Genomic DNA, 71,579 nt, shown 5'->3' with positions numbered 1-71,579 from the left:
CAGGGCCTGGGGCCTTCTTCCCTCGGGGAAGAGCCAGGAGGAGCTCTCTCTAAGGCCTCCAGCCCTCCATAGCTGCCCAGCGAGCCGGGCCTGTCTGTTTCCCACTCTTGGCCCCAGTGCATTTCCTAGGACTTTCTATTTGCTTGCAGGACAGTCTTGTTGTCCCTGGATGTTCAGCCCTGCCCCCTCACTCCGTCTTCCACAAGTTCTCCCCCACACTCCACATTAATGTAACACTGCCCTATCCCTGTAGCACGGGGTCTATGACAACACTTTGGTGGCCAGCTGCCGACAGCCCAGCTACTTCCCCTTACCTTGGGGTCCACTGTGACCGCCAGCTCCTGGGGACAGATGCCTTGCTTTCTGTATTGTTGGAGCCTCCCTCCCCGCCCCACAGCCTGGAACAATGAAGGGTAGTGTTCAGTCACTTTGAGCCAGGAATAGGGTGACTTCGGATGTTTTTAGGAGGAGCTTTATAGACTAGACAGGAAAGAATAAGGTTTATGACCCAAATTCTTCTGATAGGCGTCTAAGATGTTGAGAGGTGGTAGAGGTACTGGAAAGGGCTTGGTGAGTTTTTAAAACATGAAAGGATCGATTTATGTGCTCACTTATTTGTACAAACAGGAATGGAACCCCTTCTCTGGATGACTGTTAAATTGCTCTTAGCACTGGGAAAGCAGACGGTAAAAGACTCTAGTCCTGCCCGTGCTGGGTTCGTAGTCTGGTAGTGGTGACAGGTACACAGAGAGGAACTCACGACCCACCAGGAGGTCTCCTGACAGCTCAGCCCTTATGCATGTTTAATTCTACACAGAGCGAGAAGGAGCTGGACCTTAAAGAAAAGGTTAAACTTACTGAGACAGATGTAAAATGTCCACCACACCAAATTTATTAGGCAATATTGTATAGCTTGGGAGAATTAATCTATTTCCTCCAAAGTGAATAATCTCAATTCAAATTCCAATTAATGGCTTTGAGGAAACTACACTGAAGCATCAAACAGCAAATTAAATACAGCCTTTTCTGTTTGCCTCTCGACAGCCGGATGCACTTTATTGACATTTGTCTCTATGCCTCTTCAGGAAATTTGGGCTCGCCCATCGGCAGCCAGCCAGCACTGCCTGTGCTCTGTGCCAGCCCTTCAGGAATCTACCTAGAGTCCCCTCTCCAGCAGGGTGGAGTCTATTATGGGTCGATTAGCTGCTCCTTTTCAGCGCAGATTTAACACTGTCCAAAAGGTAAACTTACGTTTCCTCATTAGTACATTCTCCTTCATTCATTCATTTCCAATCTATAATTAATTCTTTCTCAGTTAATGAGTTATTTTCATTTCTTCATTACACAAGTGCTTTGCTAAGTGCTTGGCACCATGCTAGGTTTAGGAGTTATAAAAATGAATACAGGGTGGTCTCTGCTCTGAAAAAAAATTATTTTAGTGAGGGTCTCTGATGAGGCCACCTGGGAAGTGCTGTGCTGAGGGAGAGAAACATATTAGGGAAACCTTTGGGAGGGGCCTTAACTCTATTTGGGGATAGCCAAGAAGGCAAAAGCTTTGCTGGACAAGACTACACTGAAAGCTTTCCTTTGTATTTTTTGAAAAGTGTTTTAAGAGATGGACTCTTGCTATGTTGCCCAGGCTGGTCTTCAACTGGGCTCCAGTGATCCTCCTGCCTTGCCCTCCCAAAGTGCTGGGATTACAGGTGTACACCACCATGCCTGGCTCCTTGAATGTGTCTTAAAAGTTAAAGAACTATCAGGTGAGGAAAAGGGGAGGGGTGGAGAGTTGTGTTTAAGGTCAGAAGGCAGGTGGATTAATCGGGGAGACCTTGGAAACAGGGAGGAGGTTGTCATAGGAATCCAGGCTGGACCCCAAGTAGGCCCTGGCCCTCGTTTCCGCAGCGCCCCTTCAGGGTGGGGATTGTGCATCCCATCAGTGTGGTTTCTTTTTTTTTTTGGAGACGAAGTCTCGCTCTGTCACCCAGGCTGGAGTGCAGTCGCCCAATCTCGGCTCATTACAACCTCCGCCTCCTGGGTTCTTGTAATCCTCCTGCCTCAGCCTCCCAAGTAGCTGGGACTCCAGGTGCGCACCTCCGTCAAGGGTTAATTTTTTGCATTTTTAATAGAGACTGGGCTTCGCCATGTTGGCCAGGCTGGTCTTGAACTCCTGACCCCAGGTGATCCACCCGCCTCAGTCTCCCAAAATGCTGGGGTTACAGGCGTGAGCCTCCGTGCCCAGCCCCATCAGCATGGCCTCTGCTGGAACATCCCACTGTGTCCTGGGCATGGGCCGCAGTTTGACCATGACCTCCTGATAGACTGCAGCTCTGGACACCAGATTTGCCCATACCACTCTTTAGCAGGACCTACCTTTGTCCCTCATAAACTCCCTAGCAGCATGGGGAAGCTCCACCATCCTCCAGAATGGTTTGCCTGGTCTGTGCAAGTAGCTTTCTTTCTTTCTGTTTTTATTTTTTGGAGACAGAGTTTCACTCTGTGGCCCAGGCTGGAGTGCAATGGCGCCATCTCGGCTCACTGCAACCCCCACCTCCCGGGTTCAAGCGATTCTCCTGCTTCAGCCTCCTGAGTAGCTGGGATTACAGGCGTGCACCACCACATCCAGCTAATTTTTGTATTTTTAGTAGAGACAGGGTTTTACCATGTTGGCCAGGCTGGTCTCGAACGGCTGACCTCAGGTGATCCAGCTGCCTTGGCCTCCCAAAATGCTGGGATTACAGGCGTGAGCCACCGCACCCGGCCGCAAGTAGCTTTCTAGAACACTCACTGCCTCTGGACAGTCCTACATTTAGTTGAGCGGCCTCTTCTCCCCCACCCCACTCCCCGGATATGTGGACAGATGCCGCTGAATGCACTGTCTGGATCTGAGGCAGAAATATAATTATTTTCCTTTCTCATAAGGAAAAGCTAATTACTAGAAGGAATCCTAGCATAATTACACAGTTAGGCTTAGCGTCTTGGTACACATTGCTTCCTGGCAAAGACGTCCAGTTACCTTATAGCCATTTGTTGGAGGCAGGGGCGGCCAATTCTGATTCTCTCCTGCTCCCCTACGCCATTGTCTGCCCCTCACTGATGACCCCTTGGGGTGGGTAAACTGAGTCAGATGCCCAGGTAACAGGACCAGGGAGCAGTGCCTACAGCCGTCGGCTCCTCACTGTCCCTTGTAGGGGAGTTACCAGGCCACTCACACAGAGGGGAGAGCTGGTGCTCAGGGAGCCTGTGCCACTCGCTCGGGGTCTCTCCTCTCCCTGTAGGAATTGAAGCTGGGATTGGAACCTGGGTCTCTCTGGCTGGAAAGCTTCCCCCTTTCTCCATGACAGCCTCGCCATGGGATGTTTGACTTAGCTGTCACAGTGCCCCATGTGGACGGCCAGGGAAGGAATGAGGAATGTGCTTCTCAGTGGGCCGGGCCAGGTAGGGGGAATATTTGCAGTGTGGTTGAGCTCCTACTGGCATGCCCTGGCAGAGAGGGTGGGATCCCAGGTGTGGTCCTGGGGGGTGGAGGGCAGCAGTGCCCAGCCCAGAGGGGGTGAGTGTGTCTCATCAGGGGTGCTTCCATCCCTGGGGGCCCACCCCATCCCAACACAGACAGGGAGGCAGCGCTCTACAGAGGAGGGCCAGCTGGCTTTAAAGTCTGTGGTTTTCTCCACAAGGAGAGATGGGCCAGGAGACAGTATGAGGATGTTCCAGGCAGAAGAAAGAGAAGAGCAAAGAATTGAGCAAAGGCCAAATACTGGAAGTGAGTCAAACTGGCGGGGGTGGAGTGGAGATGGAGGGTTTGGGGGGAAGTGGGGTGGAGGGGAGTGTTTTGTTGAGTGAGTGGTGACTACTGGCCCGGATCACATGGCACCACTGTGAGTTCTCATCTGGAAGGGGTGGAGCTGACTGCAAAGGTTCCTTCCTATTTGACACTCTGTAAGTCAATATTTAAAATATGCTTAAATAGTTAGAATGCTGTTTGGACACATTGATCAAGGATGTTAAACTATTCATACCCTTTGACTTAGTAATTCAACTTCAGGAAATCTTTCTGAAGAAAATAGACATATAAACAAGGATGTTTGTTACAGCATTGTTTATAACAGGGAAAAATTGGGAATAACCTAAAGATCCAACACGAGGGGATTCACTGCGTAAACTCTATTACATCCTGACAACAGGTTTTCAGACAGTAGTTGAAAGGATGTTTGTGAAGACTTTATAAAAACAAATGGAAATGGTTATATCATAATACTATGGGGGAGAGACACCAAGAGGTCAAATGATGCATTTAGTCACAATGGTGAACACACATAGTCTCATAGAGCAACAGACATGGAACTATGCATACGGAAAAGCTAGAAAGAAGTATTAATGGTATTTGTCTTTGGTTGATGAAACTACAGGGAATTTAAAAACTATTTTACTTTGCTAATAAAAAGGACAAACTTGGCTTGCCAGGGTGGCTCACACTCATAATCCCAGCACTTCGGGAGGCTGAGGAGAGCGGATCGAAGAGTTCAAGACCAGCCCGGGCAACATGGTGAAACCCTGTGTCTACAAAAAATACAAAAATTAGTCGGGTGTGGTGATGTGTATTTGTAGTCCCAGCTACTCGAGAGGCTAAGGTGGGAGGATTGCTTGAGCCCAGGAGGCAGAGGCTGCAGTGAGCTGTGATTGTGTCACTGCACTCCAGCCTGGGTGACGGAGTGAGACCCTGTCTCAAAAGAAAAAAAGAAAAGATAAACTGTATTAATATGTTAAAAAAAGTTAAAACACAAAATAGGAGCAACAAAAACAGGACAAAAACTCTAGGACAAGGGCTGGACAATTCTCATTCCTCTCTGGCAGCTGCGGACTATGACTGGTCCATGCCTTGGCAGGAGACAGCCTCAGGCCATAGAAGAGACCTTGGAAACAGACAACCATGTAAGGAAGCTTTGGAGGTGGGGGTGATGGGGGACCTCAGACCGAAAGGCAGGTTTCTTAGTGAGTTCAACTCCCCTGAGGCTCTGACTGGAGCCGTCAGGTCGCACTGAATCTCAGGGGTCTGTCAGCACCTGCAGTGCCTGAGCTGACATGGAGAAAGTTGTGAGTCTATCTAGCGTTTTGCAAAATGTTAAAATGGCCTAATTTCTGTCTTTAAACTTCTTAGGACACAGTGGGAGGCCAAGTGGTTTGACAGTCGAGTTTAGACTGTAAGCTCAGAGAATCAGGCCCAAATCCTGCTTCTACTTCTTATTCCTCCTAAATTCTTGGGTTTTGTCTGTCAAAGAGGGAATTATAACCCAGGCTCCAAAGAGGTAGGCACAGGAATTTAAAGGAGGTCTTGTCTGCAAAGTGCCTGAAACAGAGGAGGGCTCAGCACCCGGTAGCTCACGTTTGCAGTACTCTTCTTAGCTAACGGGTAACCTGACTTCACTGCTTCTTTCTTTGTTGGTGAGAGGCGTTTTCCTGGTTGTGAGCAGTGGCTGTGACCATCCAGTTTTAAATTGGCCAGTTTGGTTAATGACATGGCCTAGCAGGCAGTCCTCATTGTGTGATGAGCACTAAATTAGTCCCACAAAGGAAATTGCTTCACTAATGTCCTGTACTGGTACCAATGAGAATCTTCTTCTCTCCCCAGGATAAAGCAGGTGGCCAATTGCTCCACGCTGCCGAAGGGTTTTACATGTCTGAGACCTGGAGGCAAAGCTGGCTTTTACAGGGGCTGGCTTGGCTCCTGGGGAGGTGAGCTTGTGTGCCCTTCTGACATGTCTTCCACCTGCTTGGCACCAGTTTAGTGAACACTTTTAGGTTCCATGGCTATGAGCAAAATCTTCCCATTGTTGCTAAATGGAGATTTCACAAAGGTTGATGACACTTATTTTCTGACCAAATGGTTCAGGGAAACCCTGAGAGCCCCAAGATGACCGAATAAGCTAGGGGCTTAGATGGCTAGGATTTTTGGGGTTGCAGGAGAGACTATGTTGTCTAGAAAGGCCTGCTAATTGATGCCTGCTATTCCACCATGCCAGCCCCAACTCTGCAGAGCCTTGAAGGCACTTAGGTCTCAGGTCTCTTTTTCCAAGGTAGACCATCTTGGGAAGGTCACGTCCTATACCATTACTGGTAGCTGTCATTAGGTCAGGTTAATAGGAATTAGTAAGGATAGAGTGCTGGCTAGGTCCTGAGAAGCAGGGCCAGGCAAAAGTCAAACCAGACAGGAGAACAGCAGTGGAGACAACACAGACCAGCCCTCTCTGATCCCCTGGGATTTAGATTCCATCTGTTTTTAAGTGTAGTTTGAAGTTAAGCCTAAAGCATGATAATGATTAAGGTAGGAGAGAATCTAGGGAACCATCTTGCATGGGGGTGGGGTGGGTATGGGATGGTGTCAGGGAGATAGTGAGTGACATTGGTGCATGATGCACAGGCAGGGGACATCGAGGGCTTGGCTGTTCAACTAGGACCTGAGGGGTGGCTGAGATGACCCTCCAGAGTCACTTTCAAGCCCAAATATTTGCCTTCCATTCTTAATGCAGCAGAGAAGTTCCTTCTGATTTGTTGATCTCTGGTTGATACCCAAGCATTGGAGTCAGGATCGACTGAGGAAAGTGAACTGGGAGCTGACACAAAATCGGATTCATGCCCACGTGGCTATTCATACATTTCATACATTCACATTAAATGCTGTCATGTGAGGACTCCTAACGTCCCTGTGCCTGGACTGTAAGTAGGAAAAGGACCATAGCATGTCTGGGCCATACTTTTTCAGATGGGGAAAGTGAGGTCCAGAGGGGAAGTGACTTCCCCACTGTGAGTCACAGAAATAATTCACCCCAGTCACCAGGCCCCTGTTTTCTTGGTTTCTAGACCCTCTATCTCCTTTTTGTGCCCTGAGTCTTGGATCACTCCCCCCAGGCAGGGCTCTTAGGCGTTTCCTGCCTCATGTGTACAATTGTGAGGATTTATTGTAGCTGGGATTTTGTTTCAAGCCTTTAATATGATTAGCAAACATCAAATATCAAAAGCTTATCTAGTAAACACCTCCCGTCCATGCCATGGATGTTATGGTCAGTTCTGGATTGAAGTCGAGTCACATTTCAAAACAGATGCAATTTCAAGAGGCCAGAGCGAGGCCGCCGCATCTGCTGGCTGTGATCTTTCGTGTGCAGTAAATGGCATTGTTGGAGAGCTGGGCTGTAAAACTCAGCCTGGTCAGCAGGACCTGCTCACAATGCAGGGAGCTTTCCGGGGGATTTTAAAAATGCAGTCGAGCACTCCGAGCCTGGTGGGCAGTCTGCCGGGGCAAGAACAAGCCGTCTGTTCAAGACTGGGATGTTCAAATCAAATATTTGTAATCTTTGACCAAAATTTAAGTGATACTCTTAGGAACCAGTGGGGTTTCCAGGAATGACTCTGTCAGGGGAGGAGGGAGGGAGATGGTGAGCGTTTGTAAAAGAAGACTATGGTGCCTCCCAAATCTCACAGTTTAAGCCAACAGAAGCACACTTCCATCCTTTTCCTAGACACGAGATTAAAAAAAATTCTTTGTTCTATTTGTGAGTAAAAGTGCTGGAGGAATCTAAGGTCTGCTCAGTGGTGTTTCCCTTGGGTCCGTGGATATTGTGGCGAAGTGCAGTGCGTCTTGTTGGACATATCAAGACCAGAGGCTGGGCTCTGTCCCAGTGCCACTGAGCACTCCAGCTCTTCTTCACGGACGCTGGGTGTATTTATGTGAGCACATGTGTGTGAGAGAGCAGGAGAGTGGGTGAGTACATGGACTTCTGAAGGATTCCGATCGGTGCAGCTCAGCCACTACCATGTCCAGGCCGCTTTACCCTTCCTGCTATTCCCATGGGAGGCAGGAGACACCCTATCTGGAGGACTAATGTTTCCCCAAGTACCACAGCCCATGGAGTTCAGTGACCCGTTCCAGCTGTTTCTGGCGGCAGCGCTGAAGCTGTCGGCAGCCTGGCGGGTGGCAGGGTGGGTTACACTGTGGAAAATGCCTTCCTAATGGGGCAACAGCTGCCACCGGCAAGAGCTCCAGGAATTGGTGTAATGAGAGAAATTGTTCTCTGCTGCTGGGTATGGCTGATTTCACCCATAAAGGAAGATTTGCTGCTTCCAACAGGGGAGGCACTCTCTTGTTTAGATTCCTGTAAGTCGATGAGGAGTGGGCTGTAGCCATGAGAAAGTCACCAAGGACTCTTGCAAGAACATGGGGCTTTGCTCTGTATTCTAGCTGGGGGTGAACTGGCCCAAGCTTGATACCATCTGCAGTGTACAGTGTTGCTGAAGTTCAAAGTCACCTGGGTTTCTCAAGGTGAATCCCAATCTAGGTGCTGCATCTGGGAGGGGGCAAGAGCAGAGTGAGAGGGCAGGGATCATTCTCACAGGACTGGAGGGTGGGACTGGAAGGGATTTCCACCTGCCTGCCACAGCCAGTGGCTCAGGGTGTTGACATTGCCGCACTGACCATTGCTAAAGTCCAGTGAGGCTTCCCTCACTCCCTTCCTCCCTCCCTTCCTTCCTTCCTTCCTTCCTCCCTCCTCCCTGTCACCCTCCCTCCTCCCTGTCTCCCTCCCTCCTCCCTGTCTCCCTCCCTCCTCCCTGTCTCCCTCCCTCCTCCCTGTCTCCCTCCCTCCTTCCTGTCTTCCTCTCTCCCTCCTTCCTTTCTTTCTTCCACCCCTTCCCTTCCCTTCCCTCTCTTTCTTTCTTTCTTTCTTTCTTTCTTTCTTTCTTTCTTTCTTTCTTTCTTTCTATCTTTCTTTCTTTCTTTCTTTTTCTCTTCCTTCCTTCCTTCCTCCCTCCCTTCCTTCCTTCCTTCCTTTTTAAACTTTGATTAAAGTTATACAGGCACACTATTTAAAACTTCCCCAAGGCTTCTTGTGAAAAGCAGCAGTTTCCCCCACCCTCTTTCTTCTTGTTTCCTTTTCCCCAGAGGCAGTGACTTTTAACTCTCCTGGTTGAATCTTGTTATTTTCTTCCTCCCCTTTCAGCAACATATTGTTTCTTGATGTGACAGCTTTAGGAACAATCTGTACACTTTGCACCATGGAAGATGAACATTTAGCTTCTTTTATATCGGTCCCTGTCTCAATACCACTGGCGCCAGCGCCAGTGCCTGATCCTGAACTAGTTTTGCAACTTCTCAGACCCGGCTTCATCATGAAGGTCGGTGTTAGGGTTACTGATTGTTTCCTTTTCTGCCCAGGTCTGTTTAACTGGTGGACACCAATCACCTTTCTGTTGCCTGAAGTGCTTTCCCACTGATAGGATTCCCAGTTCACCTACTACAACTAAATGACTCAGAAAAGTGTCCAGGGAGCTGGAGATGCAAGTGGGAGGAGGGAGTCCCTAGTCATGCTCAAAGCACCTACTTTTCTTGCTAACTCTAAAGTAAGGAAAGCAAGGGCTTTCACTCTGTTCAACTCTGGACTCTGGGTTTGGGAGCATGATTTTTTTTTTTAATTAAAAAAATGTGCCCATTACAGTAAATTTCTATTGATGTAAACATTGCAGTTCTCCTGACAATGGCCCTCACATCACAACTCTGGGCAGGGAAGAGCAAAGGGGCTCAAGCAATAGAATGGAGCCCAGACACTTGCAGCCAAGTGAGGATAAAACTATTTCTCAGTGAATGTGGAAAATGTGGAGTTAGGAGCTAAAATTACCCACGAAAAGGCTGACTGGTGCATGCAGACCCCAAAGCAATGCGATGTATTCCATAAGGCAGGGAATTCTTGGAAAACCTGTGTGTTGGTAAAGTGTGTCTTTCTCCACCTTTCTAACCCTGCAATACTGTGTGATAGAGAAACCTAGTTGAGATTAGAAATGCACTTTTCTCAGGGCTCAGGAGACCCAGGAGAGGTGGGCAGGGGACACATAAATAATAGAGGAGATATGGCAAATGCATTAGAAGTGAGCCATCTGTCCCTGCTGCAGAACTGAGCCGTGAAAATGTGATTCAACCACAAGCTCTCAGAACAGGGAAGGACCAGTTTACATTTATGACAGGCCCTGGATGGAGCATCGTGCTTGGCACAAAAGTGGGTGCTCAAACCGAATTTGTCTTCAATAAATCAAACAGCTCATTTTGCAAATAAGTAAACTGAAACTCAAAGAATTAAACTGGCATGTCCCGGGTCATGCAGCAGGTTCATGGTGGGGCTGGTAGAGCAGCCCAGATCCCCTGACTCCTCTACTCCCTGCACCTCTTCTATTGATTCATTCAGCACAAACCTGTGCCAGGTACTGTGTAAGATGCTAAGGAGTAAAAAGGCAGAAGAGGCTGGGCGTGGTGGCTCACACCTGTAATCCCAGCATTCTGGGAGGCTGAGGTGGGTGGATCATCTGACGTCAGGAGTTTGAGACCAGCCTGGCCAACGTGGAGAAACCCCATTTCTACTAAAAATACAAACATTAGTCGGGAATGGTGGCGGATGCCTGTAATCCCAGCTACTTGGGAGGCTGAGGCAGGAGCATTGCTTGAACTTGGGAGGTGGAGGTTGCAGTGAGCTGAGACGGTGCCATTGCACTCTAGCCAGGGTGACAGAGTGAGACTCTGTCTCTAAATAAATAAATAAGTAAAAAGACAGAAGACCAGACTCTGTGTCAGAGGAGCTGAGAGTTTGGCTGGGAGGCCACAAGTAAACAAATAATTACAGAAGTGTGGAATGCTGTGATGGGACGAACTTATGCAAAGGACTTTGGGAAAATGGAGAAGGGGGAATTAATTTAGATTAGGAATCAAGGTGGGGGGGGGCTCCCAGAGGAAGTGATAATTGAATTTGATCATGAAGGATGAATCAACTCAGCCCAAACGAATATGGCCAGACTTCCATTATACGCACTGTTGACAGAAGATGCCAGGACAGCTGGGAGGAAAGGGTCTGGAGGCAGGGAGATCAGGGAGGAGGCTCTCGTACTTCTCCAGGTGAGAGAAGACATCAGCTTGAACCAGCAGGACAGTGGCAGGGAAATGTGAAGAAAGGGAAGATTTGAGAAATACCTTGGTCCAAGAGGTGCATCACCCTGTGGTTGGCTGGAGGAGGGTGGGAGAGGGAGGGCCTAGGCTGACTCCCAGGGTCCTGACCATCCAGGTATTTGCCTGGATGGTGATGCCATTCACTGGAATGGAGGACACAAGAGATGATGAGAGAGGTTTTTGGGGAAAAAGGGTAGGTTCAGGTTTGAGCTCCCAGCATTTGACATAGGTGGACATGGGTGAGAAATCTAAGAAAAATATTCAGCAAGCAGTTGAACTGAAGGTTTTTAAATACAGAAGAGAGAAATTGGAGGTGTAGATGGTTGTCGAAGTCATAGAAAAGGAATGGTATCCGTCAGGGGCTTGTGCAACAACAGAAGAAGCTTGAGGGCAGAACCCCGAGGAACACCAACATGTGGGGGGGACACGTAAAGGTGTCTAAAAAGGAGAACCCAGAGACATAGGAGGACCTGCTCTCAAGGAGAGAAAGTTGATTTCAAGAAGGAGGTGATGGTCAATGTGTCTAATGCAGCAGGAAAGTCTAGGAAGGAAAAGACTGGTGAAGCCCATTGGGTCAGGCAATGTGGTGGAGAGTGAACACCAGAATTCGGTAGAGCAGTGCACCTTTGGGAGCCAACTTTCATGTCATACAGACACTCTCTCTGGCCTTGGGATGAACAGAGGATACCAATCTGCAATCCTAGCTCCTAGAGACCCATGGAAGAGCTGACCTAGCAGGCCAGGGGATGGATTCCAGCCCAAGCTGAGGCCAAGCCAGTTTGACTGATGAGGAAATAGTGTCCATTTCTTCTTCTTGACAACTCTATACCCTGGTGAATGTTTTTTCTCCCCACTCTGACTGGTGTACACATTTATGAGCATCCAGTGCCCAATGTTTGCTGCTCTTTCTAGGTGGAGAGTCACCAGAATGAGATATTGCAGAACCAGGATTCAAAGATAAGGCCCACAGTCCACAGAGTTTTAAATTTTTTAAAAATTAATTAATTAATTAATTAATTTTTTTCAGACAGAGTCTCGCTCTGTCCCCCAGGCTGGAGTGCAGTGGCGCGATCTCAGGCTCACTGCAAGCTCTGCCTCCTGGGTTCACGCCATTCTCCGGCCTCAGCCTCCCCAGTAGCTGGGACTACAGGCACCTGCCACCGCGCCTGGTGAATTTTTTGTATTTTTAGTAGAGATGGGGTTTCACCCTGTTAGCCAGGATGGTCTCAATCTCCTGATCTTGTGATCCTCCCACCTCGGCCTCCCAAAGTGCTGGGATTACAGGCGTGAGCCACCATGCCCGGCCGTTATTTTTAAACTCTCTAACAAGATCTCCTTCCTGATGGGAAGACTGAGCTAAGCAGTTTCATTTCTTCTTTTCTTGAATAAATCCACTGGCAAATCTTGTATGTGTGATCTCTAAACCTTGGGTTAGATGAGGACCTTGCATTTATTCTTTGGATGAGAAAAATAAATGGCAAAGATGCGCCCCAGATAGACATGTGGGGTATGTTATACATATTTCTGCTTGTTTGTGTAATAAGCCATTTAGGAACCAGACAGATAAAGGGTATGTGTGTTTTCCACAGATTATTTCCAGATTTTTACTCATTTAATAGTTTCCTATGAGTGTCCATGGTGGGGTGGCTGGAGAGCCAGTTTTGACTTGGACCCAAATGACGCTTAAACCTTTTCATTAAAATTCTGCTCTTCTAAAAAAAATCAGAGGAGTTTGAATTGTCACGTCAATGAAACAAGACCATTCAAGACTAGAGAAAAGAGACATGGGAATATCCTGTGTGGGGAGAGAGAAAAGCATCACAAGTAGTTGGGATAAGGTAGAATTGCAGGTGAGAACTACCTTTGTTGAGCTTCTTGATCCCAAGGCAAGAAGGAAAACGAGCTGGTTGTATAATTGTCTATATTGAAATTACATAAATACAATCAGCAATGATTTTAGAGACTGTATAATTGTATATTTAGACAAAAGGGTTGGTATGGAGGACAAGGAGCCCCACTGGCTTCAACAATCCCATCTGCCCCCATACTGGTATAGGGCTTCACGAAAAAGTGTAAGTCACTTTTCTCATTTAGCCACTTCATTTCACAGATGGGGTAACTGAGGCCAAAGAGGTGAATACATTTGCTCAATGTCATTCAGTTAATTGGTGGGTGAACTGGTACTAAATTCTGAGTCTTCTGCCTGCTTTTCTATCTATAGTCATTTTATGAGTCTTCAAGAAAATCTATTATTTAAGGTTTGATTCTTATTAAATCCACTAAACATTGGCCAATCTCATGATTCAGAGGTAGGTCCTATTAACATTCAGACACACACAAACGCAAACACAATTTATAGGTTATATATCCATTTATTTTTGCTTTTCTTGACTTAACATTATATCATAGTTTCTCATATTGTTACACATTTTTCTTTGACTGTGATTTTTAATATTTATATCAGGTATTGCTGGGTGTAGTGGCTCATGCCTGTAATCCTAGCACTTTGGTAGGCCGAGGCTGGTGGATCACTTGAGGTTAGGAGTTCGAGACCAGCCTGGCTAACATGGTGAAACCCCGTCTCTACTAAAAATACAAAAATTAGCCAGGCATAGTGGCAGGCACCTGTAGTCCTAGCTACTAGAGAGGCTGAGGCAGGAGAATTGCTTGAACATGGGAGGCAGAGGTTGCAGTGAGCCAAGATCGTGCCACTGCACTCCAGCCTGGGAGACAGAGAGAGACTCTGTCTCAAAAAAAAAAAAAAAAAAAAGATATTACCGTAAGGATATATCATATAATAAACTATTGGAAGGATTGGCTGCCTTTTATCCCCAGGTAAAATCTGTTTAAAGACATGCACATCTGCCCAGCCTTCTGGGGGAAACAACCCCAGGAAAATTTTCCAGCTCTGAAAGCTCGGCTCACCTTCCATATAGTGATATTTGAGACGATGACCTGTAGCTTCTGAATTCCAGGGAGTAGCTTCCATTATTTCGATACTTTCGGCCAATGTCTTCCCACAGCTTTATTTCCACAACCACGGCTTGGCTTGCTGTCTGGGCTGGAAGCACTCAGTGCTTCCTCACTCAGCTGAGAAGCAAGGGGAAAGCCACTGACTTATCCAGCATCAGTAGCGGAATCTCCGAAAGAGTTGGGCATTGACCAAAGAGGACATAGATTCTTTGGGATTTAGAAGGGCTAACATAAAATCGATTCCTACAAGACTAACGAATTGGGAAAGAATAAGGAATGGTGTTCAGAAAGATGACCTCAGTCATGGCCAGGCCTGAAAGCACCTCCGAATCATCAGAGAAAAATTGCATTGCTGCCAGGGTGGTTATAATGTCAGGTTCTGTTTATGATGTCTGGATGCCTTGAAAATTAATCATTTAAGAAAAAACATTATTTATTTATGACCCATACTCTACTCCCCTGCTCTATCCCTCCCCACCTCCTTAAAGGCAACACATTTTTGCACTTTAAGTTGGTTTTTCCATTTTCTACATGCTTCTATTGGTATTTTTAGGTTTATTAATGCCAGGCATTGTGCATATTGACTGCAGGTGCGCTGCTGGTGGATTACATGTGTTACTGATTCTTTTTGTTTTTTGAGACAGAGTCTTGCTCTGTCACCCAGGCTGGAGTGTGGTGGTACAATCATGGCTCACTGCAGCCTTGACCTCTTGGACACAAGTGATCCTCCTGCCTCAGCCTCCGGAATAGTTGGGACCACAGGTGCATGCCACCATGAAGGGCTAAGTTTTTTATTTTTTAAATTTTTTGAAGAGACGGGTTTTGCTATGTTGCCCAGGCTGATGTCAAACTCCTAGGCTAGAGCAATCCTCCCACCTTGGCCTCCTAAAGTGTTGGAATTACAGGCATGTGCCACTGTGCCTGGCTGTATTACAGATTCCTGATGGAGCACCAGAATACAGAGTGAGATATTACAGAACTAGAATCCAGGAAAGAATAGTTAACCATCACACGACTTCAGTAGACTTGAGGAGTTCAATCTCTCATAACTATTCCCTTCAATTTCTCTCTTTCTATTCTCCCCGTAATGCTCACTTTACAATTTGAAGTTAAATTGAGAGTATTTACATTTTTACTATGAAAATATTGTTCACTGAAGAACCAAGTACTGTATGAGTACCTCCCTTTTTAAATAGAATATTTTTGTTTCTTTTGGAGCTAATAATTTTTTCATTTTTTTCTCTTTTGACTTGAATAGTACTACGTACATATTTTTCTGTTTAATTAAGCTTGTTAATCATTTTCTTTTGCCAGTGCTTATATAAAGCAGATAATCTGCCAGTTGCATTTTCCCACCTGTAAAACTCCCTCCCGTAGTGCTCCATCTTCTGCTCCGGTTCTGAATGACTGTTTTTTGAGCCTAATATGCAGCTGTCATCCTGGGATGTGGTAGACTGCTTGTTAAACATATTCACTGCACCTTCTTGCATGGGGATTATATTTCTGTGTCCCATTGATACCTGGCTTTGTCACGTAATTTGCTTCGGCCAATGAAATGTAAGTAGAAGTGTAAGTAGTGTGTATCACTCTGGAGAAGGAACTTTAGAACCAGGAAATGGTTTATCATGGTCTCTTTTATTTTCTGCTATGACAGTTGTCAATGTTTCAGATAGAGAATGCTGTGTCAAGTCAGATCTGGGGTAAAGAGGACATGGAGCAGAGCTGTAGCCAACCCACAATGGACATGTAACAAGAAGAGAGCCTCTGTAGTTGTATGCTACAGCCTGAACTGGCCTATCTTGTTTAGGCCACACAATTGATGATTGATTGTAGCCTTCCTGCTTTGGCAGTTGCTGTGTTCTGAATGTTTGTGTCCCTCCATAACTTGTATGTTGAAATCTAATTCCCAATACAATGGGGTTAAGAAGTGGGGCCCTTAGCAGGTGATTAGATCATGAGGGCAGAGCTCTCAGGAATGGGATTAGTGCCCTTATAAAAGGTCCAAAGGAGCTAGTTTGTCCCTTTCACCATGTAAGTATACATAGAAGGCACCATCTATGAGCAATGGGACCTTACCACCCATTGAGTCTGTTGGTACCTTGATCTTGGACTTCTCAGCCTCCAGAACTGTGAGCAACAAATTTCTATTGTTTATAACTTACCAGTCTAAGGCATTTTGTTATCAAGGCCCTAACATACTAGGACAGCTGGTCTGTTCCTAGCTTGCTTGCTTGCTTATTGTTTAATCTATTGTTTTGATGGAGCATAACCTATTCCAGCTTCCTAAGAAATGGTGCACAGAACATAAAACTTGTGAGTTCTTGCTTAACTAAAATTTCCTTTCTTCTATCTTCACATTATTTGGCTAGTTTGGTTGGGTATAGTGGTCTATGTTAAAATTACTTTTAGAATTTTGAAGGTGTGGCTTCTTTGTTTTCTAATATTCTGTGTTGCTGTTGAGAAGTCTGATGCCATTTTGATCCAATCCTTGGAAGAGAATTTTAATTTTTTTCCATAGAGGCTTTAAATTTTTTCCTTACCCCAATGAGTTGAAATTTTACTCTGATATAACTTTCTATGGCTGTTTTCTCATCATTTTTTTTCCTGTATACTTTCAATCCTGGAACTCGTGTTCTTTCCTTCTAGAAAATTTTTTCAAAAATAATGATTATGTCTTTGATAATTTCTCCTCTCTGTTTTATCTTTCTGTAATTAGCATTAGTCAGATGTTAGATATTCTGGATTGATCCTGATATTTCATCTTTTCTTTCCTATGTTCCAACTCTGTTATTTTAAAAAAAAGGATATTTGAAGATTCCTTATTTTCTGATCTTTCTATTAAGTTTTCTATTTTAGCTGTGTCATCTAATTCATAGGAATTTACAAGAGAATACAGAGGAGATGACTTTGGGAATTTAATTTATGACGTTTAGATTTAAAATTTGCATAAACCTTGAAATTGCTGATGTTGGTGTCTTCCACTTCGCAATACCACCCCGCAGTTCACAGATGAGAATGATAATTTCCAGAAAAGAAAATGACTTAAAGTAATAGCACGTCCCCCTAATTCCAGGTCAGCTTCTTTCCACCCCCAATGTTGTGCCTTTTCGTCTTACTGTAGCTGAAACTTTATTTCAATTCTAATAAAGGACACTTTTAAAATTAGCTTCTGAATGGAAGGAAGCAATGAAGATTGGTTAGGGCATCATTGAAAAGCAGGCACTTGGCCGGGTGTGGTGGCTCACGCCTGTAATCCCAGCACTTTGGGAGGCCGAGGCGAGCGGATCACAAGGTCAGGAGATCAAGACCGTCCTGGCCAACATTGTGAAACCCTGTCTCTACTAAAATACAAAAAATTAGCTGGGCATGGTGGTGGGCACCTGTAGTCCCAGCTACTTGGGAGGCTGAGGCAGGGGAATTGCTTGAACCTGGGAGGTGGAGGTGCAGTGAGCCAAGATCGCACCACTGCACTCCAGCCTGGTGACAGAACAAGACTCCATCTCAAAAAAAAACACAAAAAAAACAAAAAAACAAAAAAAAAACAAAAGAAAAAAGAAAAGCAGGCACTTATGTGGTGGTGAGCTAGCATCACTTGGGGCTGAGATGAAAATCCAGTGCCTCTCTGGCTCTGACTCACACGGAATCTGTCGAGTTGTTTCATTTTTTTAGACATTGGTTTCTTCATCTACAAATTGAGGAGGTGGGAGTAGGTCTTTGCTCTTCAAACTCTTGAGGTTCCATGGGGTGCCTAGGGCCTTAAGGGCTTGGGGAGGGGTGGAATGAGGGAAAGGGAGGTAGGGCTCTGGGTCCTTGCTTAGCTTCACCTGAACAGTTCCACTTAGTCCCGTTTTATGTATTTGGTTTTCATGTAGGCTTTTGTTGCTAAAAAAGGTTTTGTGACTAAATGTTTGGGAATCACTTGACCAACCTTCTGTAGGTTTTCTTTTGGCATTGTGCTTTTCCGGTACTCTGATTAGAGATGTTCTTTTAGGCTCTCAGCTTTGACTGGCTGAAACTTATAAGCCATCAAGCTCTCTGGCGTTCCTATAAATTAGGATGCATGTGGAGGTAATTACCATTCTGGAATTCTAAGCCCTGGAATCCTGGTCAATTCTTTTTTTATTATTTTATTTATTTTATTTATTTACTTTTCTGAGACAGGGTCTGGCTCTGTAACCAAGGCTGGAGTATAGTGGCATGATCTCTGCTCACTGCAACCTCTGCCTCCTGGGCTCAAGCGATCCTCCTACCTCAGCCTCCTGAGTAGTTGGGACTACAGGTACATGCCACCACGCCTGGCTAATTTTTGTATTTTTTTGTAGAGATGGGCATTTTGCCATGTTGCCCAGGCTGGTCTTGAACTACTGAGCTAAAGTGATCTGCCCACCTCAGCCTCCCAAAGTGCTGGGATTATGAATACTAGTCAATTCTTAAACTCTCTTTCAAATCAATAGTCTCACTGCAGACACTGTCACTCAATACATATTATCAATGCCAACACAATGGGAAACTGGATCCTGCCATTTTCTTGATTAGATAGTAGAGACAGGCTGGATCCTGCCATTTTCCTGATTAGATAGTAGAGACAGGCTAAAGTAGAGTCTTAGCTGTCATTCTGCTGTCGGGGTCCTGCTTCCCTCCACGGAGAATCAAAGTCTGGATGTCAGACTTTGTTCCCTTGGCTGAGGAGAGGGACAGAAGAGACCAGCTTGTAGTCCCTTGCCCTTGGGAAGGAAACTGGTTTTCTGCTCTGTTCAACCATGTTTACTAATCATTAAAGGAAACAATAGATGTAGGCCAAATGCTGGTATCAGATGAGGGGGTTGAGAGTGAGCAGATCAGTGTCGGAGCCTGGGATTAAGGAAGTCAAGGTCAGCAGTGGATCCCTCGGAGGCCCAGAGAAATGGCTTGGTTAGGGCACATCTGCTACCTGGGGTGGGGGAGGCAGAGATTCGCTTCAAGATGAATCGCATTCGCCTTAGAATTAGAATGCCCTTCCTAGAAAGCCCTTAGAGATTATGTGATTAAACCTCCTTATCTTACACATGGAAAAACTAAAACCTATAGAAGGGACACCTCTTGCCTGTGGTCACCCACAATTAATGTTTTATTCCTCCCAGTCCACAGTTGTGCAGTCCTCACATATCTCTGAACAGGGACTGGGTACTTAAATTAGGTAACTGGCAAGGAGGTTTTTTTGAGAAGGGAAGGTGAGGGAATTTTTCGACCTTGTGCCATTGCTTGAGAGGCAGAAGCCAACACATCATTAGTTAAACCCAGACCAAATTCATCAGATTGTGAGACTCTAGACCCCACACCTGTCTAAGGACTGCAAAGAGCAGTCAGTGTACATAAGAATTCCCTCCTGCCTCCTGTGATTCTCAGCCCTCACCAGCCTGGGCCCATTGGTAAATTTATCTTGAGTTAAAAATACTGCTTCTACCACCAGCACACGCCAAATAGAGTCCTTGAGACACCTATGCACTGAAGCACCTACATGGTGTTTAGCACTGATATGGTACTCTGCCCTTTCTGAGCCTGATAGTCTGGCTGTCTGATAGGAGCAGGGAACCCACAGATATCATCTACTTCCGTAAAATTCGTTCAATTAATGAGCATCCACCGGGAGAAGAAGGATCATTTTCAGCCTCCCTGACCACAGGCTTTGGTTTCAGGACAATGCAGACTGGGCAGCAGATCAAATAAAGCCATCACCAGCCCATAGGACAGTCTCAAGGGGGTTAACTGTCCCTGTCCTCTGCAATTGTTGCTGGGGAGCAATTTGCCCTTGAATCTTCCATACTGTCCCTAAATTGACAATTTCATTTCCTTCCAATCCCGCCCCCTGCCCTGAAGATCTGCTGAAGCTGCGAGTTCCATGTGAGAAGGCAGGAGGATAATAGGTGAGTTCCATCCATCCGTCAGCCATAATGGTCGCGGACACTCCACGCCTTTTGTCTGCTGGTTTCCCTGAGGATGCAGGCTAGGGACCTGGGGTATTTACACTGCCTTTGTGTGTGTGGTTTTTAAATCAGCCCTCTTGTTTACTTCCCAGCCTTTACCCAGGCTGTTTACTACCTTTGGAGGGGCCAGGCCACTAAGTCAACATGCATTAAGACCCAACATCAAAATGTCATAATGCGAATGAGCAGAATTCTGAAAGGCCAGGGACATTGGCTGCTCTGTTGGGTCCTGTTTAGTCTGAGGGTAATGAAGAGCTCACAGATGACCTGATTTCATTAAACTAGGTCAGACTCAGCTGAAAAGCGGCTATGACTCTCACCCAGTTATATAGCCAGCTCTTCCTCTCTCCCTGCCTCCCTCCGCCCCCACCCCCACCTCGGGGCTTGAATGCTTTCTGGGAATTAATGCTGAGTTTTGTCAATACAGTAGCTAAATCTCCATGGAATAATTGGACCTTTCCCTTCGGCTTCTGTTTGTGCAGTGGCGAGGCCAGGCATGGGAGAGAAGGGGGTGGACTTTAATGCAGCATGTATGATTCAGTTGTAGCAGTTTGCTTTTGAGCCAGACATTCTGAGTTACAGCATCTTATCTGAGGGCTGTATTGACGGAAGCAGCTGAACTGACTCAAAGAGGAGTTATCATGCAAACAAGGCTTTCAATGTGTCCAGGCTCACCAGCGACACACGGGCCCTCTGCATCTTCAGAAGCCTCCTGGTGGGGAGTAGGAAAGGGACCAGGCAGAGGGTGGAGGCAGGAAGGAGTGGTGTCTGAAGGCTGCTGAGGGAGGAGAGGTGGTCCTCCCCCGTCCCTCCTTGCCAGGGAAAGACTGAGTCTGTGGTGGGCATTCCAGGCAGGCAGAATTCACTTCATCCACACAGAAGAAAGCGTTTCTAACAATTAAAACTGTCTGAAGATTGGATGGGCTGTCAGATGAGCTCACTTATACTTTATTATGCACCTACTATGTCTCAGACTTTATGCTGGGGACCTTGCTCTGAGCTCTGCAACATCTCAGTTCATAAGAGATGAGGAAACCAAGGTTTAGAAGTAAGTGACTTATGTAAGGTACCAAAACTAATATGAGGCAGACACAGGATTTGAACCCAGATCTTTCTATGTCCATGCTCCTTCCACTGTCCCCTCTGCCCCCACCTCTTTTTCAGGGCACATGGGGGATGGCTTATTTTTGCTCCCTGATGTCTGAGGCCTTAGCTATGAGACTCAAAGTTTGGGGACTGAGATCACTGAAGGCTTGCTGCGTCACATGCCTGGTGGTGAATGCTGGCTGTTGGCTGGGGGTCTCGGTTCCTCTCCACATGGACTTCAGTGTGTGGACTCTCCATGTGGGTTGCTTGGGCTTCCTCACAGCATGGTGGCTGGGTTCCAAGGGTGAGCGTCCCAAGACAGAACATAAAGTTGGAACACTTTTTCAGTCTATTCTTGAAAGTCACACAGTGTCACTTCTGCACATTGGTATTAGATAGCATTCATTAGAAGCAAGTCACTAAACCTGCCTCATGTTCCAAGGGGAGGGAAATTAAACTCAATCTTTTTTTTGTTTTGTTTTTATGATAATACCTTTAAACAATTTTTCTGATTATAAAAGTAATGCATGAGTAAGGCAAAAACTCCAAACATTGTAATGTAGAGCGTATGACACCCTTATGCTAAATTCCCAAATGAAAGAATCATCAATATGTGTCATTTTCTTGTTGCTTTTTGTATATTACTATTTTTTTTTGAATATTACTATTTGTATTAGGGTTCTCTAGAGGCACAGAACTAATAGGATTGAAGTATATATGAAGAGGAGTTTATTAAATAGTGTTGACTCACACGATCACAAGGTGAAGTCCCACAATAGGCCATCTGGAAGCTGAGGAACAAGGAAGCCAGTCTGAGTCCCAAAACCTCAAAAGTAGGGAAGCCGACAGTGCAACCTTCAGTCTGTGGCGAAGGCCTGAGAGCCCCTGGAAAACCACTGGTGTAAAGTCCAAGAGTCCAAAAGCTGAAGAACTTGGAGTCTGATGTTCAAGGGCAGGAAGCATCCAGCAGAGGAGAAAGATGAAGGCCGGAAGACTCAGCAAGTCTGCTCTTTCCATCTTCTCCTGCCTGTTTATTCTAGCTGCGCTGGCAGCTGATTAGATGGTGCCCACCCAGATCGAGGGTGGGACTGCCTCTCCCAGTCCACTGACTGAAATGTTAATCTCCTTTGGTAACACCCTCACAGACACACCCAGGAACAATACTTTGCATCCTTCAATCCAATCAAGTTGACACTCAATATTAACCATCAAACTATTCTAAGTAGTCGTATGACATGATTAAAGTGGTATTTTGGAAAGATCACTTTGGTGGCAGCAGTAATTAGAGGGAGAGAAACTGAAGTCCAGGAGACTACCTAGGGGTTAGCATAATTATTTAACAAATATATGAATACCTTCAATGTTGGCTTGTCATAGTCAAGTCTGAAGATAATAGGGGACTGCTTTAGGGGAACAGAAAAAATTAAAGAGGAATGGATGAATTCAAGAGACACTTTCAAGGAAGATTCATTAGGGTTAGTGACTGGATTGTGATTGGGGCAAAGGAGAAAGAGGAGCAAAAGGTGCCTGGGGATTTCAAGTGTGAGTTTTTGGGAGAATCACCCATTATCAGCTCGAGGCAAGTCAGGGATGGAAGCTCAGTTTTGGGGAGAGAGATGAGTGGGATGTATTTGGACTGAGCTGTCAGAAATCACTATGTTTAGGAGCTAAGCAGAGAAGCCACTCAAAGCAATAGGCAAAGAACAGCCAGGTTTGGGAAGACAGAAGCAAGAGCATGCAGGCCCAGAGCAGAGGGGAAGAGATTCAGAGAGGGTGGCTACGGTGCCAGGTGCCATAGACATCTCAAAGAGAGTAAGGCTTGGGAAAGGTGATGGGCATATAGAGCGAGCAGTCATGGTTGACTGAGCATCCTTGATGCCAGTGAAATGGCAGAGGCAGAATCCAGATTACAAAGGCAATAAAGAATATAAATAGCCCTAAACTCAATCTTTTGATGAGAGGAGTGGCAAGGTTCTAGAAACACACATGGAACCAGAAGTATCGCTGAGGTCTTTTTGGGAAAATACAACCTAAAACAATATTCAAAATCCTTAAGCTCGTGTTCTAATATGTAAGAGGCTGAAAGACTACCTCCTAGGGTTGTAGGCTTAAGCCACAGGTTTCCCAGACTTTTTGGATCATGGTGCTCCTAGGCCAAAAAAATACGTAACTGTTCTGTTTAAGTGGTTTTATATATATATATATAATATATATAATATATATTATATATATAATATGTATATATATTTTATATATTATATATATAATATGTATATATATTTTATATATTATATATATATAAAGTATCTCCTAATGAATTAGTAGGTATTTGAAATAATACTGATAAATGGAAAGAAAAAGTACTATCTTTATTTCTTTCACAAATAACTACAACTCATAGGATGTGTGAGCCAGTTGGGCACTATGCACCTTCTCAGATCTTGGAATCTGATGGGCCACTACCACCTTCACCGCCCGTTCCACATTGGTTTTCACACTGCACGTGCCTGTTATCCCTGCAACCACCTCAAACTCAGCTTTGCAAGGATATGATGTCCTTGAAAGGGATGCAGCACAATCTAATGCTGAAACGGTGAGCAGCCTGGAGCTCAGAGCTGTGTGTTGCCCTGTGGGTGTTGGGTATGGCTTCTACATTTAAAATACTCTTCAGGTTGGGCATGGTGGCTCATGCCTGTAATCCCAGCACTTTGGGAGTCTGAGATGAGTGGATCACCTGAGGTCGGGAGTTCAAGACCAGCCTGGCCAACATGGTGAACCCCATCTCTACTAAAAATACAAAATTAGCTGGGCATGGTGGTCCATGCCTGTATCCCAGCTACTTGGGAGGCTGAGGCAGGAGAATCGCTTGAACCCAGGAGGTAGGGGTTGCAGTGGGCTGAGATCGCACCACTGCACTCCAGCCTGGGCAACAAGGGCGAAACTGTCTCAACAAAACAAAACAAAATGGAAAAAAACCCAGCTCTTTAGTGCTCTTGTGAGTTTGCTGTGGGCCTCAGGGTACCTCATCACACAGTTTGAGAAGTGTGGGTTTAAACATAGTAGATCCAGAATGAGGGACTATTTAATGTGCCAAAGTGATAGTTTCCTAACACATACCAAACTTCCTAACAAGGTTATTCAGATTTCACATGTCTAGGATATATTGAACTTGGATAATTCAGAGTCGAGGGCAGTGAAGCTGATTTGTCCAAATTGATGAATTTTTAGGAACTGCCTTGGCTTTCATATATAACAGGTAAGAGACAACAATCTCCTCCCCTTATCTCAGGGAAGGTGAGCTATGAGTTATATACTGTCTTTAAGAAATTGACAATTGCCCTGAAAAATGTCACACATAGAGACTGAGGGAAAGATAGGAGGGGAAATGCGAAGCATATATAGGTTGAGAAAATTGCCCAAGCCAGGTAACATGGGTAGAAAAAAACAGAGCAATGTTTCATTCCCAGCTTACCTCAAGAACCTTCCCACTATCACTGGGCATGGTGGCTCACGCCTGTAATCCCAACACGTAGGGAGGTAGACGCAGGTGGATCACCTGAGGTCAAGAGTTCGAGACCAGCCTGGCCAACATGGTGAAACCCCGTCTCTACTAAAAATACAAAAATTAGCTGGGCATGGTGGCGCATACCTGTAATCCCAGCTACTTGGGAGGCTAAGGCAGGAGAATCACTTGAACCCGGGAGGTGGAGGTGGCAGTGAGCCGAGATTGCGCCATTGCACACCAGCCCTGGTGACAGAGTAAGACTCTGTCTCAAAAAAAAAAAAAAACCAAAAACCTTCCTAGTATCCTAGAGTGCTACCCAACATAAGATGAAATTTTACATGAACTGGAAACAATTAGGATAAACCCACCCAACCTCCACAGCAAAGTAGTTTCTGCAACTCCCAAAGTTAAATGAACCTAGAACATTGACATATTTTCCAAAGCAATTTCTTATTTAGCTCAGAACTTTATATGTGACCTCAATAAGGTCATTTTATGGCTCTTAGTTTCTTTAAATAGAGCACCAAAGTTGTAAAAAGGCGCATTTTTTCTCTAAGGTTACTTAGCAAATTGCAAATGAAAGAGGAAATATACATGCGACTAGAGAGTTCATCACCTTACTGCACTAGAAAATATGGCCCAATTTCTCACTCTCTTTCTTGTTCATAATTCTCAGACAAGACAATAGGAGTCATGTGATGTGACTGAGAAATTGGGCCAGTTAAAAATAGAAGGTGCACTTCACCAAGTTCATTAGAAAGTGGAAGTTTCATTGTTGATTGCTGTTCATTTATCTCTGCCTGCCACATCTGTGAGGGAGTGGGGCAAGAGACAATTGCAGATTCTGAGGGCTGGAGCCCCTACACCCCCCTCTTTCTATTTCCCGGCCTGGCTAAACAGCAATGCCCAGGAGCTCACCTGAGCCCCGTGCACTCTCTCTTGGTCCTCAGGGAACTCTCTTCTCTGGTTGGCAGCAGTTTTAGTTGGGAGAAAGCTCTAGCTGGCTCCTCGTTCCTCCCAATGGGAGTGCTCAACGTCAGCTTTTCTAAATGGGAAATGAAGGTCTCCAGCCTCACGTATGCAACATAGTGTCTGTACTTTTGCCCTTGCAGAGTTCTGAAAGTCTTAACAAGCCTTGCCTGCATAGCAGCTGGCAGGTGGGAGAGGAGAGAGGCCACACTGAGACCTGCCAGTTTCATAAATGGAACTGAGTTCTCCCCTCACCAGCTCAGAGTGAGCACCCACCATGGGTCCAGCAATGCCTGGGGCCCCAGATCTAGAAAGCACGATGATATACACTTGCAGGCCTTGCAGGGTTCCCAGGACAGAGGGTCCGAGGAAGGCCAGGCCAGGCCCAGAACTCCCAGACCTGATTCCCTCTGATGGTGGTCAATATTCTTCACATTAGGGTTTGCAAATTGTTTCATTTAACCAGGTATTCTCGCCTCCTCCCCACTTTTCTTTTTCCACTTTCAATTTTTATTTTAGAATCAGGTGGTACATGTGCAGATTTGTTGCAAAGGTATATTGTGTGAGGCTGAAGTTTGGAGTACAAATGAATCCGTCACTCTGGTAGTTTTTTTGTTTTTTTGAGATGGAGTCTTGCTCTGTCACCCAGGCTGGAGTGCAGTGGCACGATCTCGGCTCACTGCAAGCTCCGCCTCCCGGGTTCACGCCATTCTCCTGCCTCAGCCTCCCGAGTAGCTGGGACTACAGGGGCCCGCCACCGTGCCCGGCTAATTTTTTGTATTTTTAGTAGAGATGGGGTTTCACCGCTTTAGCCAGGATGGTCTCGATCTCCTGACCTCGTGATCCTCCCGTCTTGGCCTCCCAAAGTGCTGGGATCACAGGCGTGAGTCACCGCGCCCGGCCTCTAGTAGTTTTTTTCCAACCCTTGCCCTCCTCCCTCCCTCTCACCCCTTGTATCCTCCAGTGTCTATTGTTCCTATTTTTATGTCCATGTGTACTCAATGTTTAGCTCCCACTTATAAGCGAGAATATGGGGTACTTGGTTTTCTGTTCCTGTATTAATTCTCTTAGGATAATGGCCTCCAGCTGTATCCATATTGCTGCAAAGGACATGATTTCATTCCTTTTTACAGATGCATACTATTCCATGGTGTATGTGTATCACATTTTCTTTATCCAATTTACCATTGATGGGCACCTGGGTTGATGCCATGTCTTTGCTGTTGTCTCATCCTTGTTTTACAGATAAACAAGGCCCTGAGAGGAGAAGTGGTCGGACTGCACTAGGACCCTTTCCTGTCAGGGTGGGTGATCTGTCCTTTGTACCAGATCCCTTCCTTCGATGGTATAGGAAGAGGGTGTGTGTCCTAAGCCCAGGCTCCCCCTGCAGAGCATGCTGAGTTTGGGATGGGCAGGCACATTTGGGCCAGGCTTTTCTCCCTGACGTTATCACAGAAGCCATGGTTCTGCTTATACCCTATGATTCCCTCTGAGTTGAGGCCAGCTGAACAGCAGACACAGAAGCCAGCAGACGGAGGTTCGGTCTCAGCTTTGCTGCTGATGACGGTGGCGTTGCTGGAGCCTGGCTTCCTCATCCCCCACCTTCCAAGTTTATACTTTGAGACAACCTGCCCGAGGAAGTGCCGGGGGTCACCGAGCTGTACTGTTTTCCCTTGGTTTCTGCCTCACCCTGTCTAGCCCATTTGTTGGAAGCATGAGGGATGAAGCTCCCGTTCTATGTGCAGCAGGTGGGCCAGGCCCTGACCTTTGAATGCTCATCCTACAGGTGCGTGGGTAGATAGACCACCCTAGCTGGCCAGGCAGGCCCCCGGAGGGCCGAGCCACTCAGCCTGCCTCACAGTCAGGTAAGCCTGGCTCCTTCCTTAGCATGAGTGGCGAGTGGCAGAGGGCCCCAGTGTCTCACCTCCTCGTTTTTCCCTTTTGGGAGAGAATGCACAGGTTCCCCCAATGGCCACCAAGTAGGGGGCAGCCTCTCATTTTGCCTTTAGTTTACCCTAAGCTGAGGGGCCTCATGCCATGTGACCTGTGCACACGGGGTGCCCCAGCAGTGTAGACTGCATGGCCCATGGTGCTGACTTGAGCTGTGGTGGAAGAAGCCCAAACCACAAGTCAACTCACAAAGAGCTGATTCTTCACTGCTGTCCAGGGCTGTGGCATTGGGGAGCCCGCCCAGCAGGTGCAGCAGTTTGTCCCGAGAGCAGCTGGCCCCACCTGCTCTCCAGGTGGACTTTCAAGCCTCAACTCTTGCAAAATGGCTTGTCAATGGGACACGCCCACTGGGTCCCCACCTGGTGTTCTTTTGGACAATTAATCTTAGGGCAGCTGGCGAAGGAGCCTTGGAGAGCGGGAGCACGGGGTGGGGTGAGGTGAGGGTGGGAGGAGAGTGTTAGAATCGCTCATTTGAGAGGTTTTTTTGTTTTGTTCTGTTTTGTTTGACATGGAGTTTCGCTCTTGTTGCCCAGGCTGGAGTGCAATGGTGCGATCTTGGCTCACTACAACCTCTGCCTCCTGGGTTCAAGCGATTCTCCTGCCTCAGTCTCCCTAGTAGCTGGGATTACAGGCAGATGCCAAGTTGCCTGGCTAATTTTTGTATTTTTAGTAGAAACAGGGTTTCACCGTGTTGGTCAGGCTGGTTTCAAACTCCTCACCTCAGGCAATCTGCCTGCCTTGGCCTTCCAAAATGCTGGGATTACAGGCATGAGCCATGGCGCCCAGCCCATTTGAGGGATTTTAAGATATGTATGTCTGCACCAGCCCCTTCCACTGCCTGAAAATGAAGCTAGGCCAGGTTACTATTAGAATATCTAAGAAGGGTGATGTTCTACTGCGTATTTTTTACCTTCTAAGTTAGAAACAGAAAACAGAGTCTTGAGGACATCACTAGGAGACTGGTAGCTTTCTCTTGGTTTTGCTTTTGCTACTCTTTCTAGGTTCTCCTCATTTGGCCCATTTCTAAAATACAGGATCCTGCTGCTGAATGACTTCCCTGGGAAGCGATGACCTCCATCCTCTTCCTCCTCTTGCTCCCCCTCTTCCCTCCTCCTCTTCCCTAGACCTCAGCTAAAAATTCAACGCTATGCCAGGGTAAGAGAGGATCTTTGTGTTTTATAGTTGAGGAAACTGAGGCCCAGAGTGGGGAAACAGGCAAGAGACCTCTTGGGCATTCTAGGTGTGTACTGATAGATCCAAAATGAATTTGTAGAAATTGAATTTCGGCATAGAGAGAAATAAGCATTTTCTGAGTCACAGCATCCTTATTCAGGAGGCAATGTCCTTGGTGCTATCCTGGTCCAGTTATGGTACGTGGAGCCTGTACCATGTGAGGGATGTGGTGTGTGGCTTATCTCCCAGGTTGGTCTTCCGTAAAATGGGGGTATTCGCTTGTCTATGTCACAGGACTCTCCCCAGTGGTAAGTGAGCTGGTGTATGGAAAAGGGCTATGATTGGATCTGGTGCATTAAGACACACCATTCATTCATTTCCAAAGGGTAGCAGACATGGTAGTTAGGAGGTGGGTTCTGGAGCTACACCATCTGGGTTCTGATCCTAGCTCTGCACTTTATTAGCTGTGTGACCTTAGGTGAGTTATTTTACCTCTCTGGTCCTCAAATGTCTTGTCTATAAAATGAGGATAATAATCGCATCACCTCAGAGGGTCAATATGAGGATCAAATAAGTAAACCACCAAGAACAGTGCCTGGCACATAAGTTCTCAATAAATGTTAGCTGCTATGATAAACATTATTATGGACAAACCATGAGTGTTATTATTATAATTGTTGTTCCATCTTCCAGAGTCTCAGGGGCTGTAAGTGATGATGAAGGCAGATTCCTAAAGAAAGTTAGGATTGATGAAAAATCCCCCCAGCTCACCATTAATGGGGATGTCCAGGGAGATACTGAACAATTATTTTTTCTGAGATGTTAACAAGAGGACTCTTGCATGAAAGGATAACTTAGACCTAATTTCCCCTTCAAAGACTCTATGTTTCAAAAATAACACTGAATTTTTCGGGTACTTAAACAAATGGGTAAGGGGCTGGGCACAGTGGCTCATGCCTATAATCCCAATGCTTGGGGCCAGGAGTTTGAGACCAGCTTGGGCAACATAGCAAGACCCTCATCTCTACAAAAAGTTAAAAAAAGAATTAACTGGGCATGGTGTTATGTGCCTATAGTCCTAGCTACTCAGGAGGCTGGGGTGTGAGGATCACTTGAGCCTAGGAATTTGAGGTTACTGTGAGCTATGATTGTATCACTGCACTCCAGCCTAGGCTATAGAGTGAGACCCTAGCTCTAATATATATATATAATAAAAAGGGCAAGAAGGCATTGCAACTTCTTTTAAAGAAGTTGATCTTTATCTTCTCCCACTTGGTCATTCAATGCTTTCAGAATACCTTCTATGTGACAGACACTATATAGGCACTTGGGACCAGAGTTAGATGGGATGCAACTTTTGCCCTCAAGAGAGACAGACATACAAGCCTATGTTTTTAGGATATGATATTGGGTACAACGAACCTATCAGGTGCAGTGTGGGCAAAGGGGGTTCTGTGACTACTTCTGGGGAATTCTGACTGAGAAGTCTTCCAAGAAAGAAAACACTAGTCCTGGGTTCCAAAAGAGAAGTGGGAGTGCCTCAGGCAGGTAAGAGGAGAAGGACATTCCCAGAGGAGGAAACACCATCTTCTCTCTTCCTCCCTGATGGCATTGTAAGACTGAGAGCATGATGGCAGTTTAAGTGCTTTGCAAAATAGCAGATGAGAAGGGTTATCGACAAGCCAACAAGTGTGCCTCTGACTTTGCAAGAAGCTGCTGGCCCTGGTTTTAGGAGCAACCAGCATGTCTGAGGTCTGCTGTTAATGATCTCAAAGCTGAGGGTTTATGCCTAATATCAGACATCCCCTCCCTGAGGGGATACCAGTCAAGATGATCCCTGTGTTTCTGAAATGTAGAGGAAATAAACCTCATTTCCATCTTTACCTCGTTTTTTATAAATGTCAAGAAAGGCCCAACATTGCTCACATCCCCACCGCCAACTCAGATCCATTCAAATCAAAAGAGGAGATCAAATCCCCCACCTTGAAAAGCTTCTGGAATCCAATAGCCTCTGCCCTCCTTGCATCATTGCATCCATCCCCACATCACAGTCAAGTCAGGTGTGAGTTTCAGTTAACCTGGGACAAGGTATTGAAGGCTGAGTGCCTGCCAATTACCTCCATAGAGGCAGAGCCCAGGACCAGAGAAAAGAAACAGCCATCATGTCAGGCATGTGTGATTATAGGAGAAAAGAAGAATTCAGGTGGGAGAATTATGGGGAGGGGAGGAGAAAGCAGAGCCTTAGGGATTATGTGTCCCAATGGCCTTTGTAGGAGGCTGGCTGATCCTGCTTCCTCTGATCTGGTGACCACAGGAGCTGTGCCAGCAAGGCTTAGGACCGCAGATGGCTCCAGCCTGGTGCAGTAGAAAAAGCAGAGTATTTGAAATCACCAAGAGCTGAGCTACAGTCACAGCAGGGGCTCTAGTCAGCTGCATGACTGTTCACAGATGACTTATATAAATCTTAATTTCTTTACTGGTAAAATGAGGCTAATAAAATTTACCTCCAAAGGTAGTGGGGATTAAACAATATAATGAAAGTAAAGATGCAGGCACAGTATTAGCTACAGAGACATAGCAGGTGGTAATCAGTAGATGTTCAGGCATCAAGGGACAGACATTTATTGAACACCTACCAAGAGTCTTACCTGTTGGACTGACTGCCCCTGATCATCATTGTCCAAACTTATGTCATTCACTCACTTGATAAACATTTATTGAGATAAACTATATGTCAAGCACTGAAATATGCTCTGAGGCTGCAGACTTGTAGATAATAGGTGTCTTTTTGGAGCTCACACACTATATCCATGAAGATTCTTTTTGCAGCCTCATCTATAAAATTGAAACGTTGGAAATAACCTGGAGGCCCAACAACAAGGGAATAGTAAAGTAGACGATGGCTTGTCCACTCAAAGGAGTATTCATGTATGGCAACACTGACAATTGCTTATCATATATTAACTGAAATAAGCAGGAAAAGAAATTCTAAGTACAATTAAGCTTCGTTATTCACAATAGTTGTGTTTTATAAGTTTATTAGTCTGTTCTTACATTACTAACAAAGACATACCTGAGACTAAGTAACTTATAAAGGAAAGAGGTTTAATTGACTCACAGTTCTGCAGGGCTGGGAATGCCTCAGGAAACTTACAATCATGGCAGAAGAAGCAAACATATCCTTCTTCACATGGCAGCAGGAAGGAGAAGAATGAGTGCCCAGCAAAGGGGGAAGCCCCTTATAAAAACATCAGCTCTTGTGAGAACTAACTCACTATCACAAGAACAAGATGGGGGAAACTGCCCCTATGATTTAATTATCTCCACCTGGTCCCTCCCAGGACATGTGGGGATAATGGGAACTATAATTAAGGTGAGATTGGGTGGGGAAACAGCCAAACCCTATCATTTTGCCCCTGGTCCCTCCCAAATATCTTGTCCTCATGATTCAAAACACAATTATCCCCTTCCAACCATCCCCCAAAGCTTAACTCATTCCAGCATTAACTCAAAAGTCCAAGCCCAAAGTCTCATCTGGGCCCTTCTTCCTGTGAGCCTGTAAAATCAAAAGCAAGTTAGTTACTTACTAGATACAATGGGAGTACAGGCATTGGATAAATACACCCATTTCAAGTGGGAGAAATTGGCCCAAACAAAGGAGTTACAGGCCCCTTGCAAGTATGAAATCCAATAGTGCAGTCATTAAACTTAAAGTTCCAAAATGATCTCCTGGATGTCTCACATCCAGGTTATGCTGATGCAAGGGGTGAGCTCCCATGGCTTTGGGCAGCTCTGCCCCTGTGGCTTTGCAGGGTACATCCCCCCTCCCAGCTGCTTTCATGGGCTGGTGTTCAGTGCCTGTGGCTTTTTCAGGAGCATAGTGAAAGTTGTTGGTGGATCTACCATTCTGGGGTCTGGAGGACTGTAGCTGTCTTCTCACAGCTCCACTAGGCAGTTGCTCTAGTGGGGACTCTGTGGGGGCTATGACCCCACATTTTCCTTCTGCACTGCCCTACTAGCAGAGGTTCTACGTGAGGGCTCCGCCCCTGCAACAAACTTCTGCCCAGACATGAAAGGAAGTTCCATGCATCTTCTGAAATCTAGGTGGAGGTTCTGAAACCTCCATTCTTGACTTCTGTGTACCCACAGGCTCTACACCACATGTAAGCTACCAATGCTTGGGGCCTGCACCCTCTGAGTCAATGGCCTGTGCTGTATGTTGGCTCCTTTTAGCCATGGCTGGAGCTGAAGCAGCTGGGACTTAGGGCATCATGTCCCGAGGCTGCATAGAGCAGAGGGGCCCTGGGCCTAGCCCAGAAAACCATTTTTTCCTCCTAGGCCTCCAGGCTTGTGATGGGAGGGGCCGCAGTGAAGATCTCTGACATGCCCTGGAGACATTTTCCGCATTGTCTTAGTGATTAACATTTGGCTTCTCATTACTTATGCAAATTTCTGCAGCCAGCTTGAATTTCTCCCCAGAAAATGGATTTTTCTTTTCTGTCACATCATCAGGCTGCAAATTTTCCAAACTTCTATGCTCTGCTTCTTGAACACTTTTCCACTTAGAAATTTCTTCTGCCACATAGTCTAAATTCAAGTTCAAAGTTCCACAGATCTCTAGGGCAGGGGCAAAATGCAGCCAGTCCCTTTGCATAGCAAAAGTGACCTTTACTCCAGTCCCCAACAAGTTCCTCATCTCCGTCTGAGACCACCTCAGCCTGGACGTCATTGTTCATATCACTATCAGCATTTTGGTCAAAGCCATTCAAGTCTCTAGGAAGTTCTAAACTTTCCCGCATCTTCCTGTCTTCTGAGCCCTCCAAGTCTCTAGAGAATTCCAGACTTTCCCACATTTTCCTGTCTTCTGAGCCCTCCAAATTGTTCCAACTTCAGCCCGTTATCCACATTTTTGGGTATCTTTACAGCAGTGCCCCATTCTGAGTACCAATTTACTGTATTAGTCTGTTTTCATTCTGCTAATAAAGACATACCCTAGACTAGGTAATTTATAAAGAAAAGAGGTTTAATTGACTTACAGTTCTGCAGGGCTGGGGAGGCCTCAAGAAATGTACAATTATGGCAGAAGGGGAAGCAAACATGTTCTTGTTCACATGTCAGCAGGAATGAGAAGAATGAGTGCCCAGTGAAGGAGGAAGCCCCTTATTAAACCATCAGATCTCATGAGAGCTAACACACTATCACGAGAACAGGATGGGATAAACTGCACCCATGATTCAATTATCTCCACCTTGTCCCTCCCACAACACATGGGGATTATGGGACCTACAATTCAAGATGAGATTCAGTGGGGACACAGCCAAACCATATCGCCATGAACACTGAATTAGTGAATGCTGAACCATTGCCTCCAGGAGGAACACAGAGTCCTGAGAGCCTCTGGTTATAATGTTTTGTTAGTTGATTAATTCATGACTTTATTTTATGCAGGCTTCTATCCAAAGACAGAATCTTGTTGATTCACTAAAATGAAACTCATGGCCAATAGCCCTTGAAGTCATGTTGAAATGAAGCTCATCTAACACATATTCTCTCTGTAAGGCACATCCCAGCCTCCTTGCACTCAGAAACACTAGACAACACTTCAGCACTATGCTTAGGAGCCATTTAAAACAGACGGATTTCCAAAAGAAAGCACAAAAATGCAAAAAACGTGGGCACTAAATAGTCTGTGAAAGGGATGCTCATTTACAGTATGTGAGCTGAAACAAGGAGGCAGTACTTGTCCTGTTCAAACTCTGCTGGGAACATAAGTGTGGAACTACTCAAAATTTCCGCCACTTTGTGCATGTCTGTGGACGACCAAGAAGTGCCACAAGTATTGATTTTGGAGTTATAAATACATTTTAGCAAGTAGGTGAATTCACAAGTATGGAATCCACAGATAGGGTGTACATGTGGATAAAGCTTGGAGACGTTGTAGAAGAAAATTAAAACGTTGGTCACAGGATTACTATTGATGCTTCTCTGTTTTAAAATTTTCATTAATGTCAAATTTTTTCCTTTGTTTAACAATAAATAACACTTTAGGGAAAACAAACAAAGCCTCCATCTGGCTCTTACACCCTCCTTCTCTGCCACCTTGTTCTCATGACATGGGCTTAGAAATGGAGGCGATGAAGCTTCAGGGTTAGGGGTTCCCAGCCTGGGCTCCTCCATGCCAAGGCTTCTGGAATGATCATTGACAGTTAAACATTTTGCCCCAAGGTAGCTAAAATCATGCCTTAGGCTGGGCGCAGTGGCTCACACCTATAATCCTAGCACTTTGGGAGGCTGAGACGGGCAGATTGCCTGAGCTCAGGAGTTTGAGACCAGCCTGGGCAACATGTTGAAACCCTGTCTCTACTAAAATACAAAAAATTAGCTGGGTGTGGTGGTGCGCACCTGTAGTCCCAGCTACTCAGAAGGCTGAGGCAGGAGAATTGCTTGAACTTAGGAGGCAGAAGTTGCAGTGAGCCAAGATTGTGCCACTGCACTCCAGCCTGGGAGACAGAGAGAGACTTCATCTAAAAAAAAAAAAAAAAAAAAAAAAAAGCCTTTACTCAGCCTCACCGGGGCACAAAGCACTGACCAGTTTTTCTCTGGTTGTAATCATGTCCTCACCATGTGGCAGCTCCAGTGACCTCAACTCCATCAGAAGCTTTCATGCAATTTCCTGTGTTTTGATGACAGAAAATTTGGAAAACAAGTTAGTGTAGTTTGTTTAATAGAGTCTCCCCAAAACTGGGCTCTTTGGAGAAAAGATTTTTTTTTTAAAGGAGTGCTTGTGATGGAAATATTAAGAGTTGTTGCTCTAAATTATGTGAAAGGCACCCCTTTGGGTTCCTTTTCAAAGGTATTTGGCAGGAAAGCAGCTCAGCCATTGACGGGACCTAGATGCCCTATTGGATCATTCTACGGGGCTATTTGAAGAAGATATAGAAACTTCTTCATCAATACTTGCCGAAGCTAGGAGTATTGTCCTAATTTCTAACTATGGGGACAGGAAATTCCAGGCCACAAAGGTTGCTCACATTTTTACCTGATTTGCCTCCAGATTTGGAGTTATGTGAATGGCTTGTTTGTCTAACTCAGCTCTGCTCAAATCAATCTTTCACGGGTCCCCCCAGTAAAGATCACCTTGGGTCAAAGGTCATAGGTCATCATGGTTCTTAAATACCTACCCACTTTGTAGGAGTTCCAAAGTGGACAATTACTCAGAAATTAGGAATAAAAGCATATATTTCAAAAGACTAATTGGGAAAAATGGGTATGGCATGTGCAGTAATGTTTCAAATGTTGTCTTTATGGCTATCCCAATTAATTTCCAGTGTTTCTCCAACCTGACTTTTAAAAAGGTAGAATATAATAGAAAGCAACCTGCTGTTGATGTGCAGAGTTGCCTATGTCACATCTGCTGTACAATGACTTGACCATTAGGATATTCATCCTTTTTATGTGCCTGGGTGTGCTCATGCACAGCACATTCTTAAATGTATGTGAGTCCAGACACATACATGCAAAGTTGTGATCAAAAGATTTCCCTAAAGTAATTAATTCAGGGCTACTGCTGAGAAACAAGGCAAAACTTAGAGGGGCTTTCCAAAAATATCATAGTTTTGCTGTTCAGTAGTGCTGACTTCTTGTGGTGCAAATCTATTAATTTTGATGTAATAAAAAAAGTGTTCATAGAAACAAGCAAGAAATAAATAGGGACATTAAGATTATATGGAAAGGTGGAAACTGAAAGGTGAGCTAAGGATTGTCCAGATGACAGGCAAAGGCAGTGGAGGCAACGTGGATGGAGCAGGTTGGTTAAATTCATGTGTATTTTAAAAGGGTGACTGTCCATTATGCGCACAACTCACAGGCTCTGCTTCCTGGAGAGCCAGGCAGTTGCTTTTTTGATGAAAGAAAATCATTTCAACATGCGGAAGGAGAGGGCTTTTTGACTATAGCTTCTTCGAAGTGTGACCTCCAAATGGTCACATATCAAGGTGCCTCGTATTTACCTTCATGCCGGGCTTTCAAATCAACAGTTGGAGACTTTCAACATTTCTATTGTGCAGTTTTAGCGCACGGATTAAAAAGAAATCCATCTGTTAATATTTGTTTTTCTTGTCCTTTGTTAACCAAAGATTCTTAGGAACTTTCCAATTTAAAGGAACAACTTTTATTCATCATCTTGGTTAGAAGCAGCTTCTGCAGCTTGGGCCTTCCTCTTAGAGGGGAGCACATCTTAAATAAGGAAGGACTTGGTGAGTGATACTAGCCCTTCTTTGGTCAGCAGAGCGAGATGCCAAAAGGTACAGGCCTGGTTCTAAGGTGCTGAATGAATTAACTGCAAATGGTTGTTGATTCTGTTTGCTTGTTGGAGCGCCTACTGTGCGCTGGACAGGGAGCTGGACACCTGGTAAATCTTCTATAGTCTTTATAACAATGTTGCAAAGTGAGCATTATCAATATCCTTGCTTAAATGAGACAGCATGGAGAGGTTAAGGAACTTACCTAGAGCCACTCAGCTAAGTGGTTGAGCTGGGATTCAAGCCACATGTGTCTGTCTTTGTGGCCTCTATTGGGTCACACTTCCCAGAAGCCCTGAAATCACCAGGGAAAAGATGGCGTCTCCGAGAGCCCACCGAGGGGGATGGGGGACTTAGGCTCATCTCGCCAGGGTGGGGGAGGTAGAGGGAGCAGCCAGATGCTCCAGTCATCTCAGGTCAAATGAAGCCTGATCCTTTCTCAGCTTGATTTGACCTAGAACTGGGAAACAGATGGGTCCAAGCAGCCCCAGGGTCTGAGGACGGCTGGGCAGACACATGCGTCCTGGCTGCAATCGCTCTCGTTCTGAGGGCCCAGGGCTGGGGGCTGCCCTGGGACCCAAGCTCCAGTGTGGGTCTTTTGACTTATAAAACCTTAGCTAGGAATTCCTCTGTCAGGCTAGAGGGCTCGTCCTTTCTGAGGGCAGTAGACCCAGGGAGGCCCAGAGCAAATCCAGGGAGATAAGGCAGATGTCAACAGATGCATTGTAAACAACGTGGTGTGGATACTGGAAGAGATAGCGGAGGAGATAAACAGGGATCTAGGAAAGGTGCCCCATGGACTTAAGGCTAACTCAACCCCAAAGAGCTGTCTTTTTGCAATGCTGGGCCATGAAGCTGTTTAGAAACACCCTCTAACTGTATGAGCATGGGACCTGGCTCACAGATTTTTACTATATGTGTGTTAAGTGAATGAACTAATGAATAGAGACCTAGGCATTATTCATTCACTACTCATTTACTGATATGAGGACAAACAGTTCCAGTTTGTCTAGGACTAAGGGTGTCCCGGGATATGGGACTTTCAGTGCTAAGACAAGGAATGTCCTGGGCAAACCAGGACTAGTTGGTCTCTGTAGTTACTGAGGATCTATGATGGACTGGACCCTGGGCCCCCACTGGGCATATGGAGGTAAGTCAGACTCAGTTCTCACTCTCAAGAAGTGCACAGCATGGTTGCAACAGGAAGATAGAAGGAAGAGTGGCAAGTGTCATGATAGGGCCATGAATAAGAGTGAGGCTGTGGAGCCTGACACTTTGGCGATGGCTTTTTTTTTTTTTTGAGATGGAGTCTCGCTCTGTCCCCCAGGCTGGAGTGCAGTGGCTTGATCTCAGCTCACTGCAAGCTCCGCCTCCCGGGTTCACGCCATTCTCCTGCCTCAGCCTCCTGAGTAGCTGAGACTACAGGCGCTCCCCACCACGCCCGGCTAATTTTTTGTATTTAGCGATGGCTTTTAAGAGGAGGAGTAAACACTGGCTTGAGTCTCATGGGAGAGGAACTCACCAGATCCCTACAAGAAGCTTGGAAAGGGCCTTGAGGTTAAGAGACAGCTGGGACTAAGGCCTAGAGGCTCACACAACAATGGTTTGGTTCAAGAAACAGTAGGCAGCATATGTGCGTGTTGGAGGGGTGGGATTGGGAGCATGTGGAGGTTGTAGGGTTGGAGAGGTATTTGAGGGTCCAGTTACAAGTGGTAAGCTATGCTAAGAGAGATTAAATTGATAATATAGGCAATAGGGAGCTGTTGAAGGTTTTCTGAGCATGGAGAGATAGAATCAGATATTACAAAACATTTCATTCATTCAACACATGTTTACTAAGCATCTATTACGTGCCATACATTGTGCTGGAGGAATGAATGAATAAATGCATGCATGCATGGCCATCACTTAATTTTCCAATCACAGTGAGGATCCTTGAAATCCAGGGACCAGCTGATGTGACTTGTGGGCCTATGATCTCTGTCAGAAAATCATTCTGCAATGAGCAAATCTAAGACAGCCAGCATTGGCTCCCGCCACCGCCCCCTTATCTGTTTTTCTTTTTGCAAAAGACCTTGAGGCCTGTAGTCGGTTCCACTACAAAACGGTTACACAATTTCCCTGGGAGAAGGCGAGTTTCCACCTTTGGGGATGAATAAGCCCTTTCTTTTCTGGAGAGCCGGCCAATGAGGCACAGGCTGGGTACTGCAGGAGGGGCGGCTGAGGGAACAGCAGGCCTCGGTCTAATTTGGGGGTAACTATTTGTTTTTTCATTAAACAAAGTCTGCATGGTAGGAATTGTGGTTGCAGGAGCCTCGGGAGGCCGATAAAGCAGGCAGGGCGAGTCTGCCGGGAGCAGCGGGCGAGGGAGCTGCTCTCTGATTCCGCTGCTGCCCAAAGCTTCCACTTTTCTGGGGCTGCAGGTCCTATAAATGGTGCCTTTGAGGAGGCTGCCCTGGTGACAGCAGGACCCTCCCTGCAGCACCCACTCGGCCACTGACTTCTGAAAGCGGGATTGTCCCTCCCCAAGCCCTGCCCTCCTGCGACATTCCTCATGCTGACCATTGTCTGCAGAAAGAGGCCATTGTCTGGGGCTGACATATCTGCTGACCAGGCACATGAAACAAGCAGAGCTTTGGGGAGGAAGAGATCCACCCAAACCAACAAAAAACCTGAGCCTAGCCTGAGGGCAGGGCTTAGACCCGGCTTGCTGAATTTCCTGATTCACTGGTGTTCTTCCCGAGAGGAAGTGCCCACCACTGTGGGAGGATCCGAGTTTTATCTCTGGGCTGGAATGACACCATCCCTGCCTTTGTGTCAACAGCACTGAGAGGCCTTGTTTAGGGTGATGTGGCCAGTGCTGAGAAGGGCTTGTTTGAAGAGAAAAAAGAAAAAAACAGAACAATGTTTATCCAGCAGGCAGCTCCTGCCAAGGCGGCCTCCTCGCTGTCCTCTCCGTAGGATGCTGCTCGCCAGGCCTTCTTGGCTGTTCCTCGGCCTTGGGTGCAGGCCGTGGGTGGGGGGACAGCCAGCTGGTAGACACCGGTATTCGATGCCAGCTCTTACAACAGGGAGGTGGGTAAACAGGCTGCTGTCCCCACCTCTCCCAGGCACCCCCTGTGGCCTTGACTGCCCAGCCCTCCCCCTAACATCTTCCCCACCCACAACTAAGTTAACTCACACTAGGGGCAGCAGAGCCTTCAGACCTGTGGCCGCTACATCCATTCTGAGCACTTGGTGCCCCCACACGTACCCTTCCCTTCGGATTTGGAATATCACCGCTGCATGCAGGCACATTGCTGAGGCCAGCTGAATTGCCTTTGGGCATTAAGCCTCAGAGAGCCTCGCTACTCAAATGGTGGTCCCAGGACCAGCAGCAGCGGTGTTACCAGGGGCTAGTTAGAAATGAAGATTCTCAGGCCCATCTTGCTGTGTCAGAATCTGCATTTTAACAAGATTGCCTGCATCTATTTGCACATTAAGTTTGAGAAGCACTGGTCTAAATCAGTGGTTCTCAAACAAGGCAGCCTATTGGAATCACCTGGGGAGCTTTTAAGTGTCTCAAAGACCAGGCAGCCTCTCCGGCCAATTATATGAGGATCTCTGGGGTGGGGGCGGTGGGGAGTGACACTGGAACATCAGTGTTTTCTCACACTTTCCAAATGACTTCAATGTGTCTCCAGGTTTGAGGCAGAGGAGCTAGGATGGGGCCCTCTTTCCCCAGTCCTTGGACTGGGTTTCCGTCAGTCACGATATCCTCACTTAGTGCAACTCAGCAACTTTTCCTGAGCATTTTCTATGTGCCAAGAACCACAACAATTGCTGAGGTTTTATCAATGGTGTTGGTACGTGTTCACTTCTGCAATGTCTTTCTGGCCCAAAGAACTCCTAGTCATCCTTCAAAGCCCAGTTTAGAAACCTCCTTCTCTGTGATGTGTTTTTTGACCTCCTGAAATGGGGAAAATGCTTCTTCCTTTTAACTCACATTGTCCTCTGCATTTTTCTATTATTGAATTTGTCATGCTGAGTCATAAACATCTATTTACCAATCACTGGACTGGGAGCCTCAAGGACAGGGACAGTATATTATTTATCTGTTGCCACGCTGGAGTGTGGTGGCGCGATCTTGGTTCACTGCAACCTCCGCCTCCTGGCTTCAAGTGATTCTCCTGCCTCAGCCTCCCGAGTAGCTGGGACTACAGGTGCACACCACCATGCCCAGCTAATTTTCGTATTTTTAGTAGAGACGGGTTTCACCATATTGTCCAGGATGGTCTCGATCTCTTGACCTTGTGATCCACCTGCCTCAGTCTCCCAAAGTGCTGGGATGACAGGCATGAGTCTGGGCTATATCTTATTTATCTTTGCATCCCGGGGTCTAGGGCAGGGCCTGGGCATAAAGCAGGTGCTCAGTAAATGCTGTTGACTGATAACATGAATGCCTGAAGGAATACAAGAATGGGTGAAGATACATTCCCTACCCTCAAAAAACTTAAATTCTAGAAGGAGAGACCATCATGTGCAAAATTAATGTGACATTAATGTCTGATGGGTGTTTGACAGAGGTTTACCCAACTTCTGTGGGAGTGCAGGGCTGGGAGAGGGCCATCGACAGTGAGATCCGGAGTGGTCCACGCTCTGCTTATTATCGCTTTTCCAGTGTATACACCAGGGATGTCACTCGAGTGGTCCTCTTTGGCTCTTTTCCTTGTTGTAGTTGGAGACAAGAAAATAGTCCAATAAATGGAAGGTAAAGATATTTTTACATTTCTAGAAGGTGCTTGTTCTGCTACATGCAGAACAGATGACTGTGGTTAGACTGTCAGGCCCTGGACCCAAGTCTGGAGAGCCTCAGATAGAGGGAGGAGTCTAATGGGCCCAGACTACTGCTAAGCAGCTGCTGCAGTCCACGCTGGCCACTATGTGTCTGCAATGGTGTAGGTTGTGGGGTGGCTGGTCACAGCTAAGATCAGGGCCCTGGAAGAGTGAAGGCCTGGCCCCTCAGAGGCAGGACGCACTGACCAGGCTGTAGGTGTGCATCTGGCTCATGTGGGCTCCTTCCCTGCAGAGGCTTCGCAAAGCTAAGCCATCCTGTCCTGGAGGAAGGGCAGAGGCCAGTCAATCAGTTAAATGGGTACAAAAAAGCAATAGAGACAGAGCAAGTGTAGGGCAGGTGCTGGAAGCTGGCGAGCACAGCAGAGGTCAGTGGGCACAAAGGTTTGAGCCAAAGGACAGCAGGCTGGAACAGGCAATGGGGAGGGACTCTGAGACACGCAGAAGGGGGTTCTGACTCTTATGGCAGAGATTTTAAGCCCCTAGGGTGGCATGATAAGGAAGAAAAGGGTTCAGTGAAGGGTAGTAGAGATGATGGGTGATTCCTTTACCTGCACAAAAGAGGAGAAAGCTGGGAGGGCTGACACTAATGCTATTATTGGCAGCTTGGCTGGAATCTCCCCCCTAGAGCAGCCCTGAGGGTCTCTCCTAGAGCTCAGTGGAGACACAGGCCACATGGCTGCTTGGCTGCTAGCAGATACTCGGGGGTCCTGGGATATTTGGGAGGAAGGTTTCCATTTCCCTGTCTTTTCTCATTTTCCTGCACAGGCCAGGGATTCATTTTCTGTGTCAAAGATATCCGTTCTACTCTTTAGCAATGCATCTCTCTCTTCCCTTTGCACCACACACAGCCAGCTCCTGTGTAAGGAAGTCAAGATTTTCTCAAGGGAAAAATCACCCTAGAAACCATCAACTCATGACAAACGTGATCTCCAACGTTCATTGTGGAAAATAGCCTCAAGGATGAGATGATGAGGATTTTGAAGATGGGTGAGTAGGTCGTCTACTTCCTGGAGGAGAAGGAAGGCCAGGACTCTCTGGGGCATGTCCTAAATGTCCTTCTCTTCAGTTCTGACTTTTCAAATCTGTCTCTTGCTGGGGCCAGTGAGGAGGGCTGGGCAGGATGGGCACCCGAAGAGGCTGGGAGGGAAGATGCTGAATTCCACGGGGCCCTACATCATCCTGAAGGTCAAATTCAGTGAGCCTAGTTCAGAAAGGTCCAAGGCAGATCACAGGGCTGGAAAAGGGATGGAGCTGCTGGGTGGACACTCTGTGTAGACTCTGGGATGAACTGGGAATGGGAGCCAACGTCAAGCCCAAGCCAGGGAGCCTGGTGAATGGCCTCCTTCGATAGCTGAGGAAGCCCAAACCATTCTTTTGTTGGCCACTGGGTGAGGGACACACATGGGACTGTCAGACTTGGTTCAGGAAGTTGGCAGGTACATTACCCTCCAGGAAGTCTCTCTGATAACCCCAGAGGGTGATGATCTTGCCCTCCTGGGATTCACTCTGCACTTGTACTTTCCCCTATGAGGACAGGCATGTGTCTCTCTGCCCCACCACACACAGGCCTAGTACGTTCCGCAGGGCTGGCCTGGTCTTGTCCCTTCTGTGGTCCTCTGGGTGTCCAGCTGAGGACCTGACCTACCCTGGAGCACAGTGGGCATTTCCTAAATCAAATGGACAAATGGATTGACTTATATCTTGCTAAGAGCGCCTACCTTCGGGGTGTGGAGATAGAGACAGGAGAGAAGCTCAGGATGCTGCTCAGAACAACCCATGGCTCAGACTTCCCAACTGCAAGATGGGCAGACGGGCAGAAGAGTCCTCTCCTTGTCTGCCACCCGCATGGCGTGCTGTGAGGAGCCTGTGAGAACCTGCCCATCACCATGAGAAGTGCAACACCAACCTCAGGTGGAAGGTAGGGTCGAGGGATGGTCGGGGCTTTACCCTGTCACCAGGCTGCCAGGAGTGAGGCTGGCTCTGCTGCCGATTGTTGTCTAATCTGGGGCCAGTGACTGAGTCCTCATGCCCCAGACTCCTTATCCACCACGGGGGCTCTTGTGAGGATTAAACGAATAAACTTACTTACATAAAACCACTCAGGCAGGGAAGTGTGCTGTGCTCCAAAGTTTGGGACCCTTACCCTGATTCCAGATTTCTCACGTTACCAGTCTTTAAAACATAATATTGACGGCCAGGCGCGGTGGCTCACGCCTGTAATCCCAGCACTTTGGGAGGCCGAGGCGGGCAGATCACGAGGTCAGGAGATCGAGACCATCCTGGCTAACATGGTGAAACCCTGTCTCTACTAAAAATACAAAAAATTAGCCGGGCGAGGTGGCGGGCGCCTGTAGTCCCAGCTACTCAGGAGGTTGAGGCAGGAGAGTGGAGTGAACCCCGGGGGGCGGAGCCTGCAGTGAGCAGAGAGCACGCCACCGCACTCCAGCCTGGGCGACAGCGAGACTCCGTCTCAAAAAACAAAACAAAACAAAGCAAAACGTAATACTGACTTCTTAAAAAAAATTAACTTTTATTTTATATCCAGAGGTTACATATGCAGGTTCGTTACATGGGTATATTGTGTGATGCTGAGGTTGGAGGTACAAATGGCCCCAGCACCCAGGTAGTGAGCACAGTGCCCAATAGGTAATTTTTCAGCCTTTGCCCCCTCCCTTCTCTAGTAGTGCCCAGTGTTGATTGTTGCCATCTTTATGTCCATGAGTACCCAATGTTTAGCTCCCACTTATAAGTGAGAATGTACGGTATTTGGTTTTTTTTCCTGTGTTAATTCTCTCAGGATTATGTCTTTCAGCTGCATCCGTGTTGCTACAAAGGACATGATTTTATTCTTTTTCTGTGACTGTGTAGTATTCCATGGTGTATATAGACCACATTTTCTGCATCCAATCCATTGTTGATGGGTACCTAGGTTGATTCCATGTCTTTGCTATTGGAAATTGTGCTGTGATGAACATATGAAAGCATATGTCTTTTTGGTAGAATGATCTATATTCCTTTGCGAATATATCCAGTAATGAGATTGCTGGGTTACATGGTAGCTGTTTTAAGTTATTCGAGAAATCGTCAGACTGCTTTCCACAGTGGCTGCACTAATTTACATTCCCACAAAGAATGCGTGGCCTTTTCTCCGCAGCCTCTCCAGCATCTGCTATTTTTTGATTCTTCAATTATAGCCATTCTGACTGGTGTGAGATGGTTTTGATTTTCATTTCTCTGATGATTAATGATGTTGAATATTTTTTCATATAAAACGTAATACTGACTTTGAAGGGCAGTCCTGCCCCATCCCACCAACGGCATTCCTTGTGGGACACAGGAATGGGACATGCTGTGGTCTATTTGCAGAAACTTTACAAATAAGTCTGGTTAGTTAGTAGGATTTGCCCATCATCAGAGTAAAGTCACTCAGGAGCTTAAGGCAAAACAAAACAAACAAAGACAAAACAACACACACAAAAAATCCCAAGCTCTAATTTATTTTTTATTTGTTTGTTTTGTTTTTTTTTTCTTTTGAGACAGAGTCTCCCTCTGTCACCTAGGCTGGAGTGCAGTGGTGTGATCTCGGCCCACTGCAAGCTCTGCCTCTCGGGTTCACGCCATTCTCCTGCCTCAGCCTCCCAAGTAGCTGGGACTACAGGTGCCCACCACCATGCCTGGCTAATTTTTTTGTATTTTTAGTAGACACAGGGTTTCACCGTGTTAGCCAGGATGGTCTTGATCTCCTGACCTCGTGATCCACCCGCCTTGGCCTCCCAGAGTGCTGGGATTACAGGCGTAAGCCACCGTGCCAGGCCTAATTTATTTTTTAAAACATTTTATTTACGTCAAAAATTCCATTTCAGGGCTGGGCACAGTGGCTCATGCCTGTAATCCCAGCACTTTGGGAGACCAAGGCAGGCAGATCACCTGAGGTCAGGAGTCCGAGACCAGCGTGGCCAACATAGTGAAACCCCGTCTCTACTAAAAATACAAAAATTAGCCAGGCATAAAAGTAGGTGCCTGTAATCCCAGCTACTCAGGAGGCTGAGGCAGGATAATTTCTTGAACCTGGGAGGCAGAGGTTTCAGTGAGCCGAGATCGCACCACTGTACTCCAGCCTGGACAACAAGAGTGAAACCCCATCTCAAAAAAAAAATGTGCGTTTCAGAATAATGGCACTTTTCCCTCAACATCTTTGCAGATTTCAGACTATGGTACAGTCCTCCAGGTAGGTGGGTTGTTGCTGAGTTTTCGTCATGTAGTTTTATCAGTCAGTCCACAACTGTTTGCTTCCCAAGAACCTACTGTGTACTTAGCATTGTGTTCAGGCTGTGGAACACCAGGGGGTGGACACGTGCTCACACCCTTCAGAGACACATAGTGTGACTCTCACTCCTGAAATGAAACCGGGCATGCTTGGTGCCAAGTGTATGACACAGTTGGGCGTTTAGGCCAAATGAGAACTGAGGGGGCCCAGAGTTCATCAGGCACCTCTGTAGTAGGAATGCTGCTCACAGAAGGGTCTTGCAGGCTTTGTCAATAGACAGAGCGGGAGGACGTTTCACAACCGTGAAACATCGTAATCGTGGCTGACAGACATGTAGTGCTTACTTTGTGCTTTGCCCTGTTGGAAGAGCTTCTCATATCTAAGCTGAGTTAAATGTCACTACAGCCCCATGAGAGAGCTACTTTTATGATTCTCACGTTACAGAGGAGGACACTGAGTGTTTCAATGATTTGCCTAGGTTCACACAGCATGTAAGTAGCAGAGCCAGGATCAAACCAAGACTTTGATAAACTCTTTCTTCTCTTTTGTTCAAATTTTTTCCCCTGTTCCTTTTATACTTGCTCTGGACTAGAGAATTTGATAAACTCTTAACCATCCCACCAGACAGTCCCTCCTTGGATGGGGTCATCTGACTATATTCATGATTAATAAATGTAGATGATTTTAGCAAGAAAAATGTCCAAAACAATGTGAGCTGAGATGCTAAAGTGAGATGTTTGGGTGAATTGGGAAAGAACAAATGTGACACATGATATGACCCTTTGGCATGTAGCTGTGGTTCATACAGATGGAGTTAATGGAGAATGACCAGGAGCTGGAATATGTGAGAGACAGAGTCCAGGAACAGTGTTCATAATAAACGCCATTTACCAGGTACCCAGGACTGCACTGGGTGCAGGCATGTGTCTTATCTCACTCCATCCTCAGAGGTGCCCCCAAGGGAGAAATAATCCCCTCATTTTGTTGATGAGGAAACTGAGGCTCAGTGAGGTGAGGGGCTAGGATTTGAGCTCCTTTCCATCTGGCCTCCATGCCAAGCCCTTTCCAGCTGTCACGGACTGATTTGTATCTCCTCTCCCCAGCTCATGTGTTGCAGTCCTAACCACCCCTGGTGCCTCAGAATGTAACTGTATTTGGAGATAGGGTTTTAAAAGAGGCAATTAAGTTAAAGTGAGGTTATTAGAGTGGACCCTAATCCAATAGACTGATATTCTTATAAGAAGAAGAGATTAGGACACAGACACGCACAGAGGAAAGAACAGGTGAAGGCAGGGAGAAGACGGCCATCTATGGGCCAAGAAGAGAGGCCTCAAAAGAAACTGATTCTGCAGATACCTTGATCTTGGACTTCTTGCTGGCAGAACTGCAAAGAAATAAAGTTTTGCTATTTCAGTCATTCTGTCCGTGGGTCTTTGTGATGGAAGCCCTGGAAAGCCAACATGCCACCCTATTACGTTGCCTCCCAGCAATTCCAGGTCTTAGATAGTAAGTGGCACGCTGCACTGGTACTTCAAGGCCTGGATCTACCATCTCAGATTTAAGATGACACAGGGCTCCCCTGCACTGGAAGCTTAGCACATCTGGGCCACACACCACCTTCTGCCTTGCCTTGGGAATGAACTTCTAGTACACACAGAATGGGTGAGTGTGTGAGAAAGTCCCATAGAAAGCCTTCCCAGGTGGGCACAGGGACCGAGGGGACTGGAGGCAGTGAGAGGAGCTGCGATGCGAGGGTCAGTGCTCTGTGGGGGTCTTCAGGACTCTGTGATGCCATCTACTCCTACAGCCCACAGCAAAGGGGAAAGGTGCTTGGTTTATCATATGCTCACAAGCCAGAAGGCCATGGGCTCAGAGGACTGCAGAGAATAGAGCCTAAAGACTCCATCTGACACTCCTGTCTTCCAGGACCAGGGAGAAGCTGAACATGCTCTGTCTTGGCAAAGCCAGGGCAGACCCCAGTATGGGGCTCCATTCTGAGCCCTCACTGTGTGTGGAATAGGTCATGCCTGCATCCACCAGAGGATGAATAGAGGCTGGAAGCAAGCAGGTCAGCTGAGGAACCAGGCTGGAAATGGGGCTGCACCATCTCCATGGGGGAATCGGGGATGACCTGGATTCTGACTCCTTCCAGCTCCAAGTCAATTATTCATGCAGTAGACAGTTTTTGTGTTGGGAAGTCAGGCTTCAGCACATGCCCTTTGGAAGAAAGCAACTACTTCTTGGCGTTTCAGGCCTTTTATCATTTCCCCCAATCTTTCCTAATCTTACTCTTTCCCCCCTTTCCCTGCATGTCCTCTGCTCCTGCCACGTTGTCCTGCTTACCATCCCTGCATCACACCTTTTCATTTACTCATTCTTGAATTCATTGATTTATTTTTTAATAAATTTTTATTGAGCACCTACTATGTGCTGTGCTAGAGGAGCTGGGAACTCAGAATCGAGCAGGACTTGGTCCATGCCCTTGATAGGTTTTGGTCTAGAAAGGAAGGCAGACCTGTGTGTTCACCCTGTTGAGCACACAATACCAGGGTGCTGTGTTTTATCAGAAAGTGCTGAGGCTATGAAAGGGTCTAAATGACTTCCCAGGCTAGGGGCAGGGCACCAGAGAAGGCTCCTAGAAGACATATGGTAGAGTTGGTCAGACGAAGAAGTAGAGAGAGAACATTCCACAGAGAAGATCAGCACACACAAAGGCCTAGGGTCAGAGGGCCCTTGGTGCAGTTGAAGAACTGAGTGGCCACCACTTGCAGTCTGAGTCATACCCTAGAGCTGTGGGAAGCCCGTGGGCTTGTTTTGTGTTCGGCCAGTGTTGATACATCACTATTCATGGAGCTCTCTCTTTTCTCTTTACCTATAGCCCTTACCATCATGGAGCTTTTAGTCTGGAGCAGGGGTTGGCAAACCTTTTTTGTAAAGGGCCAGGTCATAACTGTCTTAAGCTTCGCAGACCATATAGTCTCTGTTGCAACTCCTCAACTCTCCCATTGTCCTGTAAAAACAGCCACAGGCAATATGTAAATGAATGAGTGTGGCTGTGTGCCAGTAAAACTTTATTTACAGAACCTGGTGGTGGGTTGGATTTGGCTCCTGGGCTATGACTTCTGATCTAGAAGAAAAGATAGACCTTGAACAAATCTTGATAACCTGGTGGCGGCTCTCAGCAATGATTTTTCTTCCACTTTCTGGACCACAGTGCAGAGGGTTGAGTTACTCCGCAGTTCATGAAACATTACCTCATTGATTCATGCCAGGCTCCTCTTCTCATTTATCCACTTAGTTTAAATTCCCATCCCATCCCCCTCTTCTCATAGGCAAGTGCTCCAACGCATCTGCTTTGTATCCTTGAAATTACATGCATCTCTCTAAAGCACGTTGCCTTGTGTGATGTATTCTAAACTTATATAAATGATATTGTGCTATCAACTGTTCTGTTTCTTACTTTTTCCCCGTTCAGCATTGTGTTTTTAAAATCTAAGGTGTGTGTACATCTAGTTAATTGTTTCCAAATGCTGCAAAAAATTTCACATCGTACATCACTAAGTTTTCCTTACTCATTCCTCTGGTGATGGCCACTGAGTTTGCTGCTAGTTGCCCCCAACTCCTGCTCACTACAAGCATCCTCCTGAGTTTCCTGTGTGGATGCTGCACACCCCTGGCTTTCCCCCTTGGCATGCCCCCTTGTTGTAACATTTGTCCACTGGATGGGATCTGGTAAGCCTGGTGCTCAGTAGAGCCAATAGTATCCGGTGAATGAATTAGTTTTCCCGGAAAGGACTCTGCCAGCTTCCTTTTTGTCTGTCAAACAGCCTAGTAGAACACTTGGTATGTCCTGGTTGTCCCCAAACAGCAGATTTAGCCCCCATCCTGGCAGCAGCTGTTCTGTGGGGCGTCTTTTCCCTGGCAAAGCGCTTTCCCATTATTGCTTCTTATGAAGTGACTGACTGTTAGGTGGGCTGATTCTTTTTCATATTGCAAACTTGGGGAGCATGATGGCTAATTTTGTATGTCAGTGTGGCTAGGCTAAGGTGCCCATTTGTTTGGTCAAATGCCAGTCTAGATGTCACTGTAAAGGCTTTTTTTTTTTTTTTTTTAGATTAACATTGAAGTCAGTAGATTCTGAATAAACATATTATCCTCCAGGTCTTAAGAGAAAACATTGAGGTCCCTCGAAGATGAAGAAATCCTCATGAAGATGAATCCAAAGGTGGATTCAATTCCAGCTGTCTTTGGACTCAAGACTGCAACATCAACACTTCCCAGGGTCTCCAGCCTGCCCACCTCTCCCGCAAATTTCAGACTTGCAAGTATCCACAGTCATGAGCAATTCCTTAAAGTAAAGATTTCTCTGTTTCTTTCTGGATATGTATAGGTTGTTTCTCTGGAGAATCCTGATTAATACATGAAGGGTCAAGATAAGTCTACTCCAGGGTAAGATCTTTCACATGATATTGAAGACTTGAAAGGGACTTCAGGAGACTCTGTCTGTGACAGCGTCTAGGAGTGACTCCCAGCAGGTGCCACCCTACACAGACGTGGGAAGTGCCAGCTGATGTTCCTCAAATCTGAGTTGAATCAGTGGGCTTTAAACTCAATGAAGACCCACATCATTTCTTTCCTCCATCCGACTTTAGAATGTAAAATCCCTCCAGTGGATTCGGGGACCAAGCCTCACTTAAGCCTTGATCATTATGAACCACTTGTGAGACTAAGCTTAGCCAGCCTACAAGGATCACAGCAGCAAGCCACATAGTGCTTTATTGCATGGCCTCTCAGAGCACACAGCACCATACAATGGTTCCAAGGGGAAAGGCAGTCTGCCATCTGATCCCTGTTATTTTTTCAATTTATGCAACACCTATTACCGGGTGCCAGGCACTCAGTAAACTGCTTTTAATTTTCACAACAACCTTGCAAAGGCAGCCCCCTTAGTTCCATTTTATAGATGAGGAGATGGAGCTGGTGTTGTTAAGTCACTTGTTAGGAGCATTCAGAGGTGGGTAGTGAAGTCGGATTCAAGCCCAGGTTTGGGTTGTGAGGCCTGTGATCAGCCCATTGTGCCTCGAATTTTATTCATTCATCTATCCATCTATCCACCCACCCACCCCACCCATCCATCCATCCATCCATCCATCCATCCATCCATCCTCTCTTCAGTGCCAGGGTATGTTCTAGGAGTGGGAGGATCTGGAATAAGATATTTCCTTTTTCTTCAAGGGGCTCACAGGCACATTGAACAATAATGGGATGGTGAGACAGTCCTGACTTGGGGCTGTGGGCAAAATGAGCGTAGAAGTGAAGACACTATTCTTTCCTGGGGTTGTTGCGGGAGGCTGGTAGTTTCAGCGGGAGAGTGTGGCAGAGCTCCCAGCCCTATATGTATACAGGGGGCCATTGGTGGCATTGGAGGAGGGGCTGCCCAGGTGGAGTGGGGACCCCAGAGGCAGCAAGGACATTGCAAGAAGAGGGAAGAGTATGTGCAGAGGCTGTTTGGAGAGCTGGTCACTGGGCTGGGGTGGGTGTGCAGAGCCTGTGCTCAGGGATGAGGTGGATGAGGCTGGAAATGCAGGCAAAGGAAAGAGCTGGAAGGCTGTGCTGAGTGTCCTGGACTCAGCCATCATCCTGGGGATCACCTGGGGCTTTTGTTGTGGGCCAAGACAAGGGTGAGGCAAGTGAGACACTCATTTTAGGTGCAAATTTTAAGGAGAAGCCAAAAAAACTCAGTTACAAGATAAATGATAACAAAAATCAGTGCAAAAATGTCCATGATGAGCAATGGAGCGAAGAAACTTTGAAATGAGGATAGGAGTTGACCCTGCACTTGGATGGCTCACCTTGCTCATCTCAACCAAAACCTGGCCCTGCTTTTGTTAAAGACCCAGATTCCTGGTTCTCCCCATGGACCTGCTAGCTCAGGCTCTGCAGAGGAGAGGCCCTGTTATTTCCTAGTGCCCCGGGTGATCCTCACAGTGGTGTTTCTTCTTTCTAAACTGGTTCGTGGTTAACAACACCTATGGACACTCAGTAAAAACAGAGATTCTTGAGTCACTCCCAGACCTTTTGCATCTGAATCTGCCATAAAGCAGCCCAGAAGGCTGGAGATTGAGCACGGGCCTAGGGAGCTTCACACTGTCTGGGCAAGAGGGCAGGCAGTGGGGAATGAAGAGGAGGCTTTTAGGCCAATGGGTCTTGCTTTGATTGGCCCATATATGGGTGCCATTCTGGCTGAGTTTTCCCACTTTTCAATTTCCAAATGGGAAAATGTCCTTGTTGTTAAAGACTGTACACTACACCCCTACAGTAGGTATTCTAAGAGACTGCTTACACAGAAAGCCCCAACTCCTGGCTCAACTTTCAAGGCCTTGCACGTGTGGCCCTCCCTCTCTCTCCAACAGGCTGTCAGCCCAGGACCTCATCATTGTCTCCATCAGGGCTTCCTGCTTGAAGCCTCTTCCCAGGCAGGTCCCCCTGCTAAAGCACCTCGCCATCTCCCCTCTACTACTCTCAATGCTGCTCCATCCTTAAGGCTCAGCTGGGCCCTTCCTCCCCAGGAAGCCCCTCCACCCCCCAGAATGCCACTGCCATGGCGACTGTTCTGTCTTCTGAAGTCTCCACCTCTCCCTCTGGCAAGAACAGTTCTGTCTCTGCTTTCACATGTTCTTGTGTCTTTGTCCTACCCTCGAAGCTTCCTCTGGTTCTTCTGCCTTCCAGGGGTGCTCCTCTAGAAGCAGCGGGGCACTCCCCAAGTTTCATGGCTGCAGAGTCCGAAAACTTGGCTCGAAGTCTTGGCTCCACCTCTTCTGGTGACCTTGGACACATCCTCTGCCCTTTGGTTTCTTGGCACAAGATCTAGCTACCTCAGTGGGGATGTGAGAGCCGGAGGAGATGGTGTCACTTGCAGGGGGAAGTGCATGATGCTAATGAGGTCATTACCATTCCTAAGTTAGAAGCCCTCAAGCATTTGCCGAGGGTAGTGCGGGCATCTCAGGACTCCATCTTCCCCTCCTCGTGGACAGCAGTTCCGGGAGCCCCAACTCACTGGCTGGGGACTTGCCTCCCAAACCAGCACCTTGTCCTCTTCAGCAGGAGGTCGAGGGGGTGATTCTAGCCATCCATTCTTTCCACGCATAGGGCAAACTTAGGGTGGAAATGTTTTGAAAGGGCTTGTTGATAGCTTACTTTATTCTACAATAAGAGATTTTACAAAGATTCAAAGGGAGGTAGAGAAAGTTCATTTTAAAATGTCTTTGATTCAGTTTTTAGGATTCCAGGAGCTTCTGGAAAGCAGGCTTTTATGGAAGGGCACTTGGAAGGAGGTGTGTGTTTTAAATTGCTCTGCAACATGAACATTTTTCAAAGAGACACAGTTCTCTCTTCAAGTGCCACACTAGGAGAAACAAATGCTGTCTGAGTCAGGTGCTCTGTCCTGGCGGCATGGGAGGTGCTGGGAGGCCCAGGATGGAATCGGGGAGCCGGGACCCAGATCCGATCCTCTTGTGTGTTCTGGTACCGGATGCTGGTGTTGGCTGAACAGACCCTGCTCGTGGTTTCATCTCGGTAAAGACAGAGTAAGGGGGGCTTGTTTCTTTGTGTAGAGAGCCTGCTGGTGAGTACGAATGGAAAACTCAATTATCAGTAAGGTTAGGGGCAGGGTGAGAGGTCAGAGCCGAATGCCCGCGCTTCCTCTGGGTGCTGAGAGAGCTGCTCCTGTCTGCACTGCTTGGGAGGAGGATGCATTGATCAGGGTCAAAGGTTGTGTGTCATCAAAGGCGGTCCAGGAATAAAGGGAGCCCTTCCTTCCCAGGGATTCTAGGATGGCCTGTGGAAACCCAAGGCAATTCATGCTCAGATGTGCCTCATACCCAACAAGTCTAGAATTCTTATTACAAAATTCACAAGAGAATGTTGCTTTATCTTAGGATAGCTTTCAAAGACTTAGGACTTGAAGGTGGAGAGTTTGGAAACCCTCTCCACCTATCCTCCTCAGCCAAGAATTCTCCCCCTCTGGGGCAGAGGCTACACATGTCTTCCTTTTTTGAGAAAAAAAACAAAAACAAAAACAAAAAACAAAAACAAAACAGTTCATTAAAAAGTTCTTTGTATAAGTCTGGACACCCCAAAGATAGGACCCTAGCTGCCCTTGTTTCACACTTATCTTTTCCCATGGGAATATTTCCTTTGTAGATAAGAAAAAACCACACACACAGTAACTTGAGAATTGGAAGTTAAATTTGAACAATAACATGGCTAAAGGATTGTGTAGAGAAACCATAAAGATGGGAAGAAAAAAAGAAAGACGATCTACCAAAAGACAGAGAGGTAAAAAGAAAGACAGAAATTTAGAGGGAAGGAAAGGAAGTTTATGTGTGAACCCAGAAGAAAAAAAAATGCCACACGGGCAGATGCAGCCAACTATCATCTGCTGATTTAAAATATGACAAACATTCCCAATTGCAAGATTCGGAACTAGAGGGGAGAAAGGAGTTTTCCAGCAGATATATATATTTTTCTATAATCATTTCTTGTTTTTTACAGTGAAGTGTAAAAAATGAACAAGGAGGCCCAATGATGCATCTGCTTAACTTTTCAGTTGTCAATGCAAATTAAGCACAAAGAGGACAGTGTTGATGACATATCAGGAATATTTTTTACTTCCGGAGCAGGTCTGAGTCCCAGCGGAAGACTGAGGCCGACTGAGCCAGAGGCACCACTTCAATAGGTCACTGGTCTCTGCAGGGAAAGGAAAAGGTGTGAGAGTTCTCCCTGCATAGATGCTATTTGTGACTTGGATGTTTTCTTTCTAATACAAATGCATCAAAGTGTTCACAGGAATCTAGCTACATGCAAGAAGTCTGGATTATCTGCCTGAGAGAACTGGCCAGTATCTCAACCATGAGCACCAGAACCCATTTCTAGATTACTAAGAAATGAGCACAAAAACACTGTGTATAAGGCTCTGTGTTCCTAGAACTTTCTAAATTTCACTTAATGCAGGTTAACTTCATCAACCCTGGTGAAAATGCCACCTCCTCGTGAGGAAGGCTTCCCCATTTGCTCTGTCTCAGAGACACTTGACTCCATGGACTTCTCTGCAATTCTCTTCTGTGTAGGACTGCCTAGTGCCTAGCCTTCTTGTGATGTTCCTTGCTTATGTCTTGTCTCCCCATTTGATTTGGAGGGTCCTGGGCAGGGACCACTGGGCTGGGCTATAGTAGGCCCCCTGTAAAGACCTGTCGAGTAATTAGAAGAGACAGTGGCCCCATCTGGGTGAATCCTGAATTTAATCAATTTCCTGGATCCTTGTTTATCTTGCAAGTAGGATAAGATTGTCATTGAAATCCTATCATGTAGTCATGGAAGGGCTAATACAGTCAGTGTAGTGCTACTCACTAAGCATGCTGTTTAGCTCAGCGGTTTTTTGTTTTGTTTTGATAACAAGACTGTCTCGATGAAAGAAGCAGGGCATTGTTTAATATTCTAATGCAGGCTCCTTATTTCATGACATACTGGTAGTTACACTTGGAGTCGCAGTGAAATAAAACATCTAGGCCAGCGCCGTGGCTCACGTCTGTAATCCCAGCACTTTCGGAGGCTGAGGAAGGTGGATCACTTGAGGTCAGGAGTTTGAACCAGCTTGGCCAACATGGTGAAACCCTGTCTTTACTAAAAATACAAAAATTAGCCTGGCGTGGTGATGCGTGCCTGTAGTCCCAGGTACTTGTGAGGCTGAGGCAGGAGAATCGCTTGAACCTGGAAGGTGGAGATTGCAGTGAGCCAAGATGGCACCACTGCACTCCAGCCTGGGTGACAGAGCAAGACTCTGTCTCAAAAAAATTAAAGAAAACAGAAATAAAACATATAGCCTCACCCTCTTCATTTGACAGATGTGGGCTTTGAGGCTGATAGAGAGGTAACTTGTCCATGATTAGACAGCAAGAAATAGAGCTGCAGTTGGTACCAGGGCCTCATAACACTGGGTCTATAATCACAATGAAACACCACCAGTGTCAATGCATGTAAATTTCACACCCCTTATCACACTGCATCTACAAAGTAGTGCTGAGAACTGGGCATGGCAGGCATTAGTCTCTCCACAAGGAAACAGGCTCAGAGACTCTGAAGATCCGTCCAAATGCATAGAGTGGGGAAGCAGTGAAAAGACGACATTAGGACATCCCAGCCCTGCCCATGTTCAGAGTTTGTTCCAACACATTAGTCTTCAGATGAGCTCACTATTTTAGTCCTGCATGCTCCAGCAATGGCCTGAGAGGTGTGGGTACATACTGAATGTCCAGGCCTTGTTAAAGATAACTGCACTATGGGCCAGGCATGGTGGCTCGCTCCTGTAATCCCAGCACTTTGGGAGGCCGAGGAGGATGGATCACGAGGTCAGGAGTTTGAGACCAGCCTGACGAACATGGTGAAACCCCATCTCTACTAAAAATACAAAAATTAGCCAGGTGTGGTGGTGGGCGCCTATAATCCCAGCTACTCAGGAGGCTGAGGCAGGAGAATCACTTGAACCTGTGAGGTAGAGGTTGCAGCGAGCCAAGATAGCGCCATTGCACTCCAGCCCGGGCAACAGAGCGAGACTCCATCTCAAAAAATAAAATAAAAAATGAAAGATAACTGCAGGATGGATACACAAGTGCTATTTTAGAAATTGAAATGCTCCAAGTTTTTAGCAGTTTTATCTGTAATAGAACTCAGTTTCTAAGAGGCTCTATTCCTGTGTCTTCTGGTAACATACCTACTAGTTATCTTAAACCTGTTTTTGAACAAAGTATGGAAAAGATAATACCTCAAAATGAGCCTTGATTTACACAGCAGCAGGCAAGGTCTCTGATAGAAAATACTTTGTAAATCATGAACCTCATGCAAATGCTAGGTATTACTTATATTTTGAAGCCTGGAACAATGAGATGTTTGACATTTTTCAATTAGAAGTATGGAGCTGAGATACTTGTCCATTGAAAACATAACAAAACCCATAAAATCGTATTTTTTAAAAAAATTTTCTTTTCTTTTTTTTTTTTTTTTGAGACAGAGTCTCACTCTGTCACCCAGGCTGGAGTGTAGTGGCACAATCTCGGCTCACTGCAACCTCTGACTCCCAGGTTCAAGTGATTTTCCTACCTCAGCCCCCTGAGTAGCTGGGATTACAGGTGCCCGCCACCATGCCTGGCTAATTTTTGTACTTTTAGTAGAGACGGGGTTTCACCATGTTGCCCAGGCTGGCCTCAAACTCTTGAACTCAAGTGATCTGCCTGCCTCAGCCTCCCAAAGTGGTGGGATTACAGGTGTGAGCCACCGCATCTGGCCTAAGTTTCATTTTTAACAACACAAATTAGTTCAATCAAATATCTTAAATCTTAAAATGAAATCTTTTTGAACAGAAAACCAAATACCACATGTTCTCACTTATAAGTGGGAGCTAAACATTGGATACTCGTGGACATAAAGACGGGAACAATAGACATTGGGGACTGCTACAGCAGCGAGAAAAGGAGGGGTGGAGGGGGCAAGGGCTGAAAAACTATTGGAGACTATGCTTAGTACCTGGGTGGCAGGATCAATTGTATCCCAAACCTCAGCATCACACAATATACCCAGGTAAGAAACCTGCACATACACCCTAAGAATCTACAATAAAAGCAGAAATTAGTAAAAATAAAATAAATGTAAAAAAATAAAAAATACTTTAAGCAAAGCAAGCCACATACAGGAACCAAGAGGATCCTTACAAAGATTGCTTCTTCCTCTGGAGCAGACACCCACCAAGCCGACAGCCACAAGTAAGTTTCCTTGCAATTTTAAAAGCCAAGGATTTGCCACACTTTTGTAGACCTCACATAAGCTCTTCATTGCACGTGGGAAACCTATGAACACTTTATTTCTGCTCACAACTTCCTGTCTGGATGTTGGCATTCAGGGGGCCTGGGAAGGGGTTTGTGGCTGCAGGGCCCCCCATGCTCTGTGGCTGCCAAATAAGGCCTCGTTTGTTACAATGAAGTGAATCAAGCTGGCCGATAAGCCTAAGTTCCCTTTTCTTTTTTCCCCAGGAGAAGTTAGACTCCTCAAGTGTGGGGTCTAGATTTGCTGGAAGGATGCTTAGCTAAACGTAGTCCACAGAGAAGGATGGGGAAGATCTTTGTTTTCTAGACCTGTGACTTTTCTAATTTAAGTGGCTAACATATGATCTTTTTAAGGAAAGAGGTCTTTACACCAGCTTGGACTGCAGCGGAAAACTGGGAATTCCTTGGCAGAAAATCTCTATTCGATTTATTTTTATTTTTTATTTAGAGACAAGTTCCCAGCCTGACCAACACGGTGAAACCCCATCTCTACTAAAAATACAAAAATTAGCTGGGCGTGTTGGCACGCGCCTGTAATCTCAGCTACTCAGGAGGCTGAGGCAGGGGAATCGCTTGAACCCAGGAGGCAGAGGTTGCAGTGAGCTGAGATCTTGCCACTACGCTCCAGCCTGGGCTACAGAGCAAGACTCCGTCTCAAAAAAAAAAAAAAAAAAAAAAGAGACAAAGTCTTGCCCTGTCGCCCAGGCTGGAGTGCTGTGGTGCAATCTCAGCTGACTGCAGCCTCCACCTTGCAGGATCAGGTGATCCTCTTACCTTAGCCTGCAGAGTAGGTGTGCACCACCAGGTCTGGCTATTTTTTTTTTTTTTGTATTTTTTGTAGAAATGGGGTTTTGCCATGTTGCCCAGGCTGGTCTTGAACTCCTGACCTCAAGCAATCCACCTGCCTTAGCCTCCCAAAGTGCTGGGATTATAGGTGTTAGTCACTGCGCCCGGCTTCTATTTTAATTTTTTTTTTTTTTTTTTTGAGACGGAGTTTCACTTTTGTTGCCCAGGCTGGAGTGCAGTGGCGTGATCTTGGCTCACCACAACCTTCGCCTCCCAGGTTCAGTTGATTCTCCTGTGTCAGGCTCCTGAGTAGCTGAGATTACAGGCATGCACCACCAAACCTGGCTAATTTTGTATTTTTAGTAGAGATGGAGTTTCTCCATGTTGGTCAGGCTGGTCTTGAACTACCGACCTCAGGTGATCTGCCCCCCTTGGCCTCCCAAAGTGCTGGTATTACAGGCATGAGCCACCATGCCCGGCCTTCTATTTTAATTTTAACACACTTTGCAAACTTAACTCACACGTTTTCAGAAATATTTCAAGGTCTGCTGCCTCTGGGATGAAATGGAAACTCCCAGGCTGGTCTGAGTGACAGCAGTGTAGCGTGGCCATAGGCAGAAGAGCCAGGCTGTGGAGGTGGCTGGAATTTGGTCCCAACCTTGACCAGGTACACCTTAACAGTGAGCCAGGAAGGCTGCCCTACTTCCTGGAGGCTCAAGGTCTTGATATCTGAGATGGGGCCAATGCTAACATCTAAACTCTTAAAGTTATTGTGAAGATTAAAAGAGATAATGAATAAAATGTCTTTTACCCCCAAACACTGATGACCTCCTCCCTCACCCCCTTTTCCTCTTTTTAATTATCTTTCCAGCCTTTTTCTTGCTTCTTAATTCATTGAGGTTATACTTAGAGGAAGGCCCTAGACACGAGGGGACCGTGTTGAATTCCATGAGGTTCCAGTCCTCAAGGAGAACATCTCCTGGGGCAAACGCACAAGTGAATGGAAGGATGGGGTACACAGGCTGTCCACGGGCTCAGAGGAGGACCAACTAACCTGGCAGTTCCCACTGTCCTTCTGGGCCTGGGTGACTCCTTTCCTAGCTTTGTGTCTACAGTTTTATTCATACCTATTGTCCGTCTTGCAAGGAATATCCTTCAGGCATTTGGGGGAAATGGGTGTGTGCACAAAGAGAGGGAGAGAGAGAGAGAGAGAGAGAGAGACACTAATCCTCTGTTCCCTGACCACCCAGGGCTCCAAGGAGAAATGGAATAGGACATGGCAGCCACTGTCCTTCCACTCCTGGAAGCACATTTGTCCAGAGAGCGGGTCAAGAGCCATTCTTGGGTGACAACAAAGGACTCCAGTGCAGGGAAGAAAGGCAGGCAGGAGAGTTCTTATGATGTGTGGGTCACTTCACGGTCAAGGCATCCGAAGGGAAGAGGATTCAGCTGGGTTTGTATATAGAAAGGAGGTTCCAACAGGCTAATGCTGGTGAACCCTCAACCCCTCCTTTGGGTCTTTAGAGGGACCCGGAAGTGGCTACCTAGGTATTGGGCAGACAGGGTCCTCAGCCAGTCCTGGCCCCACCAAGGTGAGCCGCAGGGGCTGTGGCCAGGATTCGGGGGCCTTCTCTCCACCCAGCCTTTTGGGCCTTCAAGGGCTGAAGCAGCAGCGGGGCAGGCCACGCCCAGTGGATACGGCTTATCAAGTGCCCGGCCCCCATCTCTCTCCTGAGCACAAAAGCCTCTTGTGTGGCTGAGTGCAGAGAGCGGACACAGGCCATCCTCTTTTCTCTTTGTCATTAACGTAATCTATTTGATCTTGAGGGTGGTTTTGTTTCAGTCTTTCAAGGGGTGAGGGGGACAGAGGGTGGCATTTCTTCTGACTTTGAAGAGCAGAATGAAAGGGTTAAGCAGGAAAATTAAGCCCCGGAAAAAGATGCATCTGAGATCCTCTCTACCTTGTCAGAAAAGAATTTATGCTCAGACCTACAGGAAATTCACCTATTCTTTGGAAAGAAAGTGATTTTGTTATCGTTATTGCTACTACTAATATGATTATACTTGTTTACATTTATTTATGTACATCTTACCTCTTTTTCAAAAGGATTTTAACATACCAGTAAAACAGGTTTACAATGATTAAATAAAGGAATGATGATCAAGAGAAAATAAGGATAGAAGAACTAAGATGATAACAGGTAAAAAGTTAGAAGTTAACATTTCCCCTCTGAGGGCCTGGGGAATGACTAGATGTGGACAAGGACTCAGTTCTGAGCTTCCTAGCAGCCACATTAATGAGGGAAACACTCACATGGTTCACAGCATCAGCAAGAAGCAAGCTGTGTCAGTAAAAGACAGCACTGTGTGATGTATCAAAAATATGTATTATCAATAAAATACCTCTATAGATTTGAATATTAGAAGATATGGCCCTTTGGGAACTCCCAGCTACCTCTAGAACAGCATTTTCTGTTTGTTTGGTGTTTTTTTTTTTTTTTTTTTTTTTTGAGACAGAGTCTTGCTCTGTCTCTGTCGCCCAGGCTGGAGTGCATTGGTGCGATCTCGGCTTACTGCAACCTCCACCTCCTGGGTTCAAATTATTCTCCTGAGTAGCTGGGATTACAGGTGCCTGCCTCCATGCCTGGCCAATTTTTTGTATTTTTAGTAGCGATGGGGTTTCACCATGCTGGCCAGGCTGGTCTCGAACTCCTGACTTCAAGCAATTGCCCACCTTGGCCTCCCAAAGTTCAGGGATTACAGGTGTGAGCCACCATGCCAGGCCTAGAACAACATTTTCTTTTTCTTTTTTTTTTTTTTAAGATGGAGTTTCGCTCTTGTTGCCCAGGCTGGAGTGCAATGGCATGATCTCGGCTCACCGTAACCTCTGCCTCCTGAGTTCAAGCGATTCTCCTGCCTCAGCCTCCCGAGTAGCTGGAATTACAGGCATACACCACCATGCCTGGCTAATTTTTTCTATTTTTAGTAAAGATGGGTTTTCTCCATGTTGGTCAGGCAGATCTCAAACTCCTGACCTCAGGTGATCCGCCTGCGTTGGCCTCCCAAAGTGCTGGGATTACAGGCGTGAGCCACCACACCCGACCAAACAACATTTTCTAAATTGTGTCTTCTGAAAAATTGACTCTGTGAGACACTAAGAGGTATTTCTTAAAAGCAGACATTGTTGCCAGATACGCATGGCAAGTCTGACACTCTAGTCCCCTCTCCGAGATTTGCAATGTAGTCCACTGAGGACTCTGAGAAGTCTGCAGAAAAAAATACCTGTTTACTTTTGTTCAAACAATCATTTTCCAAACTCTTTTGATCACAGAGCCAGAATTTGGAGAAATCTCTAAATTCATGTGGCAAAAACTAGTTTTCTCAGGGTGCTTCTGGGAAATGCGGCACGTTCTTTCTGGTTCCAATTTCCACACACACATACCAAACAGGTTCTATCTCTTTGGGAGAGTTATGGTGCACCTATGAGTCCCTTGCTGTTTTCCACCTCTGCCTCCCTCAGGGGCTGGACTCCACTCAGCCAGAATGCTAGAAGCCAGCTGGGCTCTGATCTGAGGCACCTGCACCCTGGAGAGACAGAGCAAGACCTCGGGGCCTTTGCACAGCCTTCCAAACCGAGCACCCACAAGATGAATGGATCTTTCATTTCTAATATTTATCCCCTCTCATTGCATAATACCTATGCCAACGAATTTTTGTTCTATTTTACCGAAGACTTCCCAGTGAACCCAAGGGCTCTGGGGTAGGGGTGGGTAGTCCCACCGCACGGGTACCAGGCAATTACATTACAGCATGATAAATACAGATATCTCTGGGCTCTTGGGAGAAACAGAGCCCTGTGTTTCCAGGTAGGTAGGCTTCCTGGAGGAGTTGACACTTTAACAGAGATTTAAAGGATTGGCACAAGCTATACGGAAGAGGAGGTGTGGGGTTGCATTTGAGGCCTGGATGGAACAAATGGTCAGAATTGGCTCTGGGTAGAACAAATGGTGGGGCAGAGGGTGAGGCTGGGGAGCAGGAGGAAGCCAGCCCCGCAGGAGGCAGCGTGAGCTTCCTGGCCAGGGTCCTGAGGAAAGGCATCAAGGGACCTCCGGGGAGCGTGGCAGGGCTTTCCCGTTAGAGCCTCCTGGTGATGATGGACTGTGGTGTAGAAGGATGCATGCCAGCCGTGGGCTGAGGCTGTGATCCACAGAGACGAGAACCCACCCAGGGCAGCAGCTTTGGGGCTCATGGCAGAGCCTCGGCCCTCGGCTCCAGTGGGATAATAGGGCGACATGACAAGCTCTTCGTGCTCCCTGGAGGCTTGGTGCTCCCCCTGGCTGGATGTCAGAACAAATTAAGGGCACTTGTCTCACAAGCCCCACCTGGCCGGCAGCGTCGTGGGGCTGGCTGGCAGGGGAAATGTGTCACCAGCAGCATCTTGGACCTTGGCCATTGGCCTCAGAGCAAGAAAAGCTCTCTCTGCCCTGCCTGTTTAGTGAACAATGTACAGGAGTACAAGAGACTCTATGGCAACCAAAGACCTGTGTCAGGGTCATGGTTCGAGGTTTTCTGTGCTCACTAATGTGGAAAACAGAAGCCTCACGCTACATCAGCATCGCGGCTGGTTTACATAAGCAGTCGGAGGCTGCACAGAGCCAGAGCTGGAGCTGGGGCCGGGGCAGCTCCACATCTTGCATTTGCATGTTGCTAAGTGTGCATGTGTACATGATCTCCTTTGACTTCACAATACCCTGTAACTCTGGGATTCCTTGTTATCCCCATTTTACAGACAATGAAACCCTGTAGGTTCCAGGGAGGGGCAAGGACTTACCCAAAGTCTGATTCTAACTTCAGTGCTCTCTTGAATTGACTAGATGTGGAAGCGTCTCAGAGCTTGGTGTAACGTGAGCTGGTGGGCAGAGTCCTCTTCCCCACCAGTGTCTCCCTGAGTCCTGATGCCAGGAGGGCAGGGCCCCCTAAGGTAGGGCACCTTGAATTCATCCTGGGCTGATTCTGGGGTCTGAGGACCAAATGGCTGGGAATGAAACAGGGACAATGAGTTGGATGTTTTCATCCAGTGCTTGGAAGCCGTCTTGGAGTTACCACTAACAGTGCTGAAGAGTGGAGAGCCTCTGGGTTCTGGAGAAACACCTGGGCCCATGCTGTCCCTTCTTCCTGAAAGCTCCTCTTCTCCTGTCCCTGCATGAGGCTTCGCCCCTTCACGCTTGAGCTAGCATATCCTGTTATCTGCAAAGTGTCTTGAATCTCTCATCTGGGCTGGGTGCCTCCACTCTGTCTGCTCACTGCTCTTGGGACACCCCTCCCACAGCGCTTATGCCACTCTCAGGTCACGGCTTCACTTGTGCTTTTCATTGCACGAAGACAGAGATCTCCCATGGGCCCTCAGATGTGTCCCTAGCACCTAGTATTGTGCCTGGCACACAGAAGGCTCAACGAATATTTGATGAATGAGCAAAGGAAGAAATGAACAAATGAAAGATTTCCAATGGTAGAAAAACAGACATTAGGGCTCAGGAAAGCTTGCTCCATGGCTGGGGCAGCTGGGCTGGTGGTTCTAATTATGGGTAAATCTGAGCACTGGATCCCCTGAGCTCAACTGAGGTGTGCAGTGGCTCCTGGCATCTGCCTGCCAGTAGAAGCTTGTCAGGGTTCTAAGGCAAACAGTTATTTTGTTGAATTATGCAAAGAGTCAGATTGTTGGAATTCCATGTAGATCTCAGCCAAAGCCTGGTGATGCTTTGAGAAGATGGAAATACAAATGGAATTCAGAAACAACTATTTTTTTAAAGTAATATGTGTTTGCTATAGAAATTTTAGAAATGTGGGTATACACAAAGGATCAAATAAATAGGCTGGGCACAGTGGCTCACACCTGTAATCCCAGCACTTTGGGAGGCTGAGGCAGGCAGATTACTTGAGGCCAAGGAGGTTGAGACCAGCCTGGCTAACATGGTGAAATCCCATCTCTACTAAAAATACAAAAAATTAGCAGGGCATGGTGGCTCCCACCTGTAATCCCAGCTAATCAGGAGGCTGAGGCAGGAGAATCTCTTGAACCTGGGAGGCGGAGGTTGCAGTGAGCTGAGATCACACCACTGCATTCCAGCCTGGGCAACAGACAAAGACTCCATCTCAAAAAAAAAAAAAAAAAAAAAAAAAAAAAAGAATCAGTTAAATAAATAAAATGATTATCTCACCACCTGCTGGTATTGTGCATTAGTAGCTGGGGCCACCTGTGCACTTTTCTTTGATTCCATGTGGCCCCTCCACATGGTCTCTCCAGCACCATGGCTTTAGGATAGCCAGACTCCTTCAGTGGCAGCTCAGGGCTCCAAATATCCAGGTCTCAGTAAACAGACCCAGGTGGAAACGGAAGTCACTCACTCATTTTTGCCAGATTTCATTGCTGGAGGCAGTTAGATAGTTCCACCCAGGTTCAAGGAGAGGGAGCATGAATCCCATGTCTCAATGGAGGCCTACTATCCACCCCAGTATAAGGAGAGTTTACCGGATGGGATATGAAATACATTGATGTGCTCATCTCTGGAAAAGATTACTTGTCACAATTAAATCTCAGTATTTACTATTAAATTGTTAATTGAAGCCAATGTTATTTCAATCAGGATTCCTTTATTTATTTATTTATTTATTTTTTGAGACCGTGTCTTGTTCTATTGCCCAGGCTAGAGTGCAGTGATGCGATCTCGGCTCACTGCAACCTCTGCTTCCCAGGTTCAAGTGATTCTCCTGCCTTAGCCCCTTGAGTAGCTGGGATTACAGGTACACACCACTGTGCCTGGCTCATTTTTGTATTTTTAGTAGAAACGGGGTTTCATCATGTTGGCCATGCTGGTCTTGAACTCTTGACCTCATGATCTGCCTGCCTCGGCCTCCCAAAGTGCTGGGATTACAGGTGTGAGCCACCATGACTGGCTGGAGTCCTTTATTGTTGCACTAAAGTCAAAAAAGAATTCTTGGCCAGACGATGTATAAGCATCTTACATTGTATGGTGTTTCTCAGGTTCCAAAAATCTTAGCAGAACTCACTTCATTCAGGGCTTACAGTTTCCTGGTGGGGATCATCAACCCCATCTTACAGTGATGGAAACAAGTCTAGAAGGGAATTAACAAAGATTTCTTCAGTGTCAGCAACTGATGGAGCTGGAAGTAGATCTAAATAGCCTGTTTCAAACCCAGAATTCTCTCCTGTACTCCAGATAACGCCACTTGTTGTGGGCAAAATCCACCTGTGAGCCACAGTCTAGTCTTACGAAATTGTAAAACGGACGCAGGGGGTGAAATTTCCTTTTTAATGTTTTAACTTTAGATTGGCCTTCTGCCTCTGACTCTAGAATGGTTTGTACTGAGTAAATATTAACCCAGGGCTCCATGGCCAGTGTTTTATGAGCTGGTGGAATGCCCTGCAGCAGGGGCTGGGGAGAGGGGAATTGGCTGGCCCCACATTTGAAGATGGCACCCGATGCTTGGGTCAGCAAATGTCTGAAAGGCTTTGCAGCTTGCTGGGTAGCCCAGGTGGGAATTTACCTCTTGGTGAAAGCATCAGGAATCTCCCAATCCCTCAGGTAACCCCGATCCCTCAGAATAGATCAGATGATGGCCGGGACTTGTATTGGTTCATTTTCACACTGCTGATAGAGACATACCCAAGACTGGGTAATTTATAAAGAAAAAGATGTTTAATGAACTCACAGTTCCACGTGGCTGGGGAGGCCTCACAATCATGATGGAAGGCGATAGGCACGTCTTACATGGCAGCAGCAAGAGAGAATGAGAGAACCAAGTGAAAGGGATTTCCCCTTAGAAAACCATCAGATCTTGTGAGACTTATTCAGTACCATGAGAACAGCAGGGAGGAGCTTGCCCCCATGATTCAATTATCTCCCAACCCAGTCCCTCCCAATTATGAGAGCTACAATTCAAGATGAGATTTGGGTGGGGAAATAGCAAAACCATATCAGGATTCTTTAAAGACCTCTGTAGGCCTTCAGCATTCTTTTATTCTTTTTTTTTTTTTTTTTGAGATGGAGTTTTGCTCTTGTTGCCCGGGCAACAAGCATGCACACATGTGCAATAGCATGATCTTGGCACACTGCAACTTCCACCTCCAGGGTTCAAGTGATTCACCTGCCTCAGCCTTCCAAGTAGCTGGGATTACCTGCATGTGCTACCACACCGGATAATTCTGTATTTTTATTAGAGAGAGACGGGGTTTCTCCATGTTGGTCAAGCTGGTCTCAAACTCCCAACCTCAGGTGATCCACCTGCCTTGGCCTCCCAAAGTGCTGGGATTACAGGCTTGAGCCACTGTGCCTGGCCTAGCATTCTTATTTTTGGAGACCCTGACCAACATCACATCAAATATGTTATGATATACTTACATCGCACATCATGTTATTTATTTATTTTTGCTTTAGAAAAAGCTTAAGCCTGGTGTGTTGGCACATACTGTTAGTCCCAGCTACTCAAGAGGCTAAAGTGGGAGGATCGCTTGAGCCCAGAAGTTGGAGGCGGCAGTGAGCTATGATTGTGCCACTGTGCTGCCTCCTGGGTGACAAGAGAGAGACATCATCTCTATTTTTTTTTTTAAGTTTAAAAGAAATTTTGTAACTTTGCCTTTGAAATTATTTGGCTATAGATACTTTACTTTCACAGAAAGTTTAAAAAATTTTCTCAGCCTATTTGGGTACTCATGCAAAGTAATGAAATATAATCAACAAACTGTTTTTGAATGTAATGAAATTTTCATGAATTATAAATTCATCAATTCAGGAAGTGGCATATGAAAGAACTTTACATTTCTCAGACATTTGACTTACCATCCATCTGCTTTGACCTTGCAGTTTTCATTTTGTATTGTAGGGCCAATCTTTTTTTTTTTTTTTTGGTAGAGTCTTTCTTTGTCACCCAGGCTGGAGTGCAGTGGTGCCATCTCGGCTCACTACAACCTCCACCTCCCAGGTTCAAATAATTATCCTGCTTCAGCCTCCTGAGTAGCTGGGACTACAGGCACCAACCACCACGTCCAGCTAATTTTTATATTTTTAGTAGAGACGGGGTTTCACCATGTTGGCCAGGCTGGTCTCAAACTCCTGACCTCAAGTGATCCGCCTGCCTAGGCCTCCCAAAGTGCTAGGATTACAAGTGTGAGCCACCGCGCCCAGCCCAGGGCCAATTATTTTTTGTTTTCAGATCTCAAATAATTTTGCAGGACTCTAAAGAGCTGATAGCCCGGTCCTGTAGCTCTAGGGCCTCACAGATAAGATGACTCTGATTGTAATGATGCTGGTATTTCCTTGATATGAAGAGCCCCAAAGTCTCTATAGTTGTGTCTCCAAAGTGGCAAAGTGGAAGCCACATAAAGAAATCACTCCCCATTACCAGTTATCTTTTCAAGTGTGTCGCGTACACTGCTCTGCTGCTGCTCCGTACATGGAACACATTGGGCAGGGATGATTACCAAATAATTCTGGAGGCTCATGGCTTTGAAACACCAATGAGACAGAGAACTTGATGGTGGAAAAACTCTTCCCGAGAAGAAAACAGGCCATAGATGGGACTTGCCTAAGTCTTCCTTAGGGAGTGGGAAAGAGAAGGGAGCTCACATTGCCAAAAACCCGACCCAACCCATGGTGTACTGGGGATTTTAGGAATTTCATTTGTCCCTCTGATATCTTTTCAAAGTGAAGATTCACCCCATTCTACAGAATAGACCACTGAGGCTCAGAAAGGCCAATACTTGACCCCAGTGATACAGGGACAAGATCTCGGATCTGCCTAATTCTAAGGCTCTGCTTTCTCTTCCTGCCACTGTGGATGGACAGAAGTGTGTGACATTTTTAGAGGAAATTAGCACTATGCTGTGTAGTTTGTGCTTGGAATACCAGCAGGATTAAGAAAATTGCAGGACTGATACCTTTTAGAATTTTCCATTTGCAAAAGCCACAATCCTGTAACAAACACCCCTACAACAAAAACTCAAGATGAAAGAGCCAGAGAGAAGCAAATTAAAGGATTGGAAAGATGCAAATCAAGTCTTTGTCTAGAGTAGTGGAGCCAAGAACCTGGTGGCTTTACTCAACAGGTATTCACTGAGCACCTACTCTGTGTAGGAGACCCTGAGAGATGATAACCTCTCAGTCTTTTTTCTTTTTTCCTTTAAATAGGGATGGGTTCTCGCTATGTTAACCAGGCTGGACTTGAACTCCTGGACTCAAGTGATTCTTGCCAGAACTCCTGGCCTCCCAAAGTGCTGGGATTACAGGTATGAGCCACCATACTTGGCCAACCTCTCAGTCTTAAGTCCTCTGTTACATGTAGACACCAAGGTGCAGTGGAGAGAGAGGCTGCAGGAGAGTTGGCCTATGACACAGAAGATTGGAATTCACAAACTTTCCACTCCCTGGCAGTGTGGCCTTAGACAAATGAGTGCATCTCTGAGCCTTAGTTAACTATTTGGTAAGATACAGGTGACCATTCTTGCTCAGTCTACCTCATGGGCCTGTGATATTCTCAAAGGTCCCTGGTAAACAGGTGTGTGGAGAGTCTTCATTATGACTCCCCCTAGAGTAGGCCCTTTTAGAGGGCAGGAGTGTCTGTGTCTCTGTCTTCAGCACAGGCCTGGCAGACAGCACATGGGCCCTTGTGAGTGTGGGAGTCAATCTCTTAAATCTTAGCTGAAATACAACATTCATCAGGATCTTCCTGCTCTGTTCACACCTTACACATGAATCCAACCTCATGGTGCACTGACCAGGGCTCTCTTCTTTGAACCTGCAGAAGATGCTTCATTAAAGGTCAACTTTGTTTGCAAAATAACTTTATGGCTCTTTCTGTAAAAGCTGAAGGACTCCAGTGGTCATCTCACTGAAAAGGAAATTTGTTCCCTAGCAGCTGAGTCTTCACAAATAATATTCTCTTTCAATTCACACCACAGATTAGGCAAGGATCCTTTGTAACTCCCAGGACCACAGGTCTGAAAGGGCCCTTGGAGGTCACATATTCTTATTCCTTTATTTTACAGATGAGTTTGCTGCAGAGTGCAGAGGAACTTGCTGCAGGTCATAGATCAGGGCTGGTCTTAGAGTTATGTGTCCTTCCTTCAACTTGATGAAAACAACTCTCCCGGCACTTCTCTGGAGCAAAGCTGGCGGTCCTCCTTGGATACGGTGAGCCACCAAGCTGGGCTCTAAAGCAGGTGGACAAGTTCAGGGCCCCCTGTTACGATGGGTTCACAGTCATTCTGAGGCTTTTGCAAGTGTTTTTCTGGTGCAGGGCTCTGCACTGGCCCTCCAAAGAGAGACACAAAATGGCTATTTTCGCAGATACACTCATGGTGGGAGTGGCCGTCAGCCAAAATGCCCCGATGTGCTTCTCAGAGTGTGTGGATAGACCTCCCTTCCTCTCCAGCCATGAACTCGCAGGGCCATGGGAGAAGATGGGTGTCCTGCAGGTCAGGGCTGAGAACAGTGGCTGACTGATGGCGACAAGGGCAGTCCTGAGTGGCCTGCACAGCACCTCAATCTGGAACCCAGAGGAGTTGTTGGCTGCAACAGCAGATTAGTCAAACTCCCAGATGGCATCTCTGAGCAGGGAGTTCGAGGTAAAAAGGCCTGGACTTCCTTCCTTCTTCACTAAAACAGGACTGGAGAATGAGGTCCTTGCACTGTAATTATACTCTGGCAGGAAACAAATAACTAAGGCATTTCTCTAAGTGAGGAAGGAAGGAAAACATCCAAGGCTCTGGGGATCCTTCAGCTTCTACTCTTGTGGCATTGGAATAATAAGAACAGCCATCTACTCTTCAATCTTTGCCAAGCCCCATGAAGTAGGTATTTTCCACCTTAGTCTACAGACGCAGGAATGGTGGGTTGCCCACAGCTGCAATGCTGGTCAGTGGTGTCACAGAGCTGGGACTGAATTGTACTTGTGCCCAACTCAGAAGCCCCGCAGGTCTCTCTGCCTCACCTGCTGTTATGTGGAGGGGGCACTTTCTCTTATGAGCTCAGCGTAGTCACAGGTGCACAGCGATGCCCAACCAGGAGGCAGAAGTCCACCCTTCACTTTCCCTGACAATTTGAGTGCCTGGGTGCACTCAAGGAAAGGGCTCCCGTTCCTTTATACAAAAGTGCTGTCTGTTCGCAAGCCATGCCTCCTGGGGCTGCACCCACCCCACAGGGAGCCTTTTTTCTAGTTCACACGGAGGGACCAAGTAGACTAGTGGTGGCCTTATATTAGCTGTTGTCAATTGAACTTCTTTGGGCCTGAGTTTTTTTCTCATGAGAAGTGAGGCTCTTAGGATGCCTTCTTACTTACAAAGTAAGTGTTGGGGCTTACTTACAAAGTAAGTGTTGGGGCTTACTTACAAACACCTGCAGGTTGGCAGATGTTTGTAGGCCGGCGTGTGTGTGTACGAAGGAGAAGCATCCCTTCTTAGACTCCTGTCTTCCTGGGCTCACGGTACTTCTACTGGTCATCCCAGTTCCTGGGTTGGGGTTCACCCAACACAGGCTGCCTCAGCCTGAACTTTGCGGTGATGGATTGGTGACCAGGCCCTCACCACAGGGCTTCCAGGGACCACCAGTCTCTGGTGTAGGCATGTACTAGGAGGAAGGGATTGAGCAACCAGCTGCCCTGTGCTCTGTAAGGACCCATGGTGCACCCCCACTGCAGCCACTCAGGGGATGGGCCCTAACCCGTCTCTTTCTCACTGTCTGGCTTTTGTAAATATCCCCGGCCTCTTCTTTGCCCAGCAGATTCCTGTTCTGCTTCCTCTGTCCCATGCTGAGCACACAGCATGGAGCGCAGCCCTGGGCGCACAGTAGGCGCTCTGCCCTGCTCCCTGAACTAGTGGTCAGGTGAACGAGCCCTGACTTTGCTCTGCC

The 71,579-nt window shown here is 46.5% G+C and overlaps 2 long non-coding RNA genes across 2 annotated transcripts in view; both read left to right on the top strand.

Annotated features, from left to right (window-relative positions):
* The first annotated feature begins 19,600 nt into the window (after positions 1-19,600).
* On the top strand, positions 19,601-54,951 carry LOC107971532 (uncharacterized). Its single transcript, XR_001714469.1, has 4 exons — positions 19,601-19,851; positions 42,579-42,717; positions 50,159-50,351; positions 54,551-54,951. It is a non-coding gene; the product is annotated as an uncharacterized LOC107971532 (long non-coding RNA).
* An 8,516-nt stretch (positions 54,952-63,467) lies between these two features.
* Positions 63,468-71,579, top strand: part of LOC134807774 (uncharacterized) — a 9,131-nt gene continuing 1,019 nt past the window's right edge. Inside the window, exons 1-3 of the long non-coding RNA XR_010149030.1 lie at positions 63,468-63,637; positions 68,862-68,959; positions 69,719-71,579. The exon at positions 69,719-71,579 is cut by the window's right edge and continues 1,019 nt beyond it. This is a non-coding gene — a long non-coding RNA (uncharacterized LOC134807774). The remainder of the gene's footprint in view (positions 63,638-68,861; positions 68,960-69,718) is intronic.

The sequence above is a fragment of the Pan troglodytes genome, chromosome 12 (genome assembly GCF_028858775.2).
Source record: "Pan troglodytes isolate AG18354 chromosome 12, NHGRI_mPanTro3-v2.0_pri, whole genome shotgun sequence".
Taxonomy (NCBI): domain Eukaryota; kingdom Metazoa; phylum Chordata; class Mammalia; order Primates; family Hominidae; genus Pan; species Pan troglodytes.
The sequence above is the reverse complement of the archived record's forward strand: the minus strand, read 5'-3'. Positions and strand labels throughout refer to the sequence as shown.